The following is a 72,089-nucleotide window of genomic DNA, read 5'->3' on the forward strand; positions in this document are numbered from 1 at the left end:
GGAGAAAGCACAACTGTGGCAAATATCAGTTCTTAGGTCAGAGAAGTGTAAGGAAAATAATTTAATATTTTAATGTGTTTCACTCCAAAGGTGCATAACAACTCAGACCATAAAATGCCGAACATTCAAAAACATTTACAACACAAAAAAGTACTGTGCATGCAGCCACACAGCATGTAGATTAAAATAACTGGACCAACAGCTACATCAGGAAAAGTGGGGTTAGTAGGTGTGACAGATGTTCAAACAAGAGACTGTATGCTCGCTATAGTCAGTTGACACATTGGGCCTCATTACAAGGGTGCCGGCCTGGTAAAATTGATGCCAGTATTACCGTACCGGCATCCTTTACCGTTCCGGAGTAGTCTGAGTCGTGATGCCTGTGCCACCGGCATCAGCAGGGACCCGCCGTGGCCGGCCACACCGTTGCCTGTATCATTGTTGACACACGGCAGCCGTGCCAGTGAGACCGGCATGCCGCATACAAATCCAGATTAAGAGGTGCACGGACATGCAAATACCGGCACCGGCATGCCGGTAATAAGGGATAAAATGGTTCCATAAACACCGGCATCGCAGAGCAACCGTTAATATGTATCAGGTGTATGTAAACCTGCCACAGGTGCTCACAACCAGCACAGGTGGAGGCAATGGAGTCTGGCACAGCACAAAAGGAGCACTCCCACACACCACACACCACCCAAATCCCAAATGCTACCATTAGCCCAAGCAGTACTGGAGCAGGAGGACATGCATGCACAGCTAGTCCTTGAGGAGGCAGTGAGCCAGAGTATGCAGCTGAGGCGCAGGAGGAGAAGGAGGGCAAGAATGAGCCATCAGATACCCATTGTGCAGGCAATTGTACCCCACAGGCAGCCACCAAGCACTCGCGTAAGGGTCAGCCCATTTATTCTAACCACTGCTCAGATACACACCCTGTACCGGCTGGACAGGGACACCATCATCACAATAGTGGACCTCATACATGATGACCTGGTGAGCCTAATCAACATCCAGACAGCCATCCCCCCTTTGCTAAAGGTAGTTTCTGTGCTACACTTCCTTGCCAAAGGCACCTATCAGCACACAGTGGGGCAGCTGGATGGTATCTCCCAACCCTGTTTTTCCCATGTGCTCACTCATGCATGCCAAATGTGATAGGTGCGCTCGACTGCACACATGTGGAGCTGGTTGTCCGGCATGCTTTGGAGGTAGTGTACTACAACAGGAAGCTGTACCATTCCCTGAATGTCCAGATGTAGTGCGCTGCATGCAAAATAATTACGCATTGCTGTGCAAGATTCCCAGGCTCCACACATGACGCCATGGTGCTCCGCAACTCCACGCTGCCCGGCTACATGGCACGGCGCACTGGACATCGTACATGGCTGCTGGTGAGTCCAACCACAGGGGCACTTGGGGTTGAAATGGGGTGTGGGGGACCAACAGCATAGGCAACCTGTCTGCTGGATGGGCTATGAGGGGAATGAATTTGGGGTGGGGACCAACAGCATAGGCAACCTGGCTGCTGGGTGGGCCATGAGGGGAATTAATTGGGGGGGAAGCCAACAGCATAGGCACCCTGTCTGCTAGGTGGGCCATGAGAGGAATGAATTGGGGGGGCAACCAACAGCATAGGCAACCTATCTGCTGGCGGGCCATGAGGGGAATGAATGGGGGGGGGCAACAGCATAGCCAACCTGTCTGCTGGGTGAGCCTAACCACAGGGCCATGATGGGCAACAGAACATAGCATAGTGATGCATGCACGAGGAGCACAACATCATCAGGTATGCATTGAAGAGCTGAGGGGCTGGGTATGGCAATGGAAGGCTAAGTCAGATGAGGAAACAGACCAACCAACTGTATATCATTCTCAACCTAAAACCACATGAATCCTCACACATTAAATGGCATGAGACCACACACAGCTTACGGTGAGTCCTGAGGTGTGACTCATGTAAATTCAACAGAATGTGCAGCAGAGCTAATGCATGCAGATGTGCAAGGGCTTCACAGCCGTGTCTACATACAATCAACAGATGCAGTGCTCACACCAGCACATGTATCAGGAACATCTAAAAACATAAACGACATGCACCACAATGCACCACTCTTCAGTGGCAATGTAAGTAATACATGATCTCAGCAAAGCATTGACGAGACATGAACCTCTGCCAGGGAGAAGAATATCTGCCACACTGAAGGAACGTAGTCACTGCAATCAGTCCACCTGTCATGTCACCTTAAGGGACACCTCCAAGTAGAATGGGTCAAGCATGACAATCAATAACAGAACGAAAATTTCAAGCACCACCAATAAATGCCGGAGAGCAGCAGGACACGGGCAATTTAGCTTCATTGCACCATGTTAAAACCCATCCTGTCTCATCACATAAAATGTAACCCTTCAGCCGTGATATATACTAACAATGTAGATCTGACATGTTCAAATGGGTGAAGGTGTCGATGGATATGTAAACGGACAAATGTATATGTTGAATTCATACTGGGGATGCCACTGTGGCCGAACACCCTAGCGGCTGTACTGTAATGTTATTGGTGAATCTACAGGCTATACAAACTGGAATAGGATGCATGTTGATTACAGGCTGCTATTTGGGTTGTAATTACTTACGTGTCCCCACAGAGCTGCCAGCACAGGCATTTATGAACCCTTTCACATACACCAAAGCAAGCAGCTTGAACAGTGTATTGTGCAATGTTGCAGCTGCTTACATTGCTGTGTATGAAAGTGTCAATATTCACCTCTGTGCTCTGCAGCATTGATGTGTGAGAACCAATATGAAGTTACATTACAGAAATGCTGTCGAGAACACAGGATTGTGCCTGTGATGATAAAACCAGACGCAATCCTGAATGTGCACTGTATTGCAGTACAAGGACGCCCAGGCCAGATATTGCCCAGTGAATTGTGCTCCTTATCACGGTCACTGTGCCAAGTTCAGAATCTGCCCCTGAGGGGGTTCCAGTATCTTCATGGACCTGCAGCACAGCCCTTCCCGGGCATCATCGTCACTCATACCGCGTTTGAGGTCCTCGCTTTGCTTGGGACATCAACTCTGTCTTCATGGCCCATAAGGCACGTTAAGGGCCTTGCTGCAGGTCTATGAAGCTAGATCACATGAATCAACTCAGGCAAATGTGTGAGTTGACACTGTATATGCACAGTCCATTTCCATTGGTAACACAGTAAGGACACACGAACACATTCTGGTCTGTTGTACCTGAATTATGAGAGTGCAGGTTCACTTTGAATGGGCCATGTGACAGAATCTGCATCCATCCCCCACCCACCCATGGATGAGCCCTATGTACACTTACCAGGCTCATTGAGAATCACACATACCATGTACAGTCATGATTCCCTGTGCTTAGTTGCATTTCAAGACGACCACTGTACAGCCAGTGCTAACATGAAATTACCCAATAACTCACATGTAACCTTTCTCTTGCTCCCATGCAGGTGATGCTGGGTATCCCCTGATGGGCTGGCTGATGACCCCCATCAGGCAACCACACAACAGGCACAAAGAGGCCTACAACCGAGCACATGCACACACTCAAGTCACCAGTGAGCAGGTTTTTGGCCTGTTGAAGGCCTGGTTCCACTGCCTCAGCAGGTCAGGGGGAGCACTCAACTACGGGCCACAGAAGGTTGGCAAAATCGTACTAGTATGTGCCATGCTACACAACATGTGCATCTGAGGCAACGTCCCCCTGACATGGACATGATGCCACAGGAGGATGAGTATGAGGATGAAGGAGATGCTGGAATCCCTCAGCGGCACAATGGCATTGATGGACGTGCAACACGTCAGGAATTGATTGACCATTACTTTTGATGGACTGGAGTGAACACGGCACTGGGCATGGCTCACAATGGGCACTGTACACTGTGCATGATTAAATTGATACACACTCAAGAAGCAATGTCCAATAATGTTTTTTTTCAGACACCAAGTGTATTGAATGTAGATAAAATATGTGGAAGTTAGAACTTTTTAACCAAACACTTCTTGCCCCTTTAATTGACCCCATACCCTCTCCCCCACTACCCACACACCCAATACCCAAACACCCCCTCCCCCACCACCCGCACACCCAATACCGCAACACCCTCTCCCCCACTACCTGCACACCCAATACCCCAAAATACCCTCCCCCACCACTCGCACACCCAATACTCCAACACCCCCTCCCCCACTAACCACACTACCCCTTCCAAACTACTCCATCCACACATGCAGGAGTTACTTGGCCTATTAACGGGCCCTTTTATGAGGGTGTGGGTGAGCATCTAGTGGCCGACTCCGTCGCTGTGACTGTCGCAAGGGGCTACTCTGCACCAAAGTAGTCTGAGTTGTGCTGGAGCATTGGGGGGGTGGGATGATTATGTGCCGTTGTTCGGCAATGGTGGTCACCAACCTGTTGATGGACTCCGGCATGCTCGACATCACCCCATTCACCTCCCACAAGTGCCTCGCTAGGTGGTAGACACCCTCTGTGGCCCTGCCGAGCATCCGGCCCATGTTTCGCATTAAGGTCTGCATTGGACTTGTGCCTCAATGATGTACTCTGTGATCAGGTTGTGCATGGCCTGATGCCTCTCTTCCATTCGTGTGAGGTGCCCCTCAATGTCCCTTATATGTGTGAATCCTGGTAGCGGCAAGGGAGGTGGGCTCCGAGGGCCAGGGGGAGTGACCACAGCTTTGTCAGAGCCATCTGATGGTGTTGGATTGATGTTTGCCTGCCTGGGTGCCAGGGATTGTGCCTCCTCCAGCACGTTGGGCACTGGTGAGTGTGCTTCCTCCGGCTCGCTGGGGACTGGTGATTGTCCCTCCTCTGGCTCGCTGGGCACTGGTGAGTCAGGCTCTTCCACCTGATATGCCTGCTTAGCCGTAGGTGTTGTGGTCGACTGACGGGGGGCCTCAATGGCAGGTGTTGTGGTTGACTGATGGGGGGCCTTGCTGACAGGTGTTGTGGTTGACTGATGGGGGGCCTTGCTGGCACGTGTTGTGGTCGACTGAGGGGGGGCCTTGCTAGCAGGTTTAGTGGTTTACTGCCGGGGCTCCATGGTGGCAGGTGGTGGTGGGTGCTGTGGCTGCTGGGCAGCCTGTGTTTCCTGGTGGTGGGGTGCTGAGCGGTAAACACTGTGACATGCTCGTGTCTTGCCATGGAGGTGCCTGCCACCTGGCTGGAGTCAGTGGTTTTGCATTGGCAGAGATGTGCAGTGGTGGAACGGGGTGCAGTGGCTAGTTCACTGTCAGAGGGGGGACAGTGAGGCAGGGCATTATTAATGGGTGTGCACCCATCTGACATTCATCAATGCTAGTACATTCTGAGTCACGTGCATTGTCATGGGCATGTGGATGTGCCTGGCATGGTGCACACAGGAATATGTGGGGGAAGTAGTGTGGGGGCATCCTTGTGGTGCGGCCATGGAGTGCGCTGTGTCTGTTAGCTGGGGTACTGGTGTCTTGTGGCTTGGGTGTTGTGGCTAAGCGACATAGGATGTGTGTCATGTGGGGTTTTATTGCCAATGTGATCTGTTCCCATTGTGTACAATGATGCATTGATGTAGGCTCTGCGGGTATGGGCATGGTGTGTGTGTCAGGTGTGCAGCTGGTGTCATTGATGTGTGCATCTTGCCATGAGGTGGATTGGGCCATGTGGTGGCATGGCGGTGACGGCAGCTGTTGGACAGTGATCTTTGTGCATGCAGATGGCACTTGGGTGTGCATTACAGGGGTCATGTGGGGTGTATCAGTGGGGTTTGTTGCCTGTCTTCCTGGCAGGTACTTTATTGCATGCAATGAAGCTGTCAGTGGGTGACAAGGCAGCAGGGATCTGGTGGCACTGATTTGTCATTTGGACTTGACCATTGGCATTGGGGATGCAATGTGTGTGATGTGACTTTGGGATTTATGTTACAACCACTCACCGGCATCATCAGATGACACTGTTCTCATCTTTGAATCTCCTAATCCCTTGATGCTCTCCATGTGGAGGACGGTGCTGCAGGTCTCCTCCCAGTGGCTTAAGTTTTATGGGGATTGCACACCACCTCCTGTGGCCAGCCCCTGGCTGTACTCTGCAACGATGAGGTTACGGACCCGGAGACGTAAGTTGTCCCACCTCTTACAGCAGTCTCTGATGGTCCGTGGTGTTGTCCCCACCGCAGACACTTTGGTGGCCACTTCCTCCCATATCGCCTTCTTCCTTAATTGCGCTGGGCGCCGCAGGTCAGCTCAAAACACCAAATTGGCATGGTTCACTAGTGTGTCAGCTAGCATATTGAGCTCCTGCTCGCTGAAGCAGGGTTTGCGGCGACGGACAATGCCTCGTGTTGATGTCATTCTCCTCAGTGTTGGTGTACACTTGGTAGAACAGAACTCCTGTAGGATGAGGATTGCAATAGATTTTGATTTTAAAGATGACCACTGGTGTATTTCCTGTTCTGGCGTAATGACATTGTTTCCGGTGGCAGTAATACCGGCACCAGTGATTGCGGCATCGTCGGTGCCGGAGTCGGTGTCTGCGGCATTGACTATGCCACTATTGGGGTTTTGGAGCCATTACCGGCATGCCGGCACTACCGTTTCTGGCATGCCGGAATGCGTGTGAACGCTGACTCAGAATCTACCGTAGATTCCGGCAGCAGTGCTACACGGACACGGTAGCACCGGCATGCCAGTAATTTACTTTTTTTACCGGCAAACTCCTAATGAGGCCCATTGTGTTTCTAGCTTCCTGGGAACGCTATGTCGAACATTAACAAACACTTTCATTTCAAGTAGCTTTCATTAGCAGAGCACCCTTAAGCACGATGTAGGTATGATTCCCAGTTTCGGAGGATCTTCGTCCGATTAGTGAGCTGTTATTATTTTGGCGTGTATAGGGCAGAATACTTCATATATTCTTGTTTGCGTGTGCTGTGGTATCTAGTCACTGAATACCTTGTGGATAACTTGATTCCATTGACATGTGATCCCGACAATGGGGGAAGTCTCCTTTCTTCTCCCTATTTGAGAGATCCTTTGTGTTCTTGGCGTCAAGGGCGGTATGTATAGAACCCTGAGATGCTCGTCTTATAGACTGCAGCATTGGTTGTCGGACGTGGATGGTGTAGGGCCAATACACTGATGCACCTGTGCGTGTATCCCATTGCTGTCATTTCAGTTGTTTGGCGTACACATATCTATCAATGCACCTCATTTCTAACTTTCAGCACTGCAGTTGTTCTTTTTGGACCAACATGCAGCTTTACAAGCAGCAACTACAGTCTAAGCAGCCATCACATAGAAAAGGTACAGCATAGAGAGCAGCAGTTCAAACTACAATCTTAGCCTGGGGAATGGATCAAATATAGGAAACATGGGTAATATGTCACACCAAATGAAAAATAAAAGTACGTTCCTATTAGTTCACCACTGGTTTTAAAGCATATGCAAATGTTGGTTCTAGCCACACCTGGGCCCCAGTGATATCCGATGGAGCCATGTGTTGCTCTTAGAGGGGGAGAAATGGTTATCATGGGGCATTGATCAATACATTCTACTACTCTGCAAGTAGTCACGGGGGAGGTGGGCTAACAGATCTGGCTCCCTCCTCCCTTGCTTTGCAGCGGCTACCAATATGATGTCTTAAAAGTAAAGTTCTACTTTTTGCAGTCTACAAAAAAGATGATAAGATGTGTCCAGTTATGAGAAAACTTCCTTCCCACAGATGTCTATGGCATGGCAGAAAGAAAAGAGCAACCTTTTTTTTTTTTTTTTTTAAATACAACCTTACACCTTTCTATTTGACATTGTAATACTGTACATATGATACAAATGGCTGTATAAGGTTTAATTACCTCTTTTTAAGTTCTCTTGCAAATATCAGAATTCAAAAGGATTACAGTGAAATGAAGCCCATGATAAACAAATTAAACTTGCATCCTACACACGATGCAATAGTAGAATGGTGTTTGACTAATAACCAGCTTTTAACATGGAGTAGTCTAAGTTTCATTAGTTTCATGATGATATAATTGTGCTCGTAGAGGCCGAGGCTGTTTTTCCCCCGCCCTAAAAGTAGTACTCATTTATCAAACTGAGCTGCCATTTGCAATCTTTAAATAGCAAAACGCCTGAGGCAAAGAGGCAAGCCCTGGAAAGAACTAGATTCCTAACGGCCCAGCGAATATTTTTCAAGCTTTATCCTTGAGCTTTGAAATAAGGCCTCACTTTAAATGCGATGTGGATCCCTAAGAAAGGACTGCTTATGTGCACACAACTATGTCTGTGTTATTGTCATACTTTTCTTGTTGGGCTGTATAATAGGCACAGGAGTCTGGGTACCTTTTTTTTACTTCCCCACCAAAAAACATGGAAAAGCCAGAAGCCATGTAAGTGCATAGTGTCTGGCATTCCAATGAATCCCTTGGGATGTCACCAGCTTTTCACATCTGTAGAGAGGATAAGAATCCATGGGGATTTAAGACTTTCTGCTAGTCTCCTTGTGGGTGGAGATGCTGGTCCCTTTTCTACATGGAAGGGTGAAATGAGTGGAGTGGATTTTCTTCTCCGTGTTCCTTCTACATCAAGGCAAAACGCCCAAATGGTAGAGAAAAGTCTGTGGACTTTTCTCTGGCTGGTTGTACCATCCTTGTCATGTATCAAGTCGATCAAAATGAGAGCTAATAAAATCGAAAGAAAACTTCCTACATAATACGGCTGGACTGTGCATCTAAAAGTGTATACATTGAAGAGACTGTATTTCCTCATTTTAAAGTACCTATAGATATGTAAACATATCTGATGGCCGAAAAAATCAAGGCTGATTCCTGTCTTTGCTGCATCCCCCCGTCTTGGAAGAGCAGGAGCCCATTCCACCGGCAACGTCAACGGACCGCGCGGTTTGCCTTCACCTCTGAAGACTTTCGCCATATACAGTAATCAACACCCAGTCGCAGCAAGCGACTGAGGCTTGATAACATTATTTACGCAGCAGAAGCTGCCTTTGTGCTCCTTCCTGACCTTGCTGCCCGGATTACCAATTTTTTTGACTACACACGCTAGTCGGGCCTCTAAAATTGCCTGCTCGTTTTGCTTGTTGATTCTGGTTGCTAGGCAACCGATAAGAGTGAGAGCAACGGGCTCCAATTGGGCCTGTGCCCTTTCAGCCCATAGGCTGCAACCGGATGGCGTCAGCCGGCCTCACACAATAAGGCTGAAAACATCAAGGCTGATTCCTGTCTTTGCTGCATTCCCCCATCTTGGAAGGGCAGGAGCCCATTCCATCGCCGATGACAACGGACCGTGCGGCATCCTCTGGAGAGCTTTGCCTTGACCCCTAAAGACGTGCTGCCATATGCCGTAATCAACCCCCACTCGCAGCACGCGCCACGCTCCTGAGGCTTGACACCATTATTTACACAGGAGAAGCTGCCTTGGTGTTCCATCCCGACCTTGCTGTCCAGATTACACATTTTATTTACTACACATGCGAGTCCGGCCTCTAAAATGGCCGCTCGGCGTGCTTGTTGATTCTGGTTGCTGGGCAACCGATAAGAGCGAGAGCAATGTGCTCTGATTGGGCCTGTGTGCCCTTTTAGCCCATAGGTTGCCGCCGGATGGTGTCAGCCGGCCTCACACAATAAGGGCGAAAACATGAAGGCTGATTCCTGTATTTGCCTGTTGTTGCCTACGGAGCCTAAGGGCCAGCCGCGCTGCCCGCCCACACACCCTACCAACACGGTGAGAGTTTTCCTGAGACTGCCTTTGATTGCTATGGTTGCTATGATTGCCTCTTCCCTGCCCTAAGCGCCCTACCTCAATCCTTGATCATACGCCTTCAAAGAATACCTATGCTGCATCGCCTATACTGACTCTCATCATACTGTGACTCCCAGCATGCATCCTCACTCGAACTGACTGTGAAACTTGGCTACCCATCGTACTATCATTGCCCATGTATTGTATATCAATGACAGTGTTATTTACTGCAAAGTACGTTGCACCCTCTACTGCCCGCATATACCTACTTAGCCTCATTACTGTATAAGTTGAAATAGCCTATTGCTGCAATCAGAGCACCTTACTGCCTGCATATATCCATCTAGCCTCATTACTGTATAAGTTGAAATAGCCTATTGCTGCAAACTAAACTTCATTGCACCTTTACTGCCTGCACATGTCATATTAGTCCATTAATGCATAACACCTTCCGTCAGTACTGCTGCCTTTTACAGTCACCTATTTGATTATCTCATCCTTGTTATCTTAGCCAGAGCAAGAGTCTCAGTGACCCTCTGCTTGCCTACTGCCTCTTATCAGACTGATGACCTACCTGACTGTGTTACTCTGCCTGATCTTCCTATACCAGCAACCTTCTTCCCCAGTACTACATTGGCCTTGCTAGCGACCTACTGCCTACCCACTGTACAGTGTATGGCCTAACATACAATATGCCTTTTGCATCATGCCCGGTATATAACCAGCCAGTCTAGCCTGCTAATCCTTTGATGGCCTTTCTAGGCCATTACCTTAGATCAGCATAACCAGTCACCGAGCAACCATGGCCACATTTAGAAGAGTGACACTCACCATGGCCACCATCCTCCCACTATTCCACAATTTATCACTGCCTAACCTTCCACCCACCACATGGTCTCCTACTACACTGACTAGCCTCCCCCCTCCTAGAACTACCTCTGTCACTGGCAGAATGGATCACCAGATTCGCCACCCCCCCTACACCTCTCATCCCATGCCCTACGCACTCTAGAAACGCAAGAATGCGCTCTCGCTCCAGCACTCCTAATGACTTTGACCTCAATGTCACATGTCCCACGCATCTGAGAAATGCAAGATTAGGCTCCTGCACCAACCTCAGGCCTAAGTCCCCTAGGAGCCTCACTCGGCACACCGGGGACAACAAACTGCTGTCCCTCACTCCCCTTACGATACACTCTGGTACTCACAACGACCACAATCTCTCCAAGTCATCAGACCTCCCATCAGATGCTACTACATCACCTGTCAGTACTACAATTAAGGGCGCCCTCCTCAACGCTCGATCCCTAGTAGCTCACACTCCCGATATTGCAGATTTGATCACATCCAATCAGCTAGACTTCCTTGCAGTCACAGAAACATAGCTACATCCCGCAGCTGGACCTGCACTCTCAATCACCATCCCAGAGAACTACTCTATTATCCGAGCGGATAGAAAATCCGGGATTGGGGGTGGTGTGGCTGTCATTGCCAAATCCAATTTGAACATTAGAGAAATTACCAATCTAGGTCTACCATCTGCTGAACTTCTCTCCTTTATACTCCCATTATCTAACTCCTGCACTATATTACTACATCTCATTTGCAGACCGCCTGGTGCCATCACCACCTTTGAGGAGGACATCTCCCATGTACTGACATCTAACACAAAACCAGGTTCACAAATTATCCTAATGGGTGACTTTAACTTTGGCCTTCATGACCCTAATGATGCAAACGCTTCCCTGTTTAATGACACTATCACTCAATTAGGTCTCACACAATGCATTAACAAACCCACACATGCCAAAGGTAGAACCTTGGATTGGCTTGCCGACGTCAACTGCAACATCTCCTTAAATGACATCACTCCATGCGCTTGGACAGACCACCATTTTATCACCTTCTCCATACACAAAGACACTATAAAAGGTGCACCAACAACCATAGCACCACAAACCTTGGCTAGGAACAAATGCAGCATCACCATAGAGAAGATAAGACCCTTACTACTTCCAATCACCAATACTGCCCACACTATCAATAACTCAAATCCAACGTCACTAGTCGAACACTATAATGACACACTGGAGCAAGCTCTAAACCAAATAGCACCACTCAAATTAAGAAAGACCAAACTTACTGCCCACATGAACAAATGGTTCTCTGCAGAATTAAAAGCACATCATAATATCAAAATATCAGCTGAAACCAGCTGGGGAAAAGCCCCCTCTCTCACCACTATAGAAAGATTATCCTCTTCAGCTGTCACTTACAAAGCTGCTATCATGAACGCCAAAAAAGAGATATTCAACACTAGAATCCACAATGCCAAATTTGGCATGAAACAGTTATTCTCTATTCTAAGAGAATTGGAATCGCCAGTGCCCCGAGCAGAAGATTGCATCAAGGACAAAGCTTGGTGCAATAACATTCAAAAAGCCCTCTCAAACAAAATAGCTCTCTGATAAGCTAAAATAGAACCTAAAAAAGCTTACCTCACCACCAAATACCATTCTAGCAATAAACATAGCTCTCGCCTTCCCAATTGCCCCCCCTTCCACTTCTCCCCTCTCACAGAGGACGAAGTAGTTAACATAATTGCCAGCCTAAAACCTTCTAACTGTCAAAGCAACTTGTGCTCTGCCACAGTTATCAAGGGTGGGGCTAAAGACCTAGTTCCTTTCATCACTTCTCTGATCAACTCTTCATTTAAGAACTCTTCTGTGCCCAACAATCTTAAAGCGGCATGGGTCCTACCTCTTCTCAAAACACCTAATCTAGACCCTAATATTCCAACTAACTTCAGCCCCATCATGACTGTCCCCTTTCTCCTGAAAATTGTAGACAGAGTGGCATATCTCCAAATACAAAGCCATTTGGAAGACAACAACCTCCAAGGCCTGCGACAATCTGGCTTTCGACCCAGGCACAGGACCGAAACAGCCCTCCTGGACCTAAAAATTCAAATGGATGAAGCTAAAGATAAGGACAACCTGGCCATCCTGCTCTTGTTGGATCTGCCTGCAGCCTTCGACCTAGCCGACCACCAATTTTTGACCAAATATCTCTCTTCGGCTGCCGCATTCTCCCAGAATCCCACCAATTGGATTTGTTCCTTCCTGTCCTACAGAACAACCAGGGTCTTTGCCCCTTCTGCTATGGCTGGCCCTATCCCAATCCAATGTGGAGTCCCTTATGGATTTTGGATCTCACCCACGCTTTACAACACCTTTACCAAGCTCCTCTTTGACCGTTTTGACAACCTGGGTGTCACATATACTAACTATGCTAACAACACTCAGGTCCTCATCATGCTCACTGAGAGCTATGAGGAAGATGTTGAAAAATTAAACAGGATCTATCTTGAAATCCAAGCATGGATGGCTACCCACAGCCTGTGCTTAAATGACAAGACAGAACTGCTCATCGTCGGTTCTCGGACCCGTCTTAATAAACTCGACCCCAGGTACCAATCATTCACCAGTGATGGCAACATCATAAAAGTCTCAAAAGAAGTCAAAAAGCTGGGCTTCACTCCACACTTTTGCTCAAAAAACTAATAAATGCTACCGTTTCATCAACGACCTATACGAATAAACGTATCAATGCCTGGAAACCTTTTCTATCTACTGTCAGTTGCCTCACTCTAGCCAGGGCCCTTATACTGTCCAGATTGGACAATTTCAACACCCTCTTCCTAGACTTCACCAACCACAACCTGAACAGACTACAGATCTTACAGAATAACACCCTCAGATGTGCTCTCAACCTTCCCCGTAAGGCCCACATCTCCACCATCAGAAAGGAGGTTCACTAGCTCCCTATCCATGATAGAATCAAACTACGTACACTCGTCATCACACACAAGTGCCTCTCCCTGACAGCCCCTTGCTACTTATCAGATACATTTTCCAGACAAAGCTCATCTAGACCAACCAGATCCCCATATCTGCACCAACTTAAAATTCCTGAAGTTTAACCTCAAAACAGCAGGAGGAGAAAGCTTCCTGTACTAGCAGCGAAATGTTGGAATGCTCTCCCCATGATAATCAGAGCCGAGGCCTCATTTTGGTCGTTCAGAGCCAAGGTGAAGGATCTGTTCTCAACCCAGTAATAGCCGGCTGCCTGCCCTCAGCTAACTCTCTCACTCATTTAATGCTTTAACGCTGTGTTTTCTATAATTGCGGACCACTCTGTAACCTGGTCCTCTCTGTTACTCTGTGCTCCTCTACTGTCACGGATCATCTTGTAACCTGGTCTCACATGCTATTTATTTTATTGTATCATCCTTTGCCGTGCAACCTTATGTAACTTATGTTGCTCCACAAGTTCAATGTACCCAGTTACCCCAGGGTTTGGCTGTGCTATACAAATAAACAAACTAAACTAAACTAAATATGTACCTGTTATTCTCTACATATATGTACCTGTGCTAATCCAAGGTTTTTTCAGCACGAAAATACCTGGCCTCATAGTGTAAGCATTTAAAATGTCCTTGTGTAGACTTACCTTAAATATTATTTCACAGGTTAGTGCAGAAAAATACATACACTCTCCACTTAAACTCCATGAAGTTGAATTAACTGATATATCCTTCCACAGATTATATTACCTGTGCTGTCTCATAACGTTTTCTGCCGACAGCCACTCATACTGGTGGAGCATTAAGTGACAGAATATCCTTTACACACAACTGGAGATGTCATTGAAGGAAAGTGGAAAAAATGTTGTGCAGATGTTGATGTAATATTTCAAGCATCAAAATATTGTAGTTAAAATTGTGTGTCCATACAATCTTTGGTCAGCACTTTGCCATAGGAGACACAAATGCCTTCAAACAGGAACTGATTAGTACTGCAACCAATATCATCGCTTAGAGTAATTAGACAGTTCCAAACACTTGGTATGCAGAACTTCCCATAAACACAGCAAATAAGAATCCTACCTTAAAGGGTACTATAGTCAAAGAGTGGGCCACCAGGGGGCGCACAGATTGCAAGCCTCTCCATGTGAGCTCCACACCAAGGTCCCACGAAGTGGATTGAGCCCCCACCACGGGACCCCCACCGGAACAAAAAATCGACTGAATCGTGTGTTGGAAGATACACAGCACACCCTGAAAGAAATCCCGACAAAAATCGGTGCCTGCTTCACCGAGATCCTGCCAGAAATCGCCGTAAGGGGAATCTGCGCAACAGGCCTGTTGTAAACCAACACGCCTCTATGACGAAGCCCAACTGTGAATCCCCCCGTCCGATTGAAGCGGGTACAGCTTGTGTCTGAACACACACCATCTGGGTTTCTTGAAGCTGCCCGAAAGGAACAGCAGAGCGACCTCTGAAAGGTTCACTACGAGCCTGCATCAGATGAATAAACAGACGCGTGTTAATATGCATTCTGCTGCGATCAGCTGCCACACTTCGACAACACGCGCTTAAAGGATCACTCCCCACCTGCGTCGGAGGACTCCGTAGCCCACCAGGGACTCCCGGACAGAGTGCTTGCTGTCCCGGAGACCCCCTCCCCCTCGCCGAAACCTGCACAGAGAAGAACCTGACTGGAGGGCTCCCGCCCTCGCGGGTGACAGATTTCCCTCCGTTCTACCGCAGAGACCTGCCCGCAGCCCTTCAGGTGACTCGAGTTGGGCCCCCGGGCCGGCTCCGCCTCACGGGGTGCAGAGCATCGATGTGGGGCATCCGCACCAACCCCCGTTGGGTACTGCCTATGCCGGCGCCCGCTGAATGGTGGGACGCGGTCGCGTCTCAGTGCCCTGGCGAGGCTCGCTGTCCCCCCTGAGCGTGGGGACTCATCAAACCTCCACCGGACTGCCTGGATTCCCTCACGCTCTGAGGCGCGGCGCAGCGCTCCTGATTCGTCCGGACCCTGATCCCAATAGAAGATTGCACCCAGGAGACCGCCATAACCCACATAAAGACCTGGCCTGCCCCGAACCTACAGACTGCACGCAACCAATTCCCTAAGGCCTACGACTATGTGCATGCCTACCTAAAGGCTAAACCATCTAAGTCCGCACACCCAGCCGGCAGACTGGACACAAACTATGCTAGTGAGCCCGTGACGGGGTCTGTTGGTCTGCTGGAGAAGAAACCTACCTTGAGGACCCTGGGAGGCAAAGCTTCAGATTGCGCACCGAGCTAGTATCTGACAGGACAGAAAGGGCCTACAGAACAACTGAGGGTCCGAGGGTTGGGCCCCCAGATCTTGGGGCATGTGCCCTCCTCAGATGTGAATTACCTCCCATCACTCCAACCAACTGCAACTACGAACTCTCATTGTGACAGCTGCACTTAAAGAGTGCTCAGCTGAGCAGAAATTGGACCCACAGCAGACCCTGCCTAAAAGAGTGCCCACAACAACACTGTTCACCACCCATTCCTCTCCCCAACTCATTGGAGCCCTAATCAACGGCAGCCAGGCCCATATCTATTGCTACATTGGCCGCCCTTTCACTTATGGACGTTAAGCAGAAATGAGCAAAATACAAGTTTCTCCAGGCTCCGGACACATCCCAGCCATCAAGGTGCATGAGCATGGCTTCGAAGGGACCCGAGGCGACCTCGACCAAAGCGGGCATCGCTGATCTGCTCACCGAAATGAGAAGTATGAGAGCTGACATTGGGAACAAGATTGACAAAATTACCAATAGAATTGACAAAATTGAGGAGAGGCTTGAAGAGGTCGAACATAAACAAACCTCATTGAGCACATTGGAAATGCAAATAGACCAGCGTCTCGCAGAGGTTGAAAACAAAGAAGAAGAAATTCGCTTGAAAGTCGACGATTTGGAAAACAGAGAACACTGCAAACAACATACATGTATTTGGCATTCCAGAGATGGAGGGAGAAACCGAGTCACATCTAAAAAAAAACCTACATGACATCTTGAACCTACTTTTTTAAAGATGACACGGTAGATGAACCCAAAATCGACCGGATCCACAGAGCTGGGGGCAAGCCAGGCGGCCCGAGAACGGTATTAGCTCTGTTCCATAATTACACAGACAGAGCCCGAATTCTGGAGCAAGCCAGGCTCATGCCGCAGATCGCAATGGGAGAAGCAAGCATTACCATCTTTCACGACCTATCCTCCCTCACACTGGCCCTGAGAAGAAAGTGCCTCCCGATCACCAAACTCCTTAAAGACAAGGCGATACGATACCGATGGGGTTACCCATTCTCCCTCACGTTTGAATGGGAAGGCACAAAGATAAAATTGATCTCTGAGAGAGACATTTCCAACTGCATTGCAGACCTATTGGGCGCCCAAGCAGAGGGAGCAGCCACGGGCGATCAGAGGAACGAGAATAGAGAATGGCGTGTCAGAGGCCCTCGCCGAAGGAAAATACAAGGCTCTAGAAAGTACAGGAGGATGAATGCCTCCTCAGACATGGAACACTGATCCTCTCCTCGACCATGCCATTTTCCTCAGGGTGAACCATTCAAAGAAAGGAGTGGGGTAAGAGTACTATGTGGCGAAGGTGAACTCTGAACAGCAGTCGACCACTAGAGATTGGCAGCAGATCTCGACGAACAGAGGTACCGGTGGGGAAAAGGGGGGGAAGCGAATTGGACCTAGAAAATGCCTGAACATGATACTCTAATTGAGGTTATGGTGCTCGAAGGCAATAAGAGGCACTAAACCTCCCACCTTAAATGACAAGACTTGGGGGCTCAGAGTTAAGATGTTACACAGATAGGACCGCTTGTTGTGCGGTTTACACTGGTAGTCTGACAGTGACTTGGCGATGTCAACCCGGCTGAATCGGACACCGCAAAGGGTGGGGGGAGGGAAGGGCTCATCACTGGGCTAACCCAGTATTGAAGGGAGGAGGGAGGGAGGGGAGGGGCAAGGGGATGAAGTGAGATCTCCACTTGCAATGTCCGTAATGCGTGCGGCACGCACACTGACAATTGTCAGGTTTATCATGCTGCCACCCAATAGCAGAGAACGGCTAATATAGACTTTCACGGAGCAACAGAGGCACCGAAACAGGCAGATCTTTTAATCAAACAGACACTGAACACTCTTAATGTCGACCACATTTGACAACAATCTACTGCGGATATGCACACTCAATGCAAAGGGCCTAAACTCCCCCACGAAACCTTCCTTGGTGGCCAGGGAATTCAAACGCTCTAACATTGATATACTATTCCTCCAGGAAACACGTTACATGAAGGGAGAAGAAAGGGCAATTTCAGGTGGCGTTGTGGGTTTCTCCTTATGGAGCTCTGGAATATCAAAAAAGGCGGGTGTGGGGATCTTGGTCCGGAAGAACCTCCGAATGTCGGTCCTGAACACCTGGGTTGACAACGAGGGTAGGGGGGACCATTCACGACACACTCATCACCCTTGCCACAGTCTACACCCCCAATCAGGGCCAAAAAAGATTCCTCCACAAAATTACTGAAAAAGTATTCACCATGACTTCAACACATGGATGAACTGTTGCCTAGACAGGCAAAGCAAAGCTGATGTACTTAAGCCCCCACGATCACATGAGGAAGCCGACATTAAACAGACCCTCTCCCTATATGGCCTCACTGACAGCTGGCGTCACCTCCACACGGCAGAAAGCGGCTTCACTTTTCGCTCACTTTTCGCTCACTTTTCGCTCCATCCCACACGAGACTCTCACGCGGATTGACTACTTATTCCTTTCTGATAGCCTCCTGCGTACAACCCAAACTGCAAACATACGCCCCCATTGCCTGGTCAGACCACGATATGGTCATGCTGGAGATACAGTGGGAGGGACATAATCCCCGTAACACTAAGTGGAGATGCAATGAATCATTATGGTTAGATACGGTCTTTAGGAACGACCTGGAAAACAAAATCAAACAAATCTTTGTCTCAAATGATACAGGTGAGATCGCAAAGACCTCGATATGGGAGGCAGCGAAAGCAACGTGGAGGGGTATCCTCATGATGGAGGGAGCCCGGAAAAAAAGGGAACGCACTCTATTAGAAAAAAACATCAGAGGGAAGCAGAGTGAGGCAGAAAAACGAGTACAATCATCTCCACATGAGAGAATGAAATATATTAATGAGGCCAAAGAACTCAGGGAGGAACTAAAAATAATGGAAGTGGGCAAAGTAACTACAGACCCTGCAATATTTGAAACAAAAATATTACGAAATGGCGACAAACGTTCTTCTGGCAGCCAGACTCCGTGCACAAAGGGCGGAAACGTGGGTAGATGTGATAGAGAGGTTAGACGGCACACTCACGAACACAACAGAGTCCACCCCTGAGCGGCAGATACATGAGGCATTTGCCTTCTTTTATGAAGATTTATATACTAATGACCCACCTCCTCCACCAGGGACCAAAACTAACTACCTCCAGGAAGTGAAAGTCCTGATGCTGACACCCATAGAAGCTGAATCCCTTGAAATACCAGTCAGTGAAGAAGAAGTAATGGATGCCATCAAACGTTTAAAACAGGAAAGGCTCGAGGGGATGATGGATTCATTCCCGGCTTCTATAAATCATTCTCCACGTTCCTCGCCCCCTTCCTAGCGACCCTATTCAATGACAATTTTGCAACAGGCCGGGCACCCCCGTCCTTTGCTCAGGCCCTACTCACAGTCATACTGAAAGAAGACAGAGATCCGAAACATTGCGATTCATATCGACCCATATCGCTCCTCAACATAGATGCCAAAATATACACAAGGGTCATAGCAGCCCGATTAGCAAACCCACCTACCACGATTAATACACACAGACCAAGTTGGCTTTGTAATGGGAAGACAGGGAGCTGATACGATGAGAAAGACACTTCACCTGATACATGAAGCACAGGGAATTCAAGGTGACCCAACCCTTCTGTCCCTTGATGCCGAAAAGGCCTTCGACAGGTTCGCCTGGGACTTCCTAGAAGAGGTACTTGTTGAAATAGGACTAGGACCCAAACTCAGCCTCGCTATAAAAGCATTATACACATGCCCTCAAACATCGGTGTCCGTGAATGGTGGATACTCCAAATGGTTCCCATTAGAAAGAGGGACGAGGCAGGGCTGCCCACATTCTGCCATTTTATTTGTCCTATCCCTTGAACCATTATTACAGAAATTGAGGCTGAATGATACGGTCACAGGTATTAAAGTCGGAGACAAGGAATACAAACTAGGTCTATACGCCGATGATATACTCCTACACCTTACTGATGCCCTCAACTCTGTCCCGGCAGCGCTAGACATAATAGATGAATATGGGCAGTTAGTGGGCCTCAAAATTAACACTGGGAAATCAATACTGTTTCCAATTGACAAAAGTAGAGACAGCGAAGTGAATAGGTTTGTCCCCCTGTGAATGAAGGTGAGCCTCACTACACTCAAATATTTGGGCATTAACGTCACCCGGGAACCTGATACATTGTATCAAGCTAACTTCCTCCCTCTGTCATTGATACTGCAGAAAGAGATGGAGAGGTGGGCCAAACTCACGATCTCCTGGTTAGGCTGCTTAAAAGCTAATAAAATAGTAATACTCCCCAAAATCCTGTACCTATTCCAGATGCTCCCTATCAAAATGCCTAAAGATTACTTCACTGCTACTAGGAAATCACGGATGGCCTTCCTATGGCAAAATAGAAAATCTAGGGTCCGTAGACCCCTCCTTCATCTTAGAAAAGACGATGCAGGAGTGGGCCTCCCGGATCTAGAACTATATTATAAAGCAGCCCAATTACGAATATTAATTCCAGACCTGAGACAGCGGACAGACCTCCAGTGGATAGCTCTGGATAACTTTCACCTCTGCCCATTTACTGTAGGATAATGGCTATGGGTGCCGGGTCCCCAATTGCGAAATAGTATCAAAAATCACCCCATCCTTTGGACCATCTGGGCGATATGGAAACCACATAAAGACATGAAAGGGGTCACATCATGGCCTTCTCCGCTGGGACATCTCTGGGTGCCGGGAATCCGTGATGACATACCTGAGCCACTGAGCTACCAGTCATGGTACGAGGCTGGGCTGGAAAGAGCCGGACAATTATGGAGAGACAAAGCCTTCATAAAAATACAAAATCTTGAAGAAGCACTTGCCATAGGTCCATTGTCGGTGTTTCAATACCTCAAATTAAAAGGCGTTATGACACGGGAAATATGGAAGGAACAATTACAGAGGGACCTTACACCCTTCGAAAAACTTTTGGACACATGCACGGGCTCCAGAGGCTTAATAAGCGCAATGTACACAGCACTGTTAGGGGTAAACACAGCCCCCTCGACCAATCTAAAAATCAGATGGGAAACTGACCTAGGAAGACATCTTTCACAAGAATTATAGCTAGGAATATGCAGACAGACAGCAAAATCATCGGTATCTTGCCAATACAAGTTGCATGCAATCAAACTATTATATAGGTGGCAATACGACCCGCTCAGACTCACCAAAATATACCAAGATGTGACCCCATACTGTTGAAGGGGCTGTGGGCAGAGGGCAGACTATTGGCACATGTGTTGGGGGTGTGGTGTGGTGCAAAAATATTGGGACTAAATCCTTAGCTGGATCAAAGAATTAGAGGAAGAGGAGAGAGAAAAACACCCTTTATTTGTCCTGTTTGGCCTAGTGGAAGATGATGAGACAATCTTGAAAGCTCCCAAAATGGTAAAAGGGCTATTGCTGGCCGCAAGGGCCTGCCTCACGATGACTTGGAAAAGATCAGCCCTCCCCACTAAGGCAGAATGGGTGAGTGTTGCGCACAATATTTTTAGAATGCACAGTTTAACCGCCGCCCTTTACGGAGATCACACCTCTATTGAAAACTAATGGTCCGAGTTCCGTGCCAAATATATCACATGAACACTTGTGTGCATAATGTGCCAAACTGATCAATAAGACTTATCTAATCAGCTGATTGTGCCTGTCAAAGCCGTTTCTTTTTATATGAGTGCCTTTGTTTACTGTTAATGCTAAGGTTCCGCTAAAGACTATAATGCGAAGAAATTGGACATTTTCCGTCTCGCTTGCGGACATGTAAGAGGTGAAGGAGAGAGGGACACAAAGTTGCATCTACTTTTAGTTACATAAGGTTATAATGAAAACATGGTTTCTTTCTTATAATTTTCTTTGTAAGTAATGTTTGTATGACACTGTTGAAATTCCCTTTTGTAAAACCAATAAAATTGAAATTTCAAAATAAAAAGGTACTATAGTCATAGTAGAAGGCAAAAGGGGCAGAAAATGTTCAATTGGAAGTAGAGTATCTTATTAAATGTTCTACCTCCAGGCCGAGCCAACTGTTACAGCAGAATTGGATGCAAATACACACACTCACACAGACACATTGCTCATTAATTTACCCAAACTCCGATCCTGATCATCTCTGACGCTGCTGCTGTCGGAATATACACACACCTCTTACATGCACTGGAATTCTGCAACACAACAGTTCCTTATTTCAGTTGAAGGGCCAAGTAGAACAAATTCTGGGTACTACCTATTCTTTGTTAATGGGGGGGCTATTTCAACAATGGAGGGGAACATCTAAGGAGCAAACAGGGAGAAACAGGCTGCCCAACCATTAACCATGTTGGAACACGGACTTCAGCTATGGAGAAAGCACAACTGTGTTAAAGATCAGTTCTTGGGTCAGAAAAGTGTAAGGAAAATAATTTAATATTTTAATGTGATTCACTGCAAATGTGCATAACAACTCACACCATAAAATGCAGAACATTCAAAAACATTTGCAACACAAAACATTACTGTTCTTGCAGCAATGCAGCATGTAGATAAAAACAACCGGACTGACAGCTATGTCAGGAAAAGTGGGGTTAGTAGGTGTGACAGATGTCAGACAAGACACTGTGGGCCTCATTATAACTATTGCGGAATGGGTTTAACGGCGCCGGCACCATTAGCGGCACCGTTAAACCCATTCTGCAATAGTTGTAATGAGGCCCATAGTGTTTCTAGCTTCTTGGGAACGCTATGTCTAATGTTAAAAAAAACACTTTGGTGTGGCCCAGGTAACCTTCATTAGGAGAGTACACATAAACACGATGTAGGTATGATTCATGGTTTCTGAGGATCTTCATCCGATTTGTGCACTGTTATTATTTTGGCGTGTATAGGGAAAAATACTTCATATATTCTTGTTTGAGTGGGCTGTGCTATCTAGTCACTGCATACCTTGTAGATAACTTGATTCCATTGACATGTGATCCCGACAACGGGGAAGTCTCATTCTCCTACTCATTTGTTAGATCCTTTGAGTTCTTGGCATCAAGGGCCATATGTAGGGAACACGGAGATGCTTGTCTTATAAACAGCAGCATTGGTTGTCGGACATGGATGGTGTAGGGCCAATACACTGATACACCTGTGCATGTATCCCATTGCTGCCATTTCACTTGTTTGGCCTACACATATCTATCAATGCACCTCATGTGTAACTTTCAGCACTGCAGTTGTTCAATTTGGACCCACATGCATCTTTACTAGCAGCAAATACAGTATAAGCAGCCATCACATACAAAAGGCCCAGCACAGAGAGCAGCAGTTCAAGCTCCAATCTTAGGCTGCTAAAGTTGGATGCACAGCTGTGTAAGCTTCATCTCACACACATGCACACGCTTCTCACATACCTCAATCATGAACTGCAGCATCCTTGCCTCTGCTGCTGTTGTGATCCGCAAACAGCACTGGCAATGCTCCTTAATCCTGGCCAGCAGCAGTACAAGCATTATTACACATGCTGAAAGACCAAAGAAATATTGAGGCTTAGTACCACAAAATGAAATATGCCAATCATGGGTCGAAAAGTGTCTTTATTTCTGTACAGATTCAAAGCAGAACATATAGCTGTCTGGCTCCCAACACCTCGCAGTGTGTACCAGCAGACAAGGTGAGGAGTGAGAGTGCTGGACATCTTAATATAGGCTCTTTTATACATTATTCCAATCATTGTCCAGCCCCTCTCCAAACTAATAATTGACATGCTAGGGTTCGTGCCCAGTTCACATGACAAATATGACAATATTGTTCAACATATTTAACAAGTTTGCTTGTCCAGGAAAATTCAATGTTAATGTTGATTCTCCAATGCACAGTAAGCCTTGTTTCAAGAAGGAACACAATGCAGTTCAGCAAAAACACACGGTCTGAGTTTGTTCTGCATTATTTCGTTGTTTATATGAGGATGAGGCTGTGAGCGCGAACTACACTTGGATTGCAGTTCATATGAGTCGCAAGGTTTCTTTGCATAGAACAAACATTCTGCTCTCAGCAGCCTAAATATTGACGTAACTCAAAGGTCATTCGGCTCGGCTGTAGTTGAAAACACAGTCCAACATTTTAGGACAAAAAGCAAGAGTTAAAACAAAATGGCGGAAAGTTCTTAAAATGGCGATGAAGTTAATTAGAAATCGGAGCATTTCAAATGCGGTTTTCTGTACAATGAGAATGGGCTTAGGCCAATATTCATAGAAAGGCGGTATTATACGAATACAGTTTAACAGCACAGGTGAGCACACACACACCTCATTAACATGCCTTAATCCTGATCTGCTGCTGTTGGGATCCACACAATGCTCTATCAGTGCACCTGAATCTTGGCCGGGAAGACTTCCTTTTATTCCAGTTTTAGGGCACACACACAGTTGAACCCACACATACATATCAATTCATCTCAATTGCAACCTTCAGAACCATGGTTACTCTAGTTATAGACTCACATACCGCTTGGCAAGCAGCCTTTACAGTCTAAGCACTCATCATTTAAAAAAGGTACATCACAAAGAGTAGCAGTTTAAACTTAACTCTCAGACAGATAAAGCAGGATATGCAGAAATTCAATCTTCACCAGACACGCCCACACAAACACAGGCAGGCACACACACACTAGTACAGGCAGCAGCAGTACAAGTGTCCTACAAACAAATAATAGATACAGAGCAGTCAGATGCAATACAAGCTTCCTAATCTCAGAAAAGGCAGCAACTATACATGTGTTCCTCACAAGCAGGTACAGTAGGGTAAGCAGTAGTTACATTATTTTGATGGGTTTTACTAAGGGACACCACTCCACTGACATTTCATTTTCATGGTATATTGCCAATCTGGTCGATCTTAAATAGTGACTTGGGTTTGGTTAGCAAGAAAAGTAGGACATAGGGAACATGCTGAAATACCCTGGCACGGTGTGAGTGAGGGTCTGTTTGTTGATGGTTCATATCAAGAGCACTTGAGGTACCTATACCCAGAGTGTATTCTTGCATGCCCATATTTCGAGGATGCATTGGTTGGGACTGTGATATGCAAGTTGGGTGGAGAGGTGTAGCATTCAGGTGTTTTGGTATCTATTGGGAGGGGAGCTCAATATCCATGTGTAGGTGGAGTGATTGGTATGTGCATTTTGTGTTGGAAAGTAGAATGTGTGCATGTGAGTGTAGGGAGGAATCAGTGGTGAGCATATGGAGTATCCACCTGTTTTGTCTATGCCAAAGTCATATTAATGGTGCACTATGGGAGGGTAATTGATCTCCTGAGGTAGTCTGGAGTGAGCTGTTGTTCCAAACCACAGACAACATGCTGGAACTGGTCCTACAGGAGTAGGAATAAGTTCTTACCAAGTCACCAATAAAAGAGCTCCTGGGGGAAATTCCTGTAGGATCACCTAGGACCACAATTGGAGTGGGGAACTAGTTGCAAAATCACAGTGGGCTAAAGGTATGGTGGGACACCAAGCTGGCAGCACATTCCAAGTGGGGTAAAATTACAATAAGATACCTGTGAGCGATTGCGCAGTTGGGCTAATTTACAAAAAGGATTTACTCGAGAAGTAACACAGCAGGCACAATTGCTGTGGGATTCACATGAGTAGGCGGACAGTGGGACACAAGGGAGCATAGCGCAATGGAAATAATTACAGTGGGACAGCTTGAATTGGAACTGCATTGAAGGCACTAGAGAACATTCAGTGGGGCCCCTGATGCATAATCACAATGGGACACTGATGATCAATAGAAGGTAGAAAGTAAATGGTTAGCCATTTAGTGAAAGGCATAAACAATGGAAAAGCCACATATAGCAAGGCATATTATGCCACGAGAAGACCATTGGCCCTCATTACGACCCTGGCGGAAAGTGACTGACCGGACCGCCACAGCGCAAATAGCGTTTCCGCCATTGTACGAAGGAGCAAAGTGCGGCCCATTCCGACCCATCGGGCACGAGCACCACGGCATGGCGGAAGTGCAAAGTCCGCGATGGCGGAAAAGACCCCAAAATGGCCCACACCGACGCCGTACGGCGCCCTAGGTGCAATACCGCCACCCATCACAGCGGACACCGCAGTGTGCGCCTACCGGAAAGTACGGTGACTGGAAATATACGGAAACGGAAGTTAAAACATGGGCCCGGAACGGGAAACATCCCGCGTACACCTATAAAACCACTAAAACCACACAACCACTAAAAACACTACCCTGAGACACACCCCAACCCGTCATCCACCCTAGCGAAACCAAGAAAAATGGGAAAAGTAGCGAAGAAAGCGTGCGACCGCAAGCGGCAGGTCCACTTCTCCCGTGAGGAACTCACCGTGCTAACAGAGACCCTCCAGGAGAATGCTGCCGTCGTCTTCTGCACGCAAATGACCAGGACGGCACTTGCAAACAAGAAGGCCATATGGGCTCTGGTGGCACAGCGGGTAAGTGCGGTGGGGACCGCACCCCGCACCCCACAGCAATGCCGAAAGCGATGGGACGACCTGCGGATACGCGTCCGCAGCATACTCTCTGCCAACCGCAACATTGCCACAGCCACCGGGGGAGGTCCTGAATCACCCATCAAGTTGACCCCCTGGGAAGAAATCTGTGCCTCCACCATCGGAATGGAGAGCATAGAGGGAGTCGGAGGGATGGAGAAAGGAGTGCAGACATCCGAAGATTCAGGTAGGTGGGCCAGATAAAACAATGCCAAATCCACAAAGTCCAACCATGTGAAGTACCATGTGTCCACATAGTGCAACAGAAACACATGTCCAGGAGAACGACCACACACATCGGCCTGATAGCGCACGTTAAAACCCACAATAAATACATAAATAATTAAAAACCCCTAAAACACGCACCACACGTGCAGCAGGCACACCCTAACTGCAGGCTGCCAAACAACTGCACCCTCACTCCACACACAAATGAAAGCACTTCCAAGGCCCCGACCCAAATCACCCTCAGGTACCACCCCAATGCATGTGATACAATGCCATTCCAATTCCCACAGACCCATCAATAACCCTCGCCCTCCTTTACTCCACCACAGGGTCCGATCCAAACGACGAGCTACAGGACACCCCTACCAGCACACCTGCAAAGAGGGCCAAGACCAACGGCCAAAGACCCTCCACCTCAGCTGCACGCATCAAGACACGGCAGCAGCACAAATCAGGTGGCAGCACAGAGGAGGGAACATCAACAGGCACCCCAGCAGCCAGCATGCCCACACCACCACCACCACAGGTCCCCCCAACGGATGCCACAGAAGGCACTGCCTCTGGTGGCAGCAGCACCATAGGTGACACCCCATTGATGGCAGCATGCTCCGACACAGAAGACGGGGATGTCGAAGACAGATCCATCCATGACCTGTCCCAATCCCCCTGTCTGTCCCATCCCGTACAACATGAGGATACCACGCAGGGGCACCCACAAGACGACGACTGGCCATCCCCCACAAGCCCTGTGGCAAGGCAACATGAGGTCAACAGCCCCTCTGTGACACCCCCGCAAATGGCCATGGCCCAGCAGAGGCAATAGTCCCTCGACCAGTTAATCGTGCAACAGCAGCAACTGGCCACGCTCCTCAAGGACCATGCCGATGAATGTGGGGGCACTAAGGCAGACATAGAAACATCAACTGAGACACTTAGGGCAGAAATGGAGAGAGGTACAGAGACACTAAGGGCACAAATGGAGAGTAGCACCGAGAGCCTGGGAGTCCAAATGGAGAGAAGCACCGAGAGCCTGATGGGGGAACTGCATGCGACGTCCAAGGACGTATGTGCCGAACTTGCCGCAGTGCGCCGTGTGCTCACTGAGCTCTCGCAAACCCTTAGGGACATGCATGGACGTGAGCAGGCAGAGACATCATCCGTTGCAAGTTCCGTCCAGGGCAGCCCCCAACGTAGATCTGGGAGGAACCTGCGCTCCACAGGCAGGGGTGCCCCTGATACCCGCAGAGGGGGCTTGCAATAGAGACAGCCCACTGACAATGAGCATCTTTGGACACTGGTGTTCGGGGGGGAGGTAGGAGGGTGGAGGGGGTGTGTTGGGCTCACTTGGGTGGCGGGTCGATAGGGTGTTCAACATGATATCACATATGCCATAAACAGTGCACGATCAACCAATGAGATGTGTGGACATTGATATTTGTGTACTAGGCCATCATAGGCGTACAGTCCATATTGTGCATGTCCCAGACACACACAGTGCCACGAGTCCCGTGTCCATGTATCAGCCACCAGGCGTGAGTGCTAGAAGCATACATCAATGAGATGCTGACGAATGTCACGGCCCTCCGGTGCCTCGCAGACTCCTTGAGGTGCTGCCACATCCCCGCCCTCATCATGACCATCATCAGGTGCTTGCAGTTCTGCGTCAGGGGGCATGGGCACATTTCTACGTACGCACATGTTGTGGAGCATGACACATGCCATCACCATCTTTGCAACCTTCTCATGGCGGTACAGGAGTGCCCCGCCAGACCTGCTGAGGCAGCGGAAACGACCCTTCAGTAGGCCGAATGCCTGTTCTATGACTACACGGGTACGTGAGTGGGCATGGTTGTAGTCCTCCTCATGCTGGTCCCGTGGGTTCCGGACTGGTGTGAGGAGCCATCTCTTCAGTGGATATCCAGCATCACCTGTATGTGGACGAGAAACGTATAATGTGGAATGCCATTGCTACGTACGCACACCCCCCCCCCCCCTTCCTGCCAGGTCATTGCCGAATCACATACCCCACATTATCATGCATGTAATGAGACTCACCGAGTAGCCAGGATCTGTTCCCTGCGTGTCGCTCCATGTAGCGTGGTATTGTAGAGTTCCTCAAGACCATAGAATCATGGGTTGATCCAGGGAATCTGGCACAACAATGTGTAATGATCCTGTTGGAGTCACACACCATTTGTACATTCAGAGAATGAAATTGTTTTCGGTTGCGGTACTGGGCCTCCATGGCATGTGGGACGACCAATTCCACATGGGTGCAGTCGATGGCACCAATGCAACCCGGTATGCCGGCAAGTGCATGGAATCCCACTTTTGTGTTGGTAATTTCCTGCTCCGAGCGTGGTAGAGAGATGTAGTCGTCTGCGTGCTGCAGGAGGGCATCGAGCACTTGCAATAGTGTCCGTGACAACAGTGGCTGAGAAATGCCATGCAACTGTCCGACTGTGTGCTGGTAGGTGCCTGTGGCCAGGAAGTGGAGTACAGACACCACCTTCAGTAGGGGTGGGATGGCGGTTGGGCTGTCTATCATGCTGACAAGGTCAGCCTGTGTCATGTCCACAATGGCGGCTATGGTGTCCCGGTCCAGACGGTAGAGGGTGTGGATCTGCTCATCAGTGAGATTGAACGGATGTGCTCGGAGGCGTGGGATTGCGGGCTGCCTGCGTGGTGGTAGTGGCTGTGCTGGCGGCCCTTGCTGGCCCTGCCTTGCCCTCCTCCTCCTCCTGCGTCTCCTCCGTGCGGCCGGTTGTAGTTGGTGTTCGTCTTCTTCCTGGAGTTGGAGTACTTGCAGTGCTATCAGGTCCCCCAGGGCCAACATCGCGAGTCCTGCCGGTAGCATTTCGGTGTGGTTGTGGGAGGAGACTGGCTGTGCAATTTATGTGTTTTCAGGCTGTATGGCCTCCACCTGTGGTGATTCATTCCACCTGTGCAAACTGCTCTCCCCTTTGGCCGAGCACGTTCCGCACACAACGCTGCAATTCGGGGAATGGCATCTTGCTATTGCAATCATGTATTTGTACCCGATGGCCGTGTAACATTGGTTGATATGTTCATTCTGCTATGGTCCCATTGTTTCACATACTATCTGTGCAGTCGCGAACAGACTTGTGAAGGGTCAGTGGAACGTAGTACTCGAGTAACGGTGGGCCCTCATGCATCACTGTACCGAGTTGCAACGACGGGCGGGGCGTCCCATTTGTGGGTGAAGGCAGTTGCCATTTTCACACACAGCCGCACTTGATGGATTAATTAGTGATTTCAAACGGCCACAGATGCTTCTTCGACGTGATGTTGCAAATGAGGAATTCGAAGGGCGGCGCTTTCGGTTTTCAGCTAGCAGCGGGGAAATGCCCACAGGTCTGTCTGCAAATATAACGTACTATTGTTCAATGTCCTTGGGACAGGGGCCATGGCGAGGATGCAATGATTGATATGAATGGTTTGGGATGCGCAATAGCGACGTGGGCGATGAGGCCGGACGTTCCCAAATACATGTTACTTCACAACACTGGCATTACGGGCTGGGGCACTGTGGATTTTGCAGGCTGCATAACGCACAGACTCAATGGATATTTCTAATGTTATGTGAGTAAATATTCAGGCGTTTTAATCCCGGGATGAGGGAATGATGAATGGATGCATGGGCAGGTGATTTGATACAGAGTTTGCCATGTACAGGGCTTCTTGGAATCTATCCGCCTCCCCTGCGCTATGTGATGCAGGGCTGCCATAGTGGGACCATCGTCTATCTGGCCTTGTTGAGCCCTCCCTGTCTCGACGCGCCCTCAGACACTTGTGTCCATGCACGTTACCAATCCCATCTGATGGATTCTGTTTTGACAGACGCATGCACAGGTACACTCGTTTGTGATGGTGTTTACACCTCGATATAGATAGTTATGAGTCGCAAGTGGTTTTTGGGTGGTGATGAACCTTTGGAGTGGGCTAGCATGCATATGGCTGTGGATTTAGTGTGATCATTGAAGTGAGTTGTTCGAATGTAGTTCTGATGGCCATTCTGTTCTTTTTCTTTTCTTTTGGTTGACAGGTATCTCCTCCCCTTTTGCCACTGCCATCTGTATGCCACTCCTGCAGATGGGTTTTACTCCTGACACCTGCTGCTTCGTGTTAATCAGTGGAGCAGCATTACGATCTTATGGGACGATCGCCAATGGGCCACATGCCCTTACGCAGTACTGGTGGCTCGGAGCAACATTTCGGCCTTTCAGCTGGACTAGTGCCTCCCCATTGGGACGGCCCTGCGGTTCTGTGCGCTTCCATGTTGCCTTTTCGTACGTGAATGTGGCTCTGTGTACCATGATGGAACAGGGCGTCACACAAGTAGTGGCTGGTCATTTCTTGCGGATGCAGCCCACAATGGTGAAATGTGTTTTGGAGTTCATGGCCTGATGGCTGTATGGGCTTGGTGATTTTGTTGTGCATTAAATTTCTATTCTGATTTGGCCCGTGTAGCGTTCTTCTTTGCAAGTGATGTGGCATATTCCTATTTGGGGAGCAATGTATTGTGAGGAGATCTGCATTGGGTTCCAGCTTCGGAGTTTAGTTGCGTGGTACTGTACTGGACGCGTTTGCCTACGAAGCCCGTGAGGTCAGGGATGGGGGCTGCCAATATGACAGTTTGAATGTTGTCATGCTCAGGGGCGGGGGATTGGGTTTTGTGTAACAGATGCCGGTCAGCCAGGTGGACTGGTGGAATGATGTGATTTTCGGAATATTGCTGGTCACAGGTGCCTGTGTTTGCGTGCGTTTCTTGGTGGGGGACTGTGGTCATGTCCATTGGGATGGCTTCTGTATTCGTGCCATCTGTGCCCTGCAGCTCCCATTGGCCCCTCTTGTGTTTCATTTGTTCGTTGGCATGCATGGGTGACTTGTACATTTCAATGGTTGCATTGTGACTTCATTGCACCTACGGGGAGTTGTACTTTGTGGGCAGGGAGCGGTGTACAGGCACTCAGTGGGGCCGTTTACGGTTGATTCGCGATGCCGTACTTCTCACCATGGCGGAATGGTTCATTCCGCCATGCTTGATGGCGTTAGGTACATGTCCGCTAGGGTCGGAATTGGCGTACCCTTGCGCCATGGTGGTGTTTACGGTTTGGCATGGCGCGCGCGCGCGTGCTTGGTGCAGTTTGCGTTGGCGTTCACTACGGTGTCGCTAATGGCTTCGTACTTTGCGGTGACGGGTCATAGTCGCACCGAGCGCTATTCGATGGCGGTATTGCATTTCCGCCATCGTTTTCCGAATTCCGCCAGGGTCGTAATGAGGGCCAATGTGACTCCTTGAAATCGTGAAAGGTCTTATAAAGGCTAAACAGCTGATGTCCTCCCGGCAGTGACAGCACTGACTCCTGCAGACAGATTCCCTTTCTCACTTTCCTACTCTTAAAGCCTGGCACTCTGTCCCTCTCTCGAATTAGGCACACTGTACACCATGTTTAATACGGTTTGGTGAATTAGCAGACGATTAGGGGGGACATCACTCATTTTGGTTTAGAGAAAGAGATGCCTGAGATATCAAAACCCCAGTAGCTCATTTCACATTTGACAGTATGCAGGCTGGAAGCTTGCCCAGGTCATATGCTCAGTGAGACTTGCTAGACTTTCTGCTCTTGGGGACGTCAAACAGTGTATGTCAGGAGTTCGCCCTGTGAAGTGGTAGAGGCCAAATAACCTGATTGTTTCCCTCAGCAGTTAACCCCATGGTAATCAACTATCCTAAAACCCCTTTCACACTACACACAGCCACAGGCCAAACATGAATCCCGTGCATGCCCTGCAAGTCGTGGCTGCAGTCAGAATGCAAGTGAAACCCTGCAGGGGGGCGTTCTTCATGGGGAGTTCAATAGAGGATTAGGAGACTTAAATGTTGGATTGTGAATTACTAGACGTGCCACACTAAGCAGTGTGCTTCATCCATTGGCGTAAAGGGGGTGCTACTGCAGCTGAATGTTTAAACAAATAATGCGTGCAATGTATAATAAATGGGAGGGGGAGACACAGTATTGGCAGTACAATCCCCCAACACTGCAATCTCAAACGTGCAGTATCTTCAGCCCCCTTCCTGGCCGTGAGCTTTGCCAGGGCTCATTAGACAGCTGTGCACAAGAGATAAAGTATGGCAAGTGACACTTGAACAGATAATTCAGTCACAAACGAGAGCGTGATTTGTTACCCAATTGGAAAGGAATTTGAAGGCTGCCAACATCACTTTCTGTAGGTCACAAACTTGAGTGTTATCCTCTATCCAAGATTATGACTAAACCAGTGTCAGGCGAGTCTTGAATGTGCCCCACTGAGATATTAGTGCATCGTTCCTCGGGCCCAGGGGTCCCCATTTTTCAAATGAATCATGCATTCTTAAACGGGTAAGCAGCATTTTTCAAATGTTCTAATTTTAGGGGGCTGTCATTCCAGCTATAGTAAGGGGCTCTCAGCTGCACAAGGGATGAACTGTCAACAGAGGATCCACTTTACCCATCGACAGCTATTTGCACTATATATCAGGAAGAAGGGACATATTTTCAGGAATAAGGTGTTCTCTTTGCTGACTTATTTTCAAATATCTGCATGTGACACACACACACACACATATGCACACACAATGCAAACAAGTATAGCTCCCTATGAAAATAATTCTGAAGGTGCCATTGCAAGTGTCATAGGAAGTGCTATTGTGGAACAATTTTAGTTTCTTTATAACAGTGGATAAACCTCAAAGTCCGACAGTAAATGCTTGCGGTGGTGTCTACCACTGTACAAGCAGTCTCGATTTGGAAAAGGTGAATGGAACCACACACTTTTCAAAACCATTTTTGTTTTTCTTGATCACTAAATCACTGATTCCATCTGGCACCCATGTCATACATTTCTAAATTATTAAAGATCATTTTAGAGAGAAGCATACCGAAAGATTAAATAGACTATGGGCCTCATTACAACCCTGGCGTTGGACCATGGTGCTATTAGCACCATGGTCCATGCCGGATTCCGCCATGGTGGATGGCGGATTTACCGCCCGATTCCAAGGTTGGCGGGGCGGTAAATCCCCATTCACTATGGCCCCTTCCCCATTCCCATTTTTGGCCCATAGGGCTCAATGGGAATGGGGAAGGTGCTAATTACGGCACCGTAAATTACGGTGCCGTAATTAGCACCAAGGTCCATTAGCGGGATGGACTTTAACGCCTGCAAAAAGCAGGCGTTAAAGTGTGAATCTGGCGTTAAGGGTTTAACGGCGCTGCAGCCTTTTATGGTGCCGTTAACCCCTTAACGCCAGGGTTGTAATGAGGCCCTATGGCCCTTATTACAAGTTTGGCGGTCTGGAAATAAATATCGGTAATAGCGGTTACCAGCACCTTTTCCAGACGGCTACAAGTCTGCCGATAGGGGCTGTGAATTCCCGGCAGGCCTGACCTGCCTGTAGTTTAGACCCTAACGGCAGATTTTTCACTGAAGCACCAGCACCGTTACTAACAGTGCTGGTGCTTACAGTGATTACGGGTTTCCATTTCCATACAGTCCTATGGGACTCCATGGGAAGGGGAACTTACTGTTCCTCTGCTGCCCATAATATCCTGGTAACACCGGGATATCAGGCGGCGGAAATGGTAGGACAAGTGTGCCGGTAACCCACTGGTAGCACCGGCGGCTGACCGGCAGACTCATAATGAGGGCCATGAGTCGATGGTATGTCATAATCATGCAAGCCGGGGCACATGTAAATTATGAAATATATATGGGAGATCAATTATACATTTTGGTGGTTTCTCAGATTGAGGTTGAAATTCCGATTTCCTCGGGGATGAATGTGTTTCATAACATGCATGCTCCCGTTTTGCTTGTGTTGCTTGACTCTGTTCAGCTGAAAAGACGAATGCCACTGCCCTGTTGCTTATGGCAGTATCTTTTCCACTTGGTGTCCTTCATGAATGGTAGGTGGCTGTTGTGGGAAGGCGGGAAAGAAGTCCATGAACTCATTCTTATTCCTAAAGTAGAGGAATATATCTAGGGCAGTCACTCTCCCCTTTTGTTTGAAGTCTTCCAGGCTCAGAAAGGTATCATTCATATAAAAGTATTCCAGCTTCTTCATTCTCAGTTCATCCATCAGCTCTGTCTATAAACATTCATAGTGACTCCCAAGCTTGGAATATACTTTACTGGGAGTGCCAGAGAGTACAACAGTTTCACCCCTAAGTGATCTGCCAACTTCCACCATGCCACACACATAATAGCCACCACCCCTGTACTCCCTCCCCTCTGAATAGTCATCACCATGATCGCAGCCTGTAGTAGATGTGGGGCTACTATCACTCTCTCGATTTGAACATGGGGTCTACTGAGCCTCATCTCATACCAGAAAGATAAGAAATGGGATTGCACTGCCCAGAAAAATTGTTCAAATCCTGGGAGTGCTAAGCCCCCCGACCTGTCGGACAATGTGAGAACCTCCCATCGCAATATCTGGATTTTCCCTGCCCACAAGAACCCCACCAGCATACCCTTCAGTTTCCTAAAAAATCATTTGGGGAGAATTACCTGGAGATTTTAAAATAGATAAAGACGTTTGGGTTGTACCACCATTTTAATGCCTGTGACATTACCCATGGAAAGGGACAGCCCCTTTCAACTGCTAATCTGCTCCTGCCGCCTGTCCACTGCTCCACCATCATTTTCTATACATAGAACATATGGGTCCCACGAAATCTCTATGGCCAAAAACCTGGCATGAACAGGTTCCCACTTGAACCCATAGTCATCTTCAAAGGGCTCCACCCAAGCACTAAGAGGGAATATCATAGATTTGGCATAATGTATTTTGAACCATGACATTTCCCCAAACTGCACTATCTGCTGCACAATCTAGTTAAGGTGTTCTCTAGGGTTCTTCAGAATTAGAGCAACATTATCCACATATAAAGAGAGGATAACATTGTATAATTGTATGACTCTTTGTAGGTGGCACTCCCTCAACATCACGGCCAACGACTCCATAGCAAGCGCGAACAGCGGCAATGAGAGAGGTCAGCCCTGGTTTCATCCCTCTTGTCATCTTCAAAGGTGCTGTCTGCTGTTCCCTGTTAACGGCTATCCGTGCCAAGGGGGAGGCATATAAAATAGCTATGTAGTTCAGGAATGTATGGCCCAGACCCATTTGCCAGAGAGTGCCAAACAGATATGGCCACTTAATCGAATCAAACGACTTCTTGACATCTAGCAGGATGGCAACCACTGGTACGTCCTGACTAACTCCCTCAAGTGGGCTGAAAATCTGCCATAGCCCATAGGTGGTATTCCTCTCTGGAATAAAACCTGATTGATCCGCCAAGACTAACTCACACATAAAGGGGAGGAGCCAATTTGCTAGCAGTTTAGCCAGGATTTTATTTTCACATTAATGAGGGTATAGGCCTATATGAGGAACAATTCTCCACCAGTTTCTTCTCCTTACGTAAAATTATGATCATGGCTTCCCTTAGTGTCAGCCGCAGGGTACCCCACTGCACTGCTTCTTCATATACCTGGAGAAAGTATAGGGTCACTTTATTACTATAGGCTTGATAAAATGTGGCAGTAACAACGTCGGACCTGGGGATTTAGCCCTGGGTAGGTCCTTGATCACCACCTTGAATTCTTCCAGTGTCACCTCCCTGTCCAAGTACTCCCTCTGTTCTGGAGACAGCAAATACAGCATAAGAACAAAGAGAGAGGCACGACGGCTATGAGAAAACAAGCTCAACAAGCAGCCCCTCAAGAAGGTTGTGAACCTTCATACTAGACAAAAATATGCTTGTGGGTTTATATGGCCATCTGTGCAGCTTTGATTTAGCAGCCAATGACAATCATAGTTTTTTAAGAAAAACACATTTTTTATTCTTATTAGCTCAAATAGAACACTGTAAAAAAGCACACTCTGCAAAAAGACAGTCACAATATGAACACACGTCTGTGATTGATAAAGTGCTATGTGCTGTGCAATAATGTATAGAAGGTAACACACATCAATCATTCCTCAGAGACTCATTCTCATCCATTCATCCTTTGTTCACTATACAAACAATACCCAACATGTTTCTTTCCTCCGTGTCTGATATTATATTGACATTCTAGGAAATTCTTCAGGGGATAACTGTTTTTTTCTGTGCAAATAACAACAATAAAAAATAAATAAAAGGTGCTTCCTTTCCACTTCTTTTTAGTAGTTAATTTGCTCCATTGTCTTCACCGTATTGCGTGAAGATATAATCACTTTCACTGAAACCAACATACACTCCAAAAACTAAGGCTGGGCCGCTTGTAAGATTATTGTCATCTACAGCGAACAACAGCAATAGTCCGGGGGATTAGTTTTCATCTGTTCCAGTCCAACGAGCACCATCTAAGTCCAAAATGGCATCTGTTCTTTCGCTGACTCCGTTTTGTACCCTAGTTTCGCATATGCCAGCTCGGCTTTACTTCAATGGTACGGGTCCCAGATCTATGGTGGTTTTATTCCGCATAGGTCCTAACGTTATTTAAGCGGTTAAGTATTGTATGATTCGACGACCTAAGATGTGGACTGTATTGCTTGAGATGGCAAAGTAACACAGTCCTCCAGTAATCATCAAACATGACTGCCAATACAGCTTAAACCCCCCCAGGTATCGCCATATGCTACCCTCTGCGTGCGTCCATTTGGACCATTACAAAGTACCATAATATTTTCAAAACACCTCCCTGATGGCGGATGTCTCAAATATGCATCCCCCTTGTGCGTTTCTCACATACATTGTCCACCTGAGTGGGACACCACTCAGCCATCAGGACCTGGGGCAAGAAGGCCCCAGTCTTCTGGCCCTCCCCATACTGTCTGACCAATGCAGATCGACGCAAGAAGAAGACCTACCTCAATGCGTTCACCTGGAACACACTCAGTTCTTTCTGAATGTCTGCCAACACAGTCGCGACACCAGTGTCTTGGTGAAAGTGCTCTAAACCTTCCATGTGACCTCACTGGCCTTAAGTTCAGCTCTAATATGTTTCAAAATCCCCGCCTCCTTCCCCAGACAAATCACTCATACATAACATTTAAAGGTCTCCCACAATACCCGGTGGAGTCGACAGTGTCACCATTGGTAGGTTTAAAAGGCCAGCATATCTGCACTTATCTCGTCATGAAATACTGTATCTATGAGAGCCTTGACTGAAAACACTGGCTCTCTCCCCTCAGAGTCTCCCTAGGAATAAGGCATTCTAGTGTCATTGGTGAATAGTCTGATAATTCTCTAGACAAAATCTTACAGGCCCCCATGTGTATTCTCGCCTGCCTGGAGTCCAGAATGAGGTCAATCATGGAGGCTGTGTGGAGCACCCAAGAATGGAAGGTGTAATCCCGTACCGTAGGATGTTGCACCCACCATACATCAGTCAGGTAATAGATAATGTAATGTCCACCATCATCAGGCTGGCCTGAGACTGCTGATGTACTCCCCCGTCCAGCTCTTCATTCAGAGTTCAAAGTTCTCACCTATCCCTGCCAACCAAACAACCCTCAGCTAGTTTGGGAACCCCTGAAAGCCCCCCAACCAACACATGGGGCTCTCTTGCCTCCATCCAGCCCTGAACCCAAAACAAGCAACTTCACTTGTCCTCAGTGGAATTAGCACTACAACCCTGTTCAACAATAACACTGTGTTACGGTATTGTGAGGATCGCTTGCACACTTGCACGGCCGTTCTTGTTGTGGACTGCCTTCCCTTGGGGAGCAGCACAATGGCCCAGCCCAGAGGCCCAATGGAAAAATTACCTGGGTCTCATGATATAATCCACTCACCCAAATGGGCCCAAAGATATGGCTCACCACCATGATCTTCCTTAACATGCACTCCCAGGATCCTACAGTTGCCAATGCCAACACCCCACCCAACAGATTATGGTCTGATTTCAGGCTGCCCGGCTGGTGTCTGGTCGGAGATCCAAGGTGACCTGCCTACCATATGTCCCTTCCTGGGGAACCTGTCAACAAACATGCTGGTTTTGTGAAGTGTGATGAAAAAGTGTGTCTTCCCAGCATATTGGATCGAAAGCTTCATTGAGAACAACATGTCCAAATCCGAAGCCTGCGTTTCACTCCCATGAAATTTCTTCTTGCTGCTTGCACAGATGCCATGAAGTATGGGAATATATGCACTCGATCTCCGTCAAAGGTAAGGTCGTCTTTTTCTTTAGACAGCTGCAGGATCGTATCCTGATCCCTGTAGTTAAAGATTCTGGCTATTATGGGAGACAGAGGAGCCTCCAGAACAGGGTGTGATGCCAGGATTCTGTGGGCCTGTTTCACAATCAATAGTGGTGAAAGTTCTTTTGTGCAAAAAAGTGTAGTGCACAGTTTTTGCCCGTCGTCTGTTTTCCTTAGACCCCCATCAAGCGTATGTTATTACACCTCAGCCATGATCACTTTAACTGCCATCTCCAGTGCCGCCAATTGGGCCAGGACCATCACTGCAGTATTTTCAAGGCCAGAAATCCTATTCTCTGCTTCGTCTAGCCTGGCTCCATATTTATCCAGCTGCAATTGTATGAGATCTACCTTCATACCTGGGTCATTCTGTTTAGTATCCAGTTTCCCAATACCTGCCTTGAGGTGTAAGAGGGTTTCCCTCATGTCCAGATCTGTATTCTCCGGGGTCTCTGCTGCTCCCCCAGACTTTCTGGACCGGGTAGGGGTCTCCTCCATGGTCTTAGCCCGTTTCCCAGCTATCTGCCCGTCAAAGGATAGGTGAACTGGCTCTTGTCACCTTTGACCATCTAGGCATCCCGGTGTCTCACTCAGGTCAGTCTGGCACCCCCTCGGGTTGTCTCCCCCAGTACCCACTGCCTCGCTGCAGCCATGTTAGTGGATGTATACGTTGTATGGCACAGATCGGTGGCATTGCACTGTACACCCTTTCTCCTGCAGTGCTACAATTGCTGGTACTCCTGCAGGCTTCCCTTCAGCAAAAGCGCATCCTGCTTGAACTCTCCCTCTGGCCCGCAGAGACCCTCAGCTCTGGATAGCAATGCTGCACTATCCACACCAGGGCTGTCCCCGCTTACTCCTCCCTGCAGAGTATACTGAGGCCTCACCACCTGCCTGTGGCCAGCAAAGGAGGCCATTGTCACTGACCTGCTGGCTGCTGTAATACTGCTGCTAGCAGCCCTTCTCGACAGGGTGCTGATGTAAGATGTTCAACCCCCCTGCAGCCGCGCCCCCTGGCACCCTACTTCGGTGACAAAGTCTGAGTGCTTAGTTATGCCGTCCGCACGCAGCCCACCCTGCCTCTGAGTGAAGGTCGGTTAAATCTTACAGGCCTGCCACAATACGGGCTTCTCTGCCTCTGTCTCGCTCGCCTCTGCCCACCTCTTTCCCTCTGCCACCGCAGGATGATTTTTCATGTTGCCCTGGTCTGCCTTCTTCAGTCTGCAGGGCCACATGCCTCCCTTTCGCTGCACGGCCTTTGCCGACGTGGCTGCCAGCAACGTTTTATTGGACTGAGCCCACTGCCTGAAGGCTGCACTACTTGGATGTATGGGTTGACGGCAATCCCCTTTGGCTGATTGAGCTGCAACTAGGTCCAAGTATCCCTGAAGAGAGGGGTTCAGAAGAGCAGTTTCCATGCCTCTGGATACTCGGAATCCAGATTGATGGTTGTGGAGACCACCAACAATTTCGGTGTGAGAGTTGAATTGGCCAGGTACAGCTTCTCCAGCACTTTCCCAAGGAAAGGGGTGATGATAATAGGGTGGTAGTTGGCAGGACAGGTGGGGTCTGCTGAAGGCTTTTTCAAGAGGGGGCACACAAGGGAGTGCTTGAGGGGTGGGGATGATACAGTGTCAAAAGAGTGCGTGCAGAAATCAGTGACTGAGGGGACAAGAGAGACAATGTTGTCATTGATGGTCCTGGAAGAGCAAGGGGAAACCTGTTTAGAAGGGACCTTCATGGAGCAGACAACTCTGGTAACGTCTTCAGGTGTAATGGGGGAAAAAGAGGAGAGGGAGGAAGGCGGAGAGTGAGAGTGAGGGGCGAAGGGAGGCATGGGGGTGTGGGGAGGGTGAGTGTCATGGGAGTTCAGGATGTTCTGAGTTTTTGTGGCGAAGTGTGTGGCCGGTGCATTACAGAGGGCCTGGGAGGGAGACGGGAAGGAGGAGACTGCAGAAGGGTTGGGTAGTTCCCTGCAAATCTTGAAAAGTTCAGCCTTGTTATTGTTTCCACTAGGGACTTGTTCCTGTATGTGGGCTCTTTCTTTGGCACGGTGGAGAGTCTGCATTGTCTTTGGAGCAGATGGAAAGACATTTTGTCTGAGGATGAGCCTGAGGTTTGCCTTTTCCGTTTCATCGCTCTGCACTTTCATTTCAGAGATGCAAGATCAGAGTCATACCGGTGCTATGCTTAGAGGCAGGTTTCGGCGAATTCTCATGACTGGGGAAAGGGTGATGAGGGCATTGGTGATTGCCAGATGGAGGTTGCTGAGAGCAGAATCAGTAGAACAATCTGAGTTAGGGGGCTGAGGGGGGATGAAGGCGGAGGCGAAGGCAGCAGCTGATGCTCGTTTCATCAGGCGGATGTTGGTGAACAAGGTTGGCAGGGCTTTGGGGGCATGGTCAGAGAGCCGCAGGGGCTCAGATGGGAGGAGAGGAGAGAGTGGAATGACAAGAATAGAGAGGTGACCAATGAGGAAGAGAGAGGGAGGTCAGAGTGGATGAGGGTGTCAAGAGTGTGACCAGCTGAGTGGGTTGGACTAGAGGGGAGAATGGAGAGTGCTAGAGAGATGCAGAGGTCAATGAAGAGGGTGGAAGCTGTGACAGGCGAGTCCAATTCGATGTTGAAGTCACCCAAGAAGAGGAGATTGGAAGTGATAATCTACCAGCCTCCAGGTTCTACCACCCTGTTCCTTTCTGAATGGGAAGAACAGAAATCTGCCAATTCAGAAAGGAACAGGGTGGTAGAACCTGTCGGCTGGTAGATGGTGGCAATGGTCAGGGCGGAGGAGGGAGAAATTCCCAACTTGCGCACCAGGCTCTCAAAGGAAGAGTAGGGCTGGGTGGGTAAGATGGAAGAAGGAAATCTCTCAGGGAAAATTAAAGCAACCCCATAACCAGCTCAGGGAGGTTGATGCTTGGATAAGATCTTCAAGACATCGGGGAGGAGGGAGTCAAAAGCAGTGACTGAGCTGGCATTGAACCATGTCTCTGTAAGAGTGCGTATGTCTTCAAGAAGGAGGTAAATGTTGTCAGAGTGTTTGCTGGCTCAGCGGGCGTTAAGAGTCACCAGGTGGAGGAGGATTCTGCCTATGAAGGAGTTCTGAGGTGGGGTACAGGGGCGTGGTACACAAGTCAGAGGAGGGAGAGCGAGAGAAGTAGGGGGAGATGCAGGAGAAGGAGAAGGAAGGAAGTTAATGAGAGTCGGCAGGATCTAGTCAAAGAGAAGGAGATTGGGTTGAGGACCGTGGACCAGGATGGTGCCTGTGTGGTAAACATTAATGAAGCAACTTGATGAAGAGAAGCCAGCCAAGAGGACTTCCCACTTGGTTCTGCCATTAATGGGAGAGGATATGGAAGGAGAGAGAGTAGAGATGAGATGGGGTCCATAGATCTGGAGAGGGGACAGAGAAAGGGTATAAGAGAAGACCTCTTTGGAAGAAGCACTGGCGTAGGTGTCTGCGATGTGAATGCCAGGGTTTGCACTAAGGATGTCTTTCTTATGTTTATTTCTTCTGGGCTTCGTGTGAAAGGGGGGATAGGTGATTGTGTAGCAGTTAGAGAAAATGGGTGGAGTGGAGGAGGATAGTAGAGAAATGAGTGAGGAGTGGCAGCATAGAACATTTCTTAGTTGTCTCACTAGGTGGCCTAGTGGTCACAAAGGCACACACTAATCCAAAGGGTAAATCAAGATGGTACAATGCAGAGCAAAAAAGGTGCACAGATGTAAAGGCACACACACCTAAATCCGATTGTCAAAAATAGTGGTACAATGCAGAGCAAAACAGGTGCTGCTTTACTCCAATAATAATCAATACATAGAAAGGTAGGACACTGAGTTTTTGTCAACAGCTATTCACTCATCACAAACTACATATGTTTAGTATAAATTGTCAATTTTAATATAGTCTTATAAAAATCAAGAACATAATACATATAAAAAACATCGACAGACACTCTAAAAAGGTACACATATGTAACAGGGCACAAAACATATAACAATTTCTAAAATATAGAGATCATATCAATCTATGTACAAACCTATGCTGTAATTCCTTATCAAAATAGGGGTTGTGATCCTGATGGATCACTCACAGTTTTTCTCACTCAGTCTAATATTCAATTTAGATTGGGACAATCCCTAGATGGAATATTCAATACTATCATACAAGTTAGTATTATTTCTAAATTGAGAACTCAACATGTTTCAGTCCTCCTAATTATTGTAGGGATTTTCTTCAGGAGTTGTCAGGGCAATAGTATTTAGAGTAAGGACAGTGGGTCTGGAATCTTCTAGTTTTGAAGAATTAGTCAGTGGAGGAGCATTAGCTGTTGACAAAACCATAAAAAAGAATCAGTAATATCCATTGTATTCTTTGGGCACAGCTGAATGTGTCAAGAGGAGTTCAGGATCAATAAAGTTACCTGGACTTCCTAGTGTAGGTTCTCTCTTGTTTTTCAGTAGAAAAGGTCCACAGCTGTTGGACGTATTTTCTTAATAAAAGGGAAGGTATTCCTCTTTTACCTGTAACACATAAGGATATGTTTACAAGAGAGTCTTGAGATCAGTCTTTCATGTTTTGAGTTTAGTCAGGCGTTGCCAGGCTGTAAAAATTCTATATATAGCGTTCCGTTTATGGCGAGTTCGATAGTCCATACAGTTCATAGGAATTTCTACATTGTTGTGAATAGCACTCACACTGGTAAGTGAAATTGTGGCTTACCTTGTGTGCAGTCTGCTTTACTCCATCAGCTGAAAAGATGAGGGACGTTTTTCTGTTGCGTATAACACAATCTTTTGCTCATGTTGTCCATTTCATTGGTACGTTACATATATTTCTGTCAATGTGATACATCCCATTACATTGTCATATCCAAAGTTTGCCTGTCCATTCATAAAATGTCATGAAGCTCTGTTGGGTCATGACATTCTGTTGCTTTCTCATGCTTCAGGAACAACATACAAGCTTTTTCCAGTCGATCATACTTCAAGTCACATTTTATTAGTTCTGTGCTCAAGTTAAGGAATTGGTTGCTATAATATTCCATTGCCTGCTGAAACAAAAACTGTCCATCCCTCGAATACATTGGGATTGTTCTTTCTCGCATGCTGAAAATCTGCATGACCTGTTACTTGCATACAATACACATAATTGTTAAGCATCTTAAACCTTTGCACCCTTTCATGCTGCAGAGTAGGATTGAAAGTTAGCTTTAACCATTTGCTAAGATGGTGTTCCATGAACCATGTTGGGTGCATCCCTTCAAAATATTCGGGGGCCTTGGGCGAGACTCCAAGCAGAGCGTGGGCGTGGCTTGGGCAGAGGGTTGGGAAGGGGCGGAACAGCAAAAATGGGGAAGAACTTGCGAAAAAGTAAGCATTCTGAGGGACAGCCTTCAGGCAGTCCCTCGCACTACCACAATTGCGTGGCAGGAGACATATTCATGCATTTGATCGCATTAAGAGGGTAATTCATAGAATTTCGCACAAAAGTGGCACACGCGGGTGGCGTACAGTGTGCGCGTGCGAATGTCTGCGCCAGCCGCGTGCGCTAAAATCGATTTCCGTGCACAGCGTATTCATGGATTTTAGCCTTGAAAACCAGCCGTGGTGCAGAGTGGCGCAGCGACCATGCAGCAGCGCCAGTTACGCCCCCAAGAACGCCCTCGCGCAAGGAAAAGCCATCAAAATTCCTAATTCAGCGCAAAGGGCTGCGCTAACCCTGGACCAGTTTACAGGGCTGCCAAACAGCAAACGCCACGCGGGGAACGTGTATTACTGGGGTGTGCGTGAAGTTTCACACGCGAAAGGGCCTGTGCGAGTGGGGTACGTGTATTACTGGGGTTTGCGGTAAGTTTCACACGCGATTTCAGCAGGGTATGTGTATTACAGGGTTCGTGGGAAGTTTCACACGCGAAAGGGCCTGTGCGAGTGGGGTATGTGTATCACGGGGGTGCGTGGGAAGTTTCACACATGATTGGCCTGGATACGTGTATTTCAGGGGTGCGCGGGAAGTTTCACACGCGATTGGCCTGGGTACATGTATTTCAGGGGTGCTTGGGAAGTTTCACACACGATTGGCCTGGGTACGTGTATTTCAGGGGTGCGCGGGAAGTTTCACACGCGATTGGCCTTGGTACGTGTGTTTCAGGGGTGCGCGGGAAGTTTCACACGCGATTGGGCTGCTTACGTGTATTTCAGGGGTGCGCGGGAAGTTTCACACGCGATTGGCCCGGGTACGTTTATTTCAGGGGTGCGCGGTAATTTCCACATGCGATTGGCCTGGGTACGTGTATTTCAGGTGTGCGTGGGAAGTGCCACACGCAATTGGCCTGGGTATGTGTATTTCAGGGGTGCGCGGGAAGTTTCACACACGATTGGGCTGGTTATGTATATTTCAGGGGTGCGCGGGAAGATTCACACGTGATTGGCCTTGGTACGTGTATTTCAGGGGTGCACGGGAATTTCCACACGCGATTGGCCTCTGTACGTGTATTTCAGGGGTGCGCGGGAAGTTCCACACGCGATTGGCCAGGGTACGTATATTTCAGGGGTGCGCAGGAAGTTTCACACGCGATTGGGCTGGTTACGTGTATTTCAGGGGTGCGTGGGAAGTTTCACACACAATTGGCCTGGGTACGTGTATTTCAGGGGTGCGCGCGAAGTTTCACACGCAATTGGGCTTTGCACGTGTATTTCAGGGGAGCGTGGGGAGTCCTACACGTGAATTGGCAGTGTGGGTCCTCCCAGGTGTCCCCTCTACCCCCTCCATGGCCCCTGCAGGCAGCCCACACCACAGGGGACTACCCTGCACCACTGGTCATGTCCCGCAGGCAGTCCATCCAAAAATGGGCATGCCCCGCAGCCAAGCCACATGTCACGTTGCAATATGATCACCAACTCATGTCTCCCAGCACCCCCATCCCCCAGCAGTGCAGGGCACCTGCCAGCAGGCCCCCACTCATGTCCCACTCATGTCACCTTGCACCCCCACTCCCCAGCAGTGCAGGGCACCTGCCAGCAGGCCCCCACTCATGTCCCACTCATGTCACCTTGCACCCCCACCCCCCAGCAGTGCAGGGCACCTGCCAGCAGGCCCCCACTCGTGTCCCACTCATGTCCCCTTGCACACCCACCCCCAGCAGTGTGGGGCACCTGCCAGCAGGCCTCCACATATGTCCCCCAGCACCCCACCCCCCAGCAGTCAGGGGCACCTGCCAGCAGGCCCCCACACATGTCCCCCAGCACCCCCACCGTGCAGCAGTGCAGGGCACTTGCCAGCAGGCCCCCACTCATGTCCCACTCATGTCCCCTTGCACACCCACCCCCCAGCAGTGTGGGGCACCTGCCAGCAGGCCCCCACACATGTCCCCCAGCACCCCCACCCCCCAGCAGTCAGGGGCACCTGCCAGCAGGCCCCCACACATGTCCCCCAGCACCCCCACCCCCCAGCAGACAGGGGCACCTGCCAGCAGGCCCCCACTCATGTCCCACTCATGTCCCCTTGCACCCCCACCACCCAGCAGTGCAGGGCACCTGCCAGCAGGCCCCCACTCATGTCCCACTCATGTCCCCTTGCACCCCCACCCCCCAGCAGTGCAGAGCACCTGCCAGCATGCCCCCACTCATGTCCCCTTGCACCCCCACCCCCCAGCAGTGCAGGGCACCTGCCAGCAGGCCCCCACTCATGTCCCCCTGCCCCCAAGTCATGACGATCCTCAATCATGGCCCTTATGGCCAGCCTCCCCAGCCCAAAGACCCAACCAAGTATTGCATCCACCCACATAGAAAAGGCAATTACATGATACAACCCCAATGTCAAGTATGTAAATGAACACATGTCTGTCACACATAAACAATGGTTGCAAGTGAATGTGAAAACCCATATCATGACATGCATGAAACCAATGAGATAATACCACACATCGAAGTATGAAGAAAGAAATGTATTAAACGCAACATGAATGGAATTAAAATCAAACAAACAACAATGGGAATAAAAAAAGAAAAGCTGCATGTCCGTAAAATAATGAAAAACAAGAAATCATAATCCAAAGGAAAGGTGTCCGAGGTCACAGTCCAGCAAAGCAAATCCAAGGGAAAAACAAAAGTGAAAACCATTGCTCCATGGGGAAATCCAAAAAAAGAGATGAATCCAATAGTGAACTATATACAGATGAACAATCCAGGGTCCATGATCCCAAATGAAGAAATGAAACCTATCAAAAATACTACCTAATGAAAAACTATATACAGAAACATTGTCCAAGCACAACCAAAAAAAAGAAAAAACAAAGGAAACCTAACACTATCTAACTATTTACAAGGGCAGCGGGCTAGTCCGACGGCTCACTTTTGGATGTCCCGGGCCAGGGCATCATCGAACTCCTGCTCAATGTCCTGGAGGCGGTCCTCTTCCATGGCCCTGAGGGTTCGTAGGGACAACGACATGTTCTCCTCCAACTCCCTGCGAATTGCCTCAAGGCACTCAGCCCGCCTCAGGGCCCTCCGCATGGAGTTCTCCGCCCTGACCATCGTGAGCCATGCCTATTCTGCCCACTGCCGCTCCGCATCTATGGCATGGCCTAACCGCTGCCACACGGAAGACACTTCCCGTCCTGGGTGCTCCTGCCCTCTGGCCGATGCCTGCCCCTCTGATGACGAAGGCCCCGAGCCATCATGGCTCCCACCTTGTTGCTGCTGCTGCTGTGCCTCTGCCCTTGCCCTGGCTCTTGCTGCCTGCACATCCTCCTCCGGCTGGGGTGCAGTTGTTGAGGTGGCCACCCCTGCTGGACATCCGACTCCCGGCTGTGGGAGGGATGTGTCCTCCACCAGCCTGGCCGCAGGGTCAGAGGCAGCTCCACAGGGCACCCAGGTGAGACATGGGTGGGAAGATGGCACGGAGTACGACTGGCACATAGGGGGTTCAGTTGAGGAGGGGGTCGGAACAAGGCGCAGCAAACGGAGGAATCCGGCCCTGGTGACCTGTCCCAGTAGGTCGACGTGGTCAACGAGCCATTTGAGACGACATGCAGTCTCCCCATGGCCCGTTGACGCAACGCCACACCACCCAGGACAGGCTCGACCTGGTCCCGAATAGCCACGTCCGCAGTCAGAGGAAGGCCAGTTGTCGTAAGCTCATCCCCTGCCTGAAAACGGGTCTGGACATAGGTATCCCTGCTCATGCAGGATGATGCAGTCACAGGATCGGGGACAGGATTACACACAGGCACCTCCGCGGCGGCCTGTGCTGCCTCCTGTCCCTGCCCCTGCACTGCACCACTAGCACCAGTGGAATCCCCACCTCCAGACCCCGTCTCTGTCCCTTGCACGGCCTCCTCCTCCACCAAAACCCCCACCAACCTGGATGACTCCGTGCCATCTTTCTCCGTCGGGCCCTGTGGGGTCTCAGCTGCCCTTTCTGCTGCCAAGGAGTCCAAATCTGACCTCGGCCTCTTGGACCTCCCCTCGGCAGCTGCGACCTGGGACGCGGCACCGGACTCCTCACTCCCCGATGAGATGACATCTCATCGGGTAGGACACAGGCATCAGGGCACTGTACAATGGACTCATACACACATGACATTTGCACACGAGTGTCATTGTCAAACTTCAGACATGGCATCACAATCCCCAACACACATGTCATTTCAAATCACACACATGAGCTATTCCACAGCCATATCGCAACAGCCAGCACCATCCATATACATACAACAGCATGAGCGGGCAAAGGTGAGCCAGACATCACATGAGTCACAGGGAGTGCACTAGACATGCACACACGCCACCACACTTACATGCATGTCTACACCTCCACCAAGTGTCGCAGTGATGAGATCGGCATCCATGTCACATCTGGCAATCAGTCTTCTACATATCAGTCTCACATGCATCCATGTTGCATGACAGTTGCACACTTGTCAGATACACATACACATACATGCACATGTACACAGTGCAGATCCATGCAGCTGGAACCAACATCCAAGTGTGACACCACAACCTTGACAACTGACATACACAGTCATTCAAACATGTGTGATCACACATCTGCATTTGGCCTGCATGATTACCCACAAATACACCATCCATGTGTCTCACACATGAAAGGACTTGCATGTGTCAGCCTCACGGCCCTGTACATACACATCCATACATGGCCCTACAAAACCACATGTGCAACCTGCACACTACTGGCACACCACCACACGCACAGCTTCCAATCAGTATGCATGTACACTTACCGCTCGACTCCTTAGCATCCGCTGCCTTCAAGAGGCGCCGGGACTTGTTGAGGGTCCTGGACCTGAAGTCCTCCCAGCGCTTCTTGACATGATGGAATTCGCGGACTGCCATCCCCTCCACGTTGATGGCAGTCATGATGTCTGTCCAGATCCTGGTCCGTCCTTCCTTGTCGGCGCGCGACCTTCCAAAGAGGGCATCATACTGCCCCAGGACTTGCTCCACCAGGACACCGACTTCGGTGGCAGTGAAGCTGGTAGCCCTCTGCCTCTCTGGCTGGTGGTTGCCAGTGCTGCCAGATGGAGTAGTGCTGGACATGGCAACCCCAGAGGCAGGAGTGGGTGGGCAACTGGGTCCTGGGGCTGGGCTTTGGAGCGATGGAATCCCAGTCGGGAGTCTTCGGTTCCAGCAGGGGTGGTCACAGCAACAGCACCCCTGGCTGACGTGCAGGCAGCAAATGGCAGGGCACGTGGGCAGCAGGCAGTCAGGCAGCAGCAGATGGCAGGTGGGAGTGTGCTCGGGGCTCTGGGGGGCAGTAATTCGGCCTTCTGGGCAGGAGCGTGGTCTTCCGTGTGCTTACGCATGGCCAGCTTGATACGGAGTGATTTGGCATGTGAAAATCTTGCACGTCAGCGTGTAATTCGAGGAAAGGCCCTTAGCGCGTAAGCGCGTCAGCACACGTACGCGATTTCATTGGACCAAAGGCCCTTAGGGCGTAAGCGCGTCTGTGACGTGCACGCGCGGGTGTTTCCCTGAACACGGGTGCATGTTACACGTCCAAGGACTGCACGTCCGAGTGTCAGCTTGTGTAATTTGAGGATAGGGCATTAGCGCATATACGCGGAAGTGACGTTGGACGTGTGAGCCAGTTTAAAATGTACGTGTAGGACGTCATTTCCTTGTACGTGCTTTTCGTGCAGAGCAAGTGGGTGAATTCTGTACTTCTTGTCGGTTCACACGCGATTAACTTCACAGCGTTTCTAGTTCGTACTGCCTGTTACCTCTGACAGCTTTTTCTGATTTTCTGTTGGGCCTGTTTCCTCAAACAGCGTTCACTTCTTCTTTTGTCCTGTCTCCTCAGACAGCGTACAATTCTTCTTTTGGCGGGGGTGTTGCCAACGCGCACACGCGCGTCTTTTTCACGCTCTTTTTCCAGGCAGACGGTGAGTCGCGCACATATTTACCAACTGTGCTTGCCCTGTGCGTCGCGTACCCCTTCAGAGGTCATTGTAGGCTGCGTGGAACACGCGTACACTTCTTTTTGTGTTTCTGGGTGCCACAGCGTAATGCGGGTTCATTTTTCCACGCACGTGGTCTATGAGGGGTTGCGTGCACGTTATTTTCTGGTTTTGGGGTGCCTGTGCGCTGCGTGACCCGTCATCTTACCCCAGGGGTCACATACAGCCTTGCTAGTGCACTAGGGTATGAATTCCATCTAGTACCCTACCCCTTTGACCCCCAATTGCCCAGGACAATAGTTTACTGCAACTCCCATACGCACAACAACATCAGTGCCATGGCTGGGAGGCGAGCAAGCGGTAAGGGAGGCAAAGGTGGCCGAGCTTCAACAGGTGGGCGTGGTGGGCGCTGTAGGGAACATGGCCGAGATTTGCAGAGTGGCGCTATCCCCCTTGTGTGGAGGACCAATCAGGGACACCCATGCCCCCCCCATGGTTGAGGGAAACATGGCTGACACCATCCCAGCTCAGCCCTTGTTGCTCGGTCAGCAGGTCTAGGCCACGTGTGGCGGTGCAAGTTGGTGTCACCAGGCCACGTGGATCTGGGGCAGCTATGTCATCTGCTGCCCCGAGTAGGCAGGGTGGGGAGGCTGCAGGGGCAGCTGCAGCCCCATCCACCCCAGCTCTGACTCTCCCAGCCAGGGCAGCGTCGGTCCCTGTCCATCATACTGACGTTCCCCCTGCCAACATCACACTCCAGCCAATGCCTGCACCAAGTCCTATGGTCAGTGTGCATTCGCACACTCCTACTACCCAGTCCACCGGTGCTCCTGCCACTAGTGACCGGAGCGGCGTAAGCCACTCACGATCCCCACCACCTTCCAAAAGAAAGAGGAAGTGTGCTCGTCCACTACAGGCTGATACCCCACACACGGCTACGCAGTCCGGCACGCCAAGGAAGCCTAGCTTCAATGATGCCGAATGTGATGCACTTGTGCAGTATGTGTCCGCACATGACCGCGAAATGTTGATAACTGCAGGGTGCAAGACCACACCTGCTCAACGTCAGGCACACTGGCAGACCGTCGCAGACATCATAAGTGGCCTTGGATTTGTGAGGCGCACAGCTGGTGATTGCTACAAGCGCTGGAATGACCTTAAACGCAGGGCAAAGAAAAAGCTGGCCTCAAATCATGCCGCTACTCTGGTGACTGGAGGTGGGTCTCCACCAGAGGACATTGAACTCACTGTACATGAGTATGTTGCTGGGACCTATGTCACAGAGGAACAGATCCAAGGTGTGGGAGAACTGCCAGATTACGAGGCATTGTCCGGTGAGTGCACATACATGTGTGTGTGTGATCCATGTGTATGTTGTGTGTGTGAGGGGTTCGGATTGAGTGCCAGGTGAGGGTGTGTGTGCCTGAGTGGTTTGGGTCACCCATGTGCTTCATCCAAAACATTCTGCTCCCCTGGATTTGGGTATTACAGTATCCCTTCTGCCCACAGTAGACATTTTGCGCAACATCACGCCAGTTACCCTTGAAGTAGCATCTTGCAACTACATTGTTCCGTATTTTTCAGTGTTCATTCAGGCTGATTGTTTCAATTCCCCCACTTTTACTATGCATTTCTCAGCCCTATTGTCAAACAATATGTGACATGCCTATGGTACATGCCATCTGTGTGATGGCATGTGTCATGTATGTGGATTGGACATTCCACTCACAGGCCAATGTGTGATGGCACTGCTAGCCAGCATGCAGCTAATGTGTTGCTCTTCCATCTTGGTGTCATCAGTGTCTGCCATTTGCCTCCCCTTCAAACTCAGTGACAGTGCATGCATGGGAGGGTTATAGTCATGTGGGACATGTGTCAATCAAGTACTGGTTCTGTAGCTTGTCAGGCCTAATTGTGTGCCATGGTGCTAATGCCTGTGTCCATTTTTCGTCTTTCATGTTTTTGCAGGGGATGAAGCACTTGATGCTGTTGAGGTTGAGGAGATGGTGTAGACCCAGGAAGGATCTCAGTCACGACCGGGCACCAGTGGGGGATGTGGTGTGGTGGTGGGTGAGAACCCACTCTTGCTGCAGACCATTCTCTCCAGGGGTGTCTCTGGGTGCACCTCCCCAGACCTCTATGCAGGTGTTGATTTGGATGATGAGACCTATGTGGCGTCGCAGGTAAGTGTTTCTGGCAGGGATTCTGTTCTGTCCAACCCACCTGCAGCAGGGGTAGAACCCTCTATGGGGATGTCAGTGTTGGTAGGTCCGCCTTTGGTGGTTACGGATGCAGGGTCACACTCCACAACATCTGATCCTGTTCCTGGGCCAGCAGATCAGAGGGGGAATGCAGTCCTGCAGCCTCAGGCAGTGCCAGCACAGCAAGGTGCAGTTTGCCTTGCCCCAGACAAGTGTGGTGCCCGCCAACCTAGTGGCCGTACGCCACCAGGCAATACTGCATGCGAGCAATCCATATACGGTATGGCAAAACAACAGGCAGCATCATCTGAGATGATGGCTCAAGCAATGGAGAGGGTGGCCACTTCCATTGTCCCCCCTGAAAGGCAGATGGAGCAACTACAACAGGCAACAGACTCCATTTGCCAATCACTCAGGGAGGACATGTTGGCGTCCAACAGGGACAGACGGACGGCACTGGAGACTCTGCGGGAAGCTATTTCTATAGAGTCCAAGGGCCACAGCGAAGCCCTGAGGGTAGAACTCCATCACATCAGGGAGACTCTTGTTGACCTTGAGGCTTCCACTAACTTGAGGACAGAACAGCAGCTGGAGCGGGTCACATGTATGCTCTCAGCTGAGATGCAGGCAACTCGGGAGGAGGTCCGGGCATCACGTCACGTGGTGCATGGGGATCTCCGCACTATAATCCTCCAGAACGAGACCTTCCACACCCACATGCTTGCTGCCATGGAGGACCAGACTAGGGCTTTGCGTGGCTGCTCCCATAGCACCACCACCTCCTGTGGCGGCAGCAGCACAGGGTTATGAGAGTGACCACAGCGATTCTGATTCTCTCACGATAGCGTAGCCGTGCAGGCCATGAGCCCATGGAGGTGTTTTTTTTTTCCCAACATCCACACAGGTGGCTGTTGGTGTGCACCCTGTCCTCAGACCTCCTGGGTGGCCTCCCCCACCCCCCTGACTCCCACATGGCCATTTTTGATTTTTGATTTTTGATTTTTTGTTACAGTGTGTTGCCTTGTGTGGCTCCCGTGGGCATCCACTGTATTCCGGCTGGGCACATGCAGGCTTGTCCTGAGTTTGGGTTAGATGCTTGGGTTTGTGAGACACACACCCCTCCTGCTTCCCGTTTCCATGGGCTTGCAAAGGGTTTGCCCAAGTGACAGTGATTTACACAGTGACGTTGGACTCCCACGAGCTGTATGGGCAGTCTGTAGTCAATACTGTGTAGACATTCCTTGTGTATATTGTTGTTGTATTGTACACTGCATGTTGTAATTATGTATGCTTCTGCTTCCATGTCTCCCTCTAAATTTGCAGGTTCATTCCTCATGTCTTCACAAGGCCGTCTACTTTGGAGATGGAGTTCATGTTGTATGCAGTACACAGACATGTTTTGAAGCCTGCAAGACTACAGTTGGAAGGGGGCGATGTGGTGGCATATTCAGGTTGTAAGACTACAACTACTTTAACTTAGTACTGTCATGTTTTAGTTATGTTTGAGCTTGTGCAGCTGCATTGTATTGTTGGTAAGTATTTGGTCATGTGTGTTGTTAGTTCAACATTACTGGGAGCATATTGTGTGTGGCCAGTTTCCATTAGGGACACTGTACTTTATGACACTTGTGTCAGGTTTTCGGGATTGCTTTGTTTGCTCTCACATAGAATGACATGCCATGGTGTGTTGTGTTGGGTGGTGGTGCTGGGGAGGTGTTGGGTGACATGGCACTGTTCTCATGTTGTATTTTGCAAGGGGGTAATGCATTTATCACAGCAATACAATAGATGGGTACCCCCTACATCGCTGGCAAGAGGGGAAACAACCAGAAACAAGGCACAGAAATCAAGCCAGCGGATATAAACAAGTCCACTATAAACAACACAATCCCACCAGTATTCGGGGCGGTCCCTCAATCAACCCCTCAGATCACTACACGTAATACATAGACAAGTTTTTTTAGAAAAAAGTATTTATTTTTCTTTATTTAATTAGAAACATTAAAATGATTATTAAATAGATCAGAGCTCATATAAGAGTGAGTATAAATATAGGACATACAGTTATACAACATAAATAAAGTGAAAAATGTGAAGAAAAATGCTAATATCACAATAGAGCTGCTGGGAACTTGCTGCCCAATTACAAGCTGGGTAATAATCACCATCATCCAAAATAAGTCCAAGTCAATGTCGAAGGATAAAATCCACTCGAGAGAAGGGAATTCCTCGGGTGGAAAAAATCCTAGTCAACCGAATATAGTCAGGATGGTTTCGAAATGAATTCGAAGATGGATTAAATCCTGATAGTGGCAGCAAAAAAAGTTGTTAGTTCCGAATCTAGCAGTTTGAACATTGCAATAGACAAGAAACTGAAAGGTCTTCACAAAAATGATATTCATAAACCCATACTCTAAAAAGTCTAACATGGGATGCTATACGGGTAATGCATTTATCAGCATATGTGTCTTTTGATGACACAGCATTGGTGGTGTTTCTGTAGGTAAGGATGCACACATTGTGACACTTCCAGGTGACCAAACTCAGGCTGGTATGGTTGTGAGAGTTGACTGTCCCTTGTGTCATCATCGATTGTCAGCTGGTAGATGGCAGGGCTGTGTGCACTCCACAGGGGTGTGATTCTAAGTGAAGTAATTAGCCACCAGCTGCATTTGGGCTGCCTCACCCTGTGCCATTTCCCCTCCCATGCGCAGCGGGTGTGCATGTGGTTGGGGATGTGGGGGCAACACCATGTCCACCGGCAGGCCCCGGCGTGTTGCAACATTGTGCAGGACACATGCTGCCACTATGATCCTGCACACTACTGGGGGAACGTATAACAGCTGCCCACCAGAACGGTCAAGGGAGCGAAAGCGTGACTTGAGCACTCCGAATGTGCGCTCCACTATGCCCCGGGTTGCAATATGGGCTGTGTTGTATCTCACCTCGGGTGGCGTGGTGGGGTTCCGAATTGGCGTCATCATCTGGGTGCTCAGAGGGTAGGTACTGTCCCCTGGGGAGGTGGTGATGGGTATCATTAGTAGGGTTGTGACATTACTCAGTATCTGGCATGCATGCATGTGCTGTGGCATTTATACTCACCAAGCAGGCATGTATCACCATGCCGCCCAGTTTCTAGGTCCCGGTTTAGGGTTGACATTCTGTAAATGAAACTGTCGTGGGTGGACCCTGGATAGTTAGCATATACTGAGGTGATGATTCCCTTGGCATCACATACTACCTGCACGTTGATGGAATGCCAGTGCTTACGGTTTCTATAGATGTGCTCTGATGCCCTGGGGGGACGTAGAGCCTCATTGGTGCAATCAATGGCACCTAGGACTTTGGGGAATTGTGCCACCCCATAGAAATCCTGGATGGCAGTCTGCCTTTCTGCAGGTGTTCTGGGCAGGTATATGTGCCTGCGGACTGATGGGCATGCAGTCATGATGGCCAAGACCTGGTGTACGCAGCGTGACTGCATGGTCTGTGACACCCCCCCACTTTGGCACTTGTCCGCTGAAATGATCCGGTGGCCAAAAAGTGCAGTACATTGAGGACCTTCTCCAGGGGGCTCAGTGCTTGGGAGCATAGGGTGGGTGATGTAAGGTCATCCTCCCACTCACTGACCAGGTCGAGTATTATGTGAGGTGGAAACCTGTACCTCCCATACACCTGGTCATCAGGCATCCCAAAAAGGCTGGTTCTGGGTGTGAAAATTCTGGGCCTGACTATCCTCCTCCTCTTCCTGCGGTATCCCACGACCAGTGCTGCTAGGAACAGTATGTTCATCCATCCTGGCGTCTGAGCTTGCTTGTTGTTTGCGTGCACTTTTATGCTGCGCGGGTCCACATACGCCTGCTTCCTGCTGGCGTACGTGTTTCCGGATTAGCGTGTCTTTTTTGGCATGTGCGTGTGGGCGTTCCGCGCATTTGCCTCCTGTACTTCCCCGCCCACCCCAGTAATATACGTACCCCGCTCGCCCAGGCCCAATCACGTGTAAAACTTCCTGTGAGCCCCTGAGATACACGTACCCCGCTCGCCCAGGCCCAATCGCGTGTAAAACTTCCCGCGAGCCCCTAAAATGCACGTACCCCGCTCGCCCGGGCCCAATCGCGTGTGAAACTTCCCGCGCACCCCCGAAATACAAGCTAATTTTGTCTGTCTGTCGCGTACCCCTTTGCACGTCATTCGTCCTAGAGGGCCATAGTATGGGACATTCATCAGAGCTGTATTTACGTGCTTTTTGTTAGCGCACATTTTTTTTAATTTTAATGCACAGGGACGCTATCACCTGTCTTCGTGTGGCGGACATGTGTTGATGTACATAGTTGACTTTTGGTTTGTGTCATGAGATCGCCATTTCACTGCTGGGGCTGGGGGTGCAAGGGGACATGAGTGGGGGCCTCCTGGCAGGTGCCCCTGACTGCTGAGGGGTGGGGGTGCTGGGGGACATGAGTGGGGGCCTGCTGGCAGGTGCCCTGCACTGCTGGGGGTTGGGGTGCTGGGGGACATGAGTGGGGGCCTGCTGGCAGGTGCCCTGCACTGCTGGGGGTGGGGGTGCTGGGGGACATGAGTGGGGGCATGCTGGCAGGTGCCCTGCACTGCTGGGGGGTGGGGGTGCTAGGGGACATGAGTGGGACATGAGTGGGGGCCTGCTGGCAGGTGCCCTGCACTGCTGGGGGTGGGGGCGCAAGGGGACATGAGTGGGACATGAGTGGGGGCCTGCTGGCAGGTGCCCTGCGCTGCTGGGGGGTGGGGGTGCAAGGGGACATGAGTGGGACATGAGTGGGGGCCTGCTGGCAGGTGCCCTGCACTGCTGGGGGGTGGGGGTGCCGGGGGACATGAGTGGGGGCCTGCTGGCAGGTGCCCTGCACTGCTGGGGGGTGGGGTTGCTGGGGGACATGAGTGGGACATGAGTGGAGGCCTGCTGGCAGGTGCCCTGCACTGCTGGGGGGTGGGGTTGCTGGGGAACATGAGTGGGGGCCTGCTGGCAAGTGCCCTGCACTGCTGGGGGGTGGGGGTGCTGGGGGACATGAGTGGGGGCCTGCTGGCAGGTGCCCTGCACTGCTGGTGGGTGGGGGTGCTGGGGGACATGATTGGGGGCCTGCTGGCAGGTGACCCTGACTGGTGGGGCTGCTGGGGGACATGAGTGGGGGGCTGCTGGCAGGTGCCCCTCAGTGCTGGGGGGTGGGGGTGGAGGGGGTCATGCGTTGGTGATCAGTAGTGCAAGCTGACATGTGGCTTGCCTGGGGGGCATGCCCATGGTGGATGGGCTGCCTGCGGGACATGACCAGGGGTGCAGGGTAGTCCCCTTTGGTGTGGGCTGCCTGCAGGGGCCTTGGAGGGTGTAGAGCGAACACCTGGGAGGAGCCACACTTGCAATTGACGTTTAGGACTCCACGGCACCCCCGAAATACACGTACCCTGCTGAAATTGTGTGTGAGACTTCCCACGAACCCCAGATTTACACGTACCCAGGCCAATCGCGTGTGAAACTTCACGCGAACCCCAGGAATACACGCAACCCACTCGCAAAGGGCCAATCGCGTGTGAAACTTCACGCGAAACCCAGATTTACACGTACCCCGCTCGCCCAAGGTCAATCGCGTGTGAAACTTCCCGCAAACCCCCGAAATACACGCACACGCTATTTTTGACACAGCGGATGTCGTTGTTTGTCGCGTACCCCTTTGAACGTCATTTGTCCTAGTGGGCCACAGTGTGGGACATTCATTAGAGCTGTATATACGTGCTTTTTGTTAGCGCACATTTTGGCGCATATTTTTTTCATGCACAGGGACGCTACCGCCTGCCTTCGTGTGGCGGGCGTGTTTAGGCCTGTGTGCGTCTTAGCCGTGCGCTGTTTTTCCCTATTCGATTCCATGAATACATGTTGTAGGCGAGGGTGTGGGCGTTCCGCGCACTTGCCTCCTGTACTTCCCCCATGACGCCCACATTTTCACGAGTTGTTCCCCATTCCGCGTGTCACGCCCCATGCTACGCCTACTTTTGTTATGTGCGCTGCGCTATGTGCGCTTTCGCTGTGGCTGTAGCGCACAGCGTTAGATGACCTGTGCGCTGGCGTGCGCCACGCAGATTTTCAGCGCACATGCCAGATTTTACTTGCGCACGGACTTCCATGAATTGATGTGCGCGCGTTTCGCTGCGATTTTTGCACTTGCACTGCGATTTTCGCAACTTGCACTGCGATTCGCACGGTTTCGTTCACACGGTTTCGCACGCTTGCACAGGAATTTTCAGCGCACATTAATTCCATGAATCGGCCTGTAAGTCTTGGCTGGGAAATGGCAACACAAGTCCTTCATACGATTCGCCATGCGAAGGCAGGCGTAAGTACACTTGCACGTAGGATTTTCAGTGTGCAGGTGGGCTTGAAAGTCGGATTTTGGGGAGCGTGTACTCAATCGGAGTTCCGGTAGTAACTTAGGGGTGTGTGTAAGCAGTGTTGCGGGGTGCCAGGACGTTTTACGTGGGTATGCATACATATTTCTTGAGTTATGGCCAAGTTACCATTTTTTATACATATGTTGTCAGGGTGCTGGATACAGTTATGGGGGACCTCAGGCAGGGTCCCTGAATCACAGGCCAGTTTACGGGGAACCCACGCACTGTTTGAAGGGTGCTTGTATCTGCTTTATGTGCAGGCGTGTTGGGGGCATTCCAACTGCGACTTGTGAATACGGTTACTTTCCACTGTCAATTCCATGAATATGCGTTGCCCGTGTTTTTCTTTCTGCGCGCAGACTTGCACAGTGCCCTTCTCAGCGTGCTGGCCTTGTGTGATTTCTGCATGAAATTCCATGAATCGGCCCTTTTGTCTGAACCCAAACAACAAAACAAGAAGTCAGTTTCAGATTTATGGAATTTTTAATGCACTCAGGCCATCCACTCTTCAGTGTCTAAAAAGACATCATGAGACAACGGACATTAACTTTTGATGATACCGGTACTAATAATTATGTGTCATCAGCATACTGATGGACTGTGATGCCTAAGGGACTGGAGGCCAGATCCCCCAACGATTCCATAATAGAAGGTCACAAAATAGATCACCGAAGAACACCACAGCGCAAGGGACGGAGGAGTAGATCATGGCTCCAATCTGGACGATTTGGATCATATTTTTAGGAAAGAAAGAAAACCAATCTAGAACTACTCCACCATAGCCATGCACTGTGAAAGGATTTTAAGAAGTACTGAGTGGTCCACAGTATTGAAAGCCGCTGATAGATTAATGAGCACCAGCAGTCAGGCAGCATCTCCATCAGTTAAGTCTAAGATGTCACATAACACCTGGATGGCGGGAGTTTCATTAATATGAGTGGCTCGAAAACAAGATTTATATGGTTGAAGAATTGAATGAGCAGAGTACTCATTCCTTCCAGTTGATAGTAAATATTTACCACATCGGTATTAATTTGCCATCTACATAATTGGAACATATATGTTCAATGTTCATATCATTTTTATCGCTGTCATTAACTACCCCTGTTGAATAGAAATGTGGCAGAAGAAAGCATTCTGCCAGCTATACGCTTGATCAGAATACCACCGTGATTATTGTGTGTCTGAGAGGCAATTTTGTTAAGTGGTATTTTATTGCTTTCAGCATTTTTTAAGTTCAGGCACTTAGAAAGCATAGTTCAGTACAATAAAGCACACGAGGCATCAGACAGTGTGTGAAATGCTGTCTGAGCACGGGAAGGCGTATGTGGCATTCATCTTAAAAACATACGCACATGTCTGTGGTGAGTGAGATACACGGAAGCCGGATACTTTTAGAACACTCCTCGTGTTACCTGTTTGAGATGATAAAATAGGTGAGTACACAGAGGGCGTACAGACCCATCCCGAGTGGGCACAACTAGCGGTGGGTGGAACCCAGACATCGGCCATGCAGTGCCATGGTGTGGTCTGGAAATACGCTGCCTGATCGATCCGAGGCGGACCGTCATCTGAAGAGGGTGCGGGAGCATGTGAGCATGCTATGAGCGATTAGACAGAAACCCATTGAGCATGTAACTGGGAACATCCCGGATCAATATGATTATATGGAAAGGGCTCATGCAGGACTCAGTGTTAATGCATCTGGCGCACACAGATAAACTAATATGGATTCCTGTGAAAACAGATACCTTTCACGTACGTTTGTGTTCGATAAGAACATTATTTTGTAATGAAAATAATATTGTGGACTCGAACACATTATTTTTTGTACAACCTCAGAAATATCTAATATTTGAGGTTGTTTGGCTTCTAGGAAGTAAGAAATGCTTTATTCGAAATCAAATTGCATTAAGTTAGCAGGCTAGGCATAAAACCAACAATCCTTTCAATCATTCATTATTAATAAATATGCAGATCATGTTTAATTAAAACAAGTGCCACGTGTAAGATAATATAAATGATAATGATGTGTTATGTATATAGCGCCTTAATCCAAAGCGCTTCACAGAGCACATATTTACATACATCACCCAACTGAAATTGGTACTCATTTATCGACCTCGGAAGGATGACAGGCTGAGTAAATGAGGTATTCACTTGCAGGTAAATGAACATTCACCAGTATACAAACACGGCATGCAAATAAACATATACTATGGTTTCGTACCTAAAATACCGAATTTATAATTCGATTTAAATTCGTCTCAAGGTAGCAGGTGCATACTTTGCAACAAGACATGTTTATACAACCCAACAGTACTGCAACACTAATATACTAACATAGCAAACAATTAGTAGCATGTATGCCCTCACTTCGGCACCCGTTTCATTTGTGTTGCCTCGCTACACTCCCCAGCTCAGGCACCAACTACAAAGGGGTTATTTGGGAAAAATGCTGCATTCTCTACCGCTCTGCCCAACTACGAGTTTCATTACCGAAACTCTTCAAATCAGGCTGCTTTTGTGAAGCGATAATTACTGCCACACAAAAGCATTGTCGCGTGCGAGATAACTGCACGCGGTAACCTCGCATGCAGTAATGTGACATTTCCCCATGGTTATCTATGGGCTCCAAAATTGGGGAATCACTAAAGCGCTTCTGCCATGACGCACGTGGAGCCTTCAAGTTATCACGCGCTTACAGGAAGTGGTAACTGTAATTCAATGTGGCAGTATTTTCGGAGGAAATACTACCAAACTTGTTATTAGGCCCTACATCAACCAGCTCTATATTTTGGGATTAGGGCCATACTTCATACACAGTCTGCAGAGCAAGCACCCTCTTGCCAGGTCAAAATATGCTGCCAGAACATGTATCCTTTGTCTCATGTATTGTGGGACACATTTCTTTAGTGTGCAGATTGTACTCAAGTCATCAGCTAACAAGAGAACCTTATAGGCAGGCCCCCTTTTGCCTGAAATCAAATAGGTTATTTATCTGAAAAAATAATCCTGTCCTGAAATCGGAACAGCATGGGAAAAAAGGTAAAGCAGACATATTCATCTTTGCCGCGTAGGAGTCATATGGCAAGTCAATGCCTCATTATGACTCCGGCGGTAGCCATGCCAGTAAATACTGGCACGGCTCCCGCCGGAGTTATGAATTTACAGGGACCTGGCAATGGCGTCTTACCGGGGCATTTCAGCCCCCCGCGGACCCGGTAAATAGCCATTGCTGGGTGCCGGTATTTATTACTCCCCATTCCCATTGCGTCCCATTGGACTCAATGGGAATGGGAAGTCTGTATGCACCGGCACCATTCACAAATGGTGCCGGTGCATTCGTCAAGGTCTGCTTGCGGGTGCCGTTCCACCTGCCAGGTCAGACCTGGCGGGTTGAAAGGCACCCGCGAGCAGAACTAGTAGTTTGCCAATCCGGTAACAACTATACCGGCAAGCTTACTAGTATTGTTGTTACCGGACCAGCAACCTTGTAATGAGGCCCAATGTCCCATTCAAATCCATTACCCATCTAATCGTGTTGTGTGCCAACAGCGGCAGCTGAAAGCTTACTTTTCAAATCATCCTGTGTGCATCAATAGAGACCACTATAGTCAAATATAAAGCTTGCCTGGCAATGGATTTATAAGGTAGACACCTGCGAACTGGTAATTGATCAAACTCTCTCCTGCCTAGCTGTTTCTTTCTGCGATCACAATTCAAAGTGAACATCACATGTATAGCTTCCTTAGGGAATATAGATGGGGTTCAAAATCCAGTAATAAATCCTAGAACACACAATCATTATTTTCCAATAAATAAACCAGCTGAGCTAATTGCATGGAGGGTGGCACGTACATTTGCACTCACAACAAAGCGTAAAAGGCAGGTGTAATAGAAGTCAAAGGGACCCATTCATTAAAAAAAATCTCTAAAGTCCCCGCAAACTGCTTTGCAACATTAACAACTTTGCACCTACTTGCATTTGAGTTTTTTGACAAGCACAAAGTAACCTGAGGTGCAAAGAAAATCGAGTTGGGCCTGCAACACCCACAACATACCCCCAGGCAAACAAAAACCATTGCCAACTAACAACCTTTGCACCTACCTTTGACTCACCACCCAGCACCCCAGGGAAACTGTGTGTGGTCTCTCTGTAACTCAAGGTAGCACCCCAGCGAAACTGCGTGTCGTTCCCCAGTAACTCAAAGTAGCACCCTGTGCGGACCTAACCCGTAACTCAGAGCAGCACCCTGGTGAACCTGCTGTTGTTACCCCTAGTTTCAAGGCACCTAAACTGCCAGTCTTCACCCCTAAGACATAGAAGCCCCCTCAAGTCCTCACACCACCCACTATCCCCATGAACTCTGCCACAACCCTCAGGCATCCCCCTGCTAGTACACCCCCATCCCCCGACACATCTGACCCCAGAAACATCCCCCTGGAAGCCCTCTTGTAAACATATATTTTGCATGAATACTGCCTGACAGTAAACATTGGCCTAAGCACATTTGCATATAAATTGCATTGAATGAACCTCAAACAGGCTGACTACGCTGCCATTTTGAGTTATCTGCCATTTTGATCTCCTCTTGCTTTCTGTCCCATGTTTATAATTGTGTTTTTGGCTCCAGAAGAGCACAATGAACTTTTTATGTGTTTCCATGATGTCAACGTAGATAAGAATGTTGAAGCTGCTAAAGTGGATTGTTTGTCCCACACTGAGAAACCTTGGAGTTAAACAAAAGCCGTACTAATCAGTAATTTAGATACCATCTGTTCCAACAGTACCTTCCCCGTTCAAACAGCAAAGTAAAATAACAAATAGTTGCATGCTTTTTTGCAGAAATCTTTGTTTTCGCTCCTTGAAACTAAGCTGACTTTAAACTCAAGAACAAATGATAGACAAATATAAGCGAGCAAAATAAGGAATATTACCTTTGTGTCTTATGTTTGGAAAACATGTGAAATATTTAAGGGAAAACATTGAACTATGTAAAGATGTTTAAACATGAATTAGTTATGCGGAAAGGCTATGAACCCTAGGTAAATGTATTACACAAAGAGGGGCTGGACGATGTGTCCGGGATTGTGGAAAATTTGTATAAATACTTGTGTTTTTGAAATGTCCAGCACTCTCTCATCTCACAGTGTCTGCTTGCACACATTGCAGGGTGGAGAGTGCCAGACAGCTGCCTTTTAATAAATGTACATGTTACCTTTGGACTTGTGACTGGCATATTACTATTATTTGGTATTAAGCCTCAATATTCTTTAATCTTTCACACTGCTAGTACACCTCCATCTCCTCACCCCTCTGACCTTTGCCACAACCCCCAGGCAGTCCCCTGCTAGTTCACCCCCTCCCCGCACACTCCTGACTTCTGCCACAATGCCCAGGGAGCCCCCGTCAGTACATCCCACTCCCCACACACCCCTGACCTAGCCACAACCCCCACACAGCCCCCTGCCAGTAGATCCTCCTCCAAATGTTCCCCTGACCTCTATCACAACTTCTAGGCAGCCTCCTGTAAGTAAACCCCCCTCTACACACACCCCTGACTTCCACCAAAACCTCCAGGCAGCCCCCTGCTAGTACACCCCGCTCACCACACACCCTTGACCTCTGCAACAACCCCCAGGCAGCCCCCTGCCAGTAAATCCCCCTCAAAATGCACCCAAGACCTCCATCACAACCCCTAGGGAGCCCCCTGCTAGTACACCACCAGCTACACACACCCCTGACTTCTGCCACAACCTCCAGGCAGCCCCCTGCTAGTACACCCCAGTCCCCACACACCTTTGACCTCTTCCACAACCCCAGGCAGCCCCCTGCCAGTAAACCCCTCTCCGCACACACCCCTGACCTCCACCACAACCCCAGGCAGCCTCCTTCCAGTACACCCCCCTATCCACACATCCCTGACCTCCATCAAAACTCCAAGGCAGCCCCGTAAAGTCCTGACACCACCCCATTCTCAGAATCTGCAAATTCACAAAAAAGCACAAAATATTTCTAAGAATGGAGATTCATTACTCTGTACAGTGGTCTACTAGAGGGTGTTTGAAGGAGCACAATCTTAAGATTACTTCTTGATCGGTCCCCATAACATAGTGGAAACCTTCCCTTTATCTAGTTTCGATGGAACAGTCATCTAGAACAACACATGGAATTATGCCAGTCTTCCTCAAGACCACACTGTATCAGTGGGTTATCCCCGATATACTTGCTCCAACTGGGGTACATTGTGTCCAGAAGTTCCCACTTGGTTCTAACAAATCAAAACACAAAAACACACATACCATTATTTTTGTGTATTTCCTCAACCTTTCCACCATCAACCATACCCCATGTATGCTCCTATAATTATAATAATTATAATAATTTGTGCATATATGAGAAGTGGAACATTCTGACCTTAAATTGTATTTTTTGCATGACTTTGCACATTGATTCAAATGTGCGCATTGTTCTATTTACACGGCTTTGCACAATTCATTGACATTCTTTATCATTTATGTGCGTTATGAAATGTATTTGTTTTTTTAAGTTAATGTTAATGTTAATGTTAATGTTAAAGGACATTTGTACCGTGCACTATCACCACTTGAGTGCTCCACTGGCGCTCTGGCGGTTCTGAAAGAGGAGGGGAGGTTGAGTTAGTGGGAGTAAGCAGGAAAAGTGCAAGAGAGCAGTGATGTGCTGTTGGCGGCCTCAGCCCAGTGTGTCTGTTGGCTGGGCCTGTGGTGTTTGCGGCCAGTAGTTGTGCAAGACTATGTGTGTTTTTGTTTTGTTGTTGCAGTGTAGTGAAGTTTGTGCTGTAGGTTTGGTTGTGTTTGGTTTGGAGTTTGAGAGGTGTATGCAGAAGGGGAAATTGTCAGTAGGGTTGGTTAGTTTGTGTCTCTATCCCGAATTGAGGCGCTCGGCTTGCGTGGTCTCCCTTGACACGGCTCTGTCCAGATCTGGGCCGGACTGGCATATAAGGTTCCTTACATCTCTCAGCCTACTGTTAGTACCTCTCCCCAAGCGTCCCACTCTATGAACATGATCCAGGCCTATCTCCTCTGCTGGGATTACCCCCAATGATGCTCGCAAAAATACCCTTGACCTGCTTTAAGATTCTGGGCCGCTATTGCCAGTGGGAGATTTTTAATACGGATGTGGATTCTCTGGGACCTGTTCTCTAAATCCTCCATTTGCAGCTCCAGGTCTTTTCTAGCATTATTCAGCCTTTCATTGGCTACGTTGTGCTCCCTTGCGTCCATAGCCACCTCCTCAGATCCATTCTTTCGTACAGTTGGCCCACTTCCTGCTTCATTACTGTCAGAGCTGCACTGAGGTCCAAGCGCATCAATTGGAACGGTTCTTGGAAGGACCTGGTTAGAGAGGATTACAGATCTTGCAGATCATTGTGTAGGTCTCGTCTCGAAAAACCCTCTCCCATCTTGCCAGCCTCTGAGTGTCCGCTCCTGACATCGAAGCCCCCACTACGCAGGCAGGCCTTGTACTGGAGGGTCGCAATCCTTTGTGAAAAGTACCATTTGTGTATGTTCAGATATTTTCATGTGGTAATTAGAAGGTTTGTACCACATTAATGTTGGGTTGAGACATTTCATTAATTTCAAAGAATATTAGAATAATTACTGTGTTTTCTCCTGAGACACCACTTTTGGAGTTGTGTATTACATTACCACCTACATATCCACCTCCAACACAATCAACAGTGGGGCACTGCTGTTGAATCCAGGACAGGAGCATCTTCTATCACTCCCTGGTAGACCAGAATCAGCTGCATCTCAACAGGACAACCGACTGTTGCACCACCTACACTGTGACCACCCAATGTACATGTGATATGGTATTGCAATGTAAAATGGCACATGTATAGTGTCTTTGTGTGTGCCATTGCAATGGATTCAAAGCACTGCAAGTGAATGTCCATGGAGGAGTACAATGGATCACAGATTTGGCATAATCATAAATAATGCCTGGGTGCATTTCAGTCTGTGCAAAAGTCAGTCTGTAGGTAGGGGTGGCAAAATCCCTGCCGTGACAAAAGCAGAACAGGCCTGTGTATGGGTGATGGGAAGCCAGTCAGAGAGTGTGCGACTGGAAATGTGTGCTGCTAGAATGAAACCTCACTCATGGGACTCAGCTGTGTTCCAGTGGCAGATGTGATGCAAGATATTAGATCAGGTAGTAGGTGATTGCAGATGTGTGCGGGATGGTGACCATGATGTGGGAGTGTCACAGCAATCTACCCTATTCTGCACAAGTGATGAGTCCAGACCACACATCCACAGTAAAGCCAGATCTAAATGCAACACCCTCAAAGCCAAAATACTGGCAACAGTGAATGTGGCATGGGCACATACACATTGTCAAGCACATGGCAATCGAACAACTAAAAATCAGTGGACCAGAAAGGGAATCAACGTACAGTTAACTCGACCTCCAGTGGCGAATGTGCAGAGGCAAATGAGATTACACCATATGAAACACACTAAGTAAACATGTCAAACATGTGTCAATACAAATAAACAAGTAGGTATCCATCCCCAATGAGAGACTACAAACACCATCATGAGACATCTCACACATGAGCACAACCATATCTGTGTGTACACCATTCCACACACAACAAAATCTTTCACTCCAACAACGCCAACACAATGACAACAAACATGCAGTGCCACTGTGTAAAGACCGGAGGGGGGTCTGTACTTCTGCTCTCTATATGGTAGAGGAGAGGCACTGAGGACCCCAGCCAAGATTCTTTATAAGGTAGCAATGGACAAGCAATCAAGGCCTAGATTCTTAGGAGGTGATGCAGGCTGGTTCTTAAGTGCAGTGTAGTCCCCAAGCACCCACAAAGGAATGTCCGAACAATGTATTAGTTAAAACACATTCTTTATATAATTAATATTCAAGGTTATGTACAATGTTACGATAACTCACTTTGTACTCGGTTATCTATAATGGCAAATATACAGTTCTACGTGGTACCACAATTACAATTAGATCTCTTTAAAGTGCAACAACTGCATGGTTAAATGTAACACAAACTGGTTTGTAAAGGAAAGCAACAATATAAGAGGAAAGCAGTTGGTTAGAACAATCGGCAGAATACTGGCCCTGATACCTAGACACATGTCTGTGTGGAGATCCCCCACCTGGGCGACCTGTGGAATAAAGACATATCACAAGCCCAGTCCATATAGTGTTCACAAGAGACTTTCCAATAGTTCTGCAACCCCAAAGTACCTGGCGTTGTAGCATTCCTCGTCAGGGAATCAACGCCCCTTCTTGAGTGCCCTCCCTTTAAGGCAGGAGTCACAGGTCATCGAATATCCGACGGAGGACAGGGTGAACTACGATGTTGAAGTGGCAGCTTCGTTCCTAGCAGTGCTCGTCGATGGGAAAGCGTAAATGTCCTGCAAGGAAGAGGCATGAGGCGCACCTAGATGTTGATAGTTCTGGACCGCAAAGAGTTTGAAGAACTGTGGCCCAGCAAGGCCGTCAAGTCGTCTGCGTCTCTGTGGTCTTTGGGTGGCGGGAAACCCACCGGCGGGTGCTCCTCGGCATGTCGACAGCCTGGCCTTCTCCGGCGGGATAAGGCGGGTGGCGATGCAGGTCGAGAGCATCTTTAGATCAAATGAAGTTCTTAGGCAACGGGAGCACGGCGGCTCCGGTCGGCGATGTCGGTCATCGACGGTGGCAGACTCTTCTCTTTGAGATCACGCGGCAGTCCCCATCTCCGGTCGGCAGCCTGTCGTAGGTCTGTCTACCGGGAAGCTTTGGCAAAGATCAGCTGGTGCAAGATGGTCCCTCGTAGCTCGGGAAGAGGGCGCCTTACCAGGTCCTCTCTGGGTCAGTCCTTGGAGACACAGCAGCTTTCAGATTGATCAAGTAGAGCAACAGCAATTCTTCTCTTCTAGCAGGGCTTCAAGGTCAAGCTTCAGTTTTGCTCCAGTTACTCTTCGTAGTGGACTTCAGCTTCTGATCATGCATTCTAGCAGTGAGAGGCCCCCAGATATACTAGTTGATCTTCCATTCATTCTGCTGGGTCACACTGAGGCAACCGATCGGTCAGAAGGGCATTCATACAGGCAGGCAGCCAATCAGGTGCATAGTGCATTCAGGCCATTAACTTCTATCCAGACACTGACAACAAGTTATGTGTATTGGGACAAGTACCCAGCCATTCAACACTCCACACTGCATTAATACCAGTTTCAGGCAGGGCTGCTCAGTCATTGTGTCAAACACCATATACTAGACATCCACAACACAGAATGCATATTCGTCACAAACTCCATTCACCCAGGTCCCACCCACAGGGCATACCCACAACATACAGTCGTTGGGAAGGCTCCAGCCAGACTGATCGGCACTTCACAAGAACACCATATATGGTACTTCCACCCAACAGCCAGTCAGGGGGAAGGGACAGAGTCAGGGCTTCCCGGGACTTCGGGAAGATCAAGGTAACAGGCGATGGAAGGCAAGAGGCTACGGGGGCCATCTTGTCTCCATCAGGAATCTACCTATTCCCATGACAGGGCCTGGGCATCCCAAAATGGCGGACGCTCAGGGCACCAGTCAAGTCAGCACGGAGCTGCCACCAGCCCTTACCCTGCGCTCACATACACTAGGGGCACAGGGTTGTACCCCCACCCATGGGTGCCATAAGGGTATCCCATGGGTCAGTTCACCAAAACCAAAGGAGAGAGCTGCACCGCCAGGAGTCCCACATGAACTCCTGCGTGGAAAACACAACAGAACACACGATAAAAGGCAGTAAATGACAAGGATACGGAGGCCCTGTCTCTCCGATGCATTTTCAGCATCACAGTCACCCCCCCAGACTGAGGTTAGAGTGCCAAATCTCCCACAAGATAGACATCCTCATCCAGAGGGTTAACATACCTTCTGGAAAGGCTATCTGCATTATCGTGACTCTTCCCTGGTCTATGCTCTATGGTGAAGTCTAGCCCTTGCAGGCCAATGGACCACCTGAGCAGTTTCGGGTTCTCACCCTTCATCCTCATAAGCCACTTTAGGGGCTTATAATCTGTTTGGACCTTGAAGGTAGACCCCGCAAGGTAGGGCCTAAAATGCCTAAGGCTATAACTATACTGAAACATTCCTTTGCAACAGTAGCCCACCTAAGTTCTTTAGACTTGAGTTGTCTACTGATGAATATGATCTGATGTTCTCTTCTAACTGGGGACAAGACAGCTCCAATTCCGGTGTCAAAGGCATCAGTCTGTACGATAAAGGGTTTGCTGTAGTCAGGTGCACACAACACGAGTGCCCTACACAGTTTTTTTCAAGCCATCAAAGGCCCTCTGACAGTCTTCAGTCCAATTAACCTTCCTCGGCTGTTTGGGTGAAGTCAGTGCTGTCAGGGGTGCAGCTATGGTTCCATAGTCTGCTATGAAATTGTGATAATACCCAGTGAGACCCAAAAAGGATGTCACCTGGGTTTGAGTAGTGGGAGTCTCCCAGTCTCACAGTTCTGTACATCCTGTACCTTACTGGGGAGGGGTTGGATTTGACCCCCTCCTACCTCATGACCAAAATACATGACTTTCCCTTGAGCTATCTGGCACTTAGTGGCCTTGATAGTGAGGTTAGCCCTTTTCAAGGCCTGCAACACCTTATCCAGATGTGTCAAATGCTCTTCCCAGGTGGAACTGTAGACAGCAATGTCATCTAAGAAGGCCACACAAAAGGCCTCCAGCCCACTGATCGCATGATTGACCAATCTCTGGAAGGTGGCAGGGGCATTCTTTGACCCAAAAGGCATAACCCTAAACTGGTAGAGTCCCTCAGGTGTTGAGAACGCCGTCTTTTCCTTGGCATGGTCCGTCAGAGCTATTTGCCAATAGCCTGAGGTAAGGTCAAAAATGCTTACAAATATGGTGGCACCTATGGTGTCCACGAGCTCATCAGCTGTGGGCAATGGGTGCGCGTCAGTTTTGGTGACGGCATTGACTCCTCGGTAGTCCACACAGAACCTGGCAAAAACAAAGAGGTGATGGCTGGAAGGTTTAGAATTAATCTTAACCACTGGCAATGCTCTGGGCAACCCTCCAGACCACCGTTCTTCGCCTGCCAAGCCATTACAGAAGGGAAAAACCATATGCAAATCAGGCTTGGTCCCACCCCAAAAGGGGCAGTCCAGCCCGAACTGCTAGGCCACATCCCTTCTGCACGAGACCACAAGCATCCCCAAACATGTTTCCCCCTTGTTGGGGCTCATCAGTGAGGAGTAGCTTGGGTCTCTAGGCCCAGCAGGCACAGGACCCACGTCTGGGCATACCCGTCCCACTCCGCCCAGAGCATTGCCAGTGGTTAAGATTAATTCTAAACCTTCCAGCCATCACCTCTTTGTTTTTGCTATGTCCACACAGAACCTCCAATCCTTGGTACCTGCCTGGAAACTTGCCTTGGGGACAATGATCACGGGACTGGACCAGGGACTGGCTGAGGGTTCAATAACACCCAGATCCAACATCTTGGTGACCTCAGCCTGGATGTGGTTCTTAACTGTATATGACATACAGTAGCACCTGCTTTTGACAGGCACACTGTCACCAGTGTCAATTTTCTGCCTACACCACGGTGTAAGGCCTGGAGTCAGTGAAAACAGAGAGGCATACTGCCGGAGCAAAGCCCTGCAGGCCCTCTGCTGCTCTGTCGTCAGATCAGGAGAGAGATGCACTCCCTCCACTGAGCCATCCTGAGGGTTGCTATGCAGCAAATTGGGAAGGGGCTCACTCTCATCCTCTTCTTACTCTGAAGCTAGCAAGAGACATGAGACTTCTGCTCGCATGTGGAAAGGCTTGAGCCTGTTAACATGGAATACCTGAGGGCATAACCCAGGGACTCCCATTTCAACCAGATAATTGAATTCACCCATTTTGGAGATGATCCTGAAGGGTCTAAACCACTTGTCTGCCAAAGCTCTAGGCTTGGTAGGCTCGATCACAAGGATTTCCTGTCCTGGAGTCCAATCCACTTGCGA

Source organism: Ambystoma mexicanum, chromosome 4p (assembly GCF_040938575.1).
Source record: "Ambystoma mexicanum isolate Mex_15411 chromosome 4p, UKY_AmexF1_1, whole genome shotgun sequence".
NCBI lineage: Eukaryota > Metazoa > Chordata > Amphibia > Caudata > Ambystomatidae > Ambystoma > Ambystoma mexicanum.